Source organism: Mytilus californianus, unplaced genomic scaffold (assembly GCF_021869535.1).
Source record: "Mytilus californianus isolate M0D057914Y unplaced genomic scaffold, xbMytCali1.0.p SCAF_3, whole genome shotgun sequence".
Lineage (NCBI taxonomy): Eukaryota > Metazoa > Mollusca > Bivalvia > Mytilida > Mytilidae > Mytilus > Mytilus californianus.
Window position 1 is genome coordinate 10,584,409 of NW_026262679.1, and position 60,162 is coordinate 10,644,570.

At 32.6% G+C, this 60,162-nt stretch overlaps 1 protein-coding gene and 1 long non-coding RNA gene across 2 annotated transcripts; both read right to left on the reverse strand.

Moving 5' to 3' along the window:
• Positions 1-2,787: 2,787 nt before the first annotated feature.
• Positions 2,788-48,760, reverse strand: LOC127733954 (WD repeat-containing protein 75-like). The gene is made up of 19 exons (XM_052243440.1): positions 48,633-48,760; positions 43,915-44,044; positions 41,696-41,761; positions 40,936-41,029; positions 35,323-35,435; positions 31,980-32,044; positions 25,120-25,224; positions 24,315-24,403; positions 23,120-23,275; positions 17,502-17,698; positions 15,407-15,594; positions 13,287-13,450; positions 12,807-12,993; positions 10,386-10,477; positions 7,975-8,061; positions 5,975-6,207; positions 3,982-4,101; positions 3,406-3,497; positions 2,788-3,033 (listed from the first exon to the last, which is right to left on the reverse strand). Exons 1-19 carry the CDS (start codon positions 48,713-48,715, stop codon positions 2,811-2,813), a joined length of 2,484 nt encoding a protein of 827 aa, XP_052099400.1. The 5' UTR covers positions 48,716-48,760; the 3' UTR covers positions 2,788-2,810.
• Positions 28,592-30,341, reverse strand: LOC127733963 (uncharacterized). The gene is made up of 2 exons (XR_007997309.1): positions 30,091-30,341; positions 28,592-29,767 (listed from the first exon to the last, which is right to left on the reverse strand). It is a non-coding gene; the product is annotated as an uncharacterized LOC127733963 (long non-coding RNA).
• Positions 48,761-60,162: the final 11,402 nt, after the last annotated feature.

Genomic DNA, 60,162 nt, shown 5'->3' on the forward strand with positions numbered 1-60,162 from the left:
ATGATGTTACATTGGTACCAAGTAAAAATGTTAGTTACTTACTGCAGTCCTTGTAAATTAAATTCTACTATAAATAAATGGGGAATGTGTCCATGGGACGCAGATGATGCCCCTGCTTGCATATTACGTTATAAAGGGACATAACTCAAGAATAATAAAAGTGACGCCACCCAAATTCATACTTGATTTGAGTTTCGTGGTAACAAGCATTGTGTATAAGTTTTATAACATTTGGCTGAGGCAAACTTTAGTTAGAGAATGGAAAGGAAAAATTCAGCAATTTGTCCATTTGTAAAGCGGCATAACTCTAGAAAGGTAAAAGCGATGCCACCAAAATTCGAAACTGATCTGTGTTTTGTGGTAATAAGCATTGTGTATAAGATTCATAACATTTGGTTGAGGCAAACTTAAGTCAGAGAATGGAAATGAAAGATTCAGCATTTTTTGCATTTGTAAAGGGACATAACTCTAGAACGGTAAAAGTGACAACACCAAAATGCAAACTTGATCTGTGTTTTGTGGTAATAAGCATTGTGTATAAGATTCATAAGATTCATAAAATTTGGTTCAGGCAAACTTAAGTTAGAGAACGGAAATGAAAAATTAAGTAATTTTTTCCATTTGTAAAGGGGCATAACTCTTGAAAGGTAAAAGTGATGCCACCCAAATTCAAACTTGATCTGTGTTTTGTGGTAATAAGCATTGTGTATAGGTTTCATAACATTTGATTGAAGCAAACTAAAGTTAGAGAACGCAAACCAATTTCTGGACATACAGATGGACAAGGGTAAAACTTAATGCCCCCTCCACTACGGCGAGGGCATAAAAATTAAATTAAGTTATCTGTAGTAAGTTATAACTTCTTTTCATGAAGTTAATAGAGAAATTTATACTGCCACTTACACCATTAGATACTTTTTTTCTATGTTCTGTTTTTATCAACATCAGCCTTGTTTCTTGATGAATCAGAACCTCAGATATTATTTATAAACTATATACCCAAGAAACATTTATATAAAGTTTGGTTAAAAATCTGTTTAGCCATTTCAGAGGTGAATATTTTTGAAAAAGTTAATGTCAGTGACTGACAAAGCAGGGAAAACAAATCCCAAATAGGTTGTCTAATATTTCTGATATCTTTAAAGAAGATAGATCTTGTTTTGCTGAACATTCTTACAATAAATTAATATCATCTAGTTACTTTATTTTGAGATTATTGTCAGTATCTGCAAAATTTGCAAAAAATTACATTTCAGGTCTATAACTTAAAACTAGAGGCTCTAAAGAGCCTGTGTCGCTCACCTTGGTATATGTGCATATTAAACAAACGACACAGATGGATTCATGACAAAATTGTGTTTTGGTGATGGTGATGTGTTTGTAGATCTTACTTTACTGAACATTCTTGCTGCTTACAATTATCTCTATCTATAATGAACTTGGACCAGTAGTTGCAGTGGAAAATATTTTGTAAAAATTTACAAAAATTTACAAAATTTATGAAAATTGTAAAAAATTGACTATAAAGGGCAATTACTCCTTAAGGGGTCAATTGACAATTTTGGTCATGTTGACTTATTTGTAGATCTTACTTTGCTGTACATTATTGCTGTTTACAGTTTATCTCTATCTATAATAATATTCAAGATAATAACCAAAAGCTGCAAAATTTTCTTAAAATTACCAATTCAGGGGCAGCAACCCAACAACGTGGTGCCTGATTGGTCTGAAAATTTCAGGGCAGATAGATCTTGACCTGATAAACAATTTTACCCAATGTCATATTTGCTCTAAATGCTTTGGTTTCAGAGATATGAGCCAAAAACTGCATTTTACCCTATGTACTATTTTTTAGCCATGTCGGCCATCTTGGTTTGCGGGCGGGGTCATCGAACACATTTTTTGAACAAGATACCCTAATGATGATTGTGGACAAGTTTGGTTAAATTTGTCTTAGTAGTTTCAGAGGAGAAGATTTTTGTAAAAGATTACAAAAATTTACGAAAAATGGTTAAAAATTGACTATAAAGGGCAATAACTCCTTAAGGGGTCAACTGACTATTTTGGTCAAGTTGACTAAATTGTAGATCTTACTTTGCTGAACATTATTGCTGTTTACAGTTTATCTCTATCTATAATAATATTCAAGATAATAACCAAAAACGGCAAAATTTCCTTAAAATTACCAATTCAGGGGCAGCAACCCAACAACGGGTTGTCAGATTCATCTGAAAATTTCAGGGCAGATAGATCTTGACCTGATAAACAATTTTACCCATGTCAGATTTGCTCTAAATGCTTTGGTTTCAGAGATATAAGCCAAAATCTACATTTTACCCCTATGTTCTATATTTAGCCATGGCGGCCATCTTGGTTGGTTGACTGGGTCACAGGACACATTTTTTAAACTAGATACCCCAATGATGATTGTGGCCAAGTAGTTTCAGAGGAGAAGATTTTTGTAAAAGTTAACGACGATGGACGATAGACGACGACGGACGCCAAGTGATGAGAAAAGCTCACTTGGCCCTTTGGGCCAGGTGAGCTAAAAAGGTTGACCAATTTTTTCTGAAATTTTCATAGTAAATGATTTTTGTAACTAATCTAAGGTATTGGTGAATGGAAACCTTTTATCCAAATTTGAAGAGGATACAACAAAAAAAAAGGTGCTATCCTGGCTACAAATACATTGATGATGGATGAAGGAAATGTACAGGAAAATGCACATACATGAAAGTTCTCTATGGAACCCACTATATCATGATTTAGTGAAAACAAACTTTAACATAAATGCATAAAATAATTTTATTTTATCTTTTAATGTACCAGTCCATATCACTAACACAATTGTCTGTTGCTCTAATGTCTGTATATATAACAGTCTGTTTACTACTAGCTTTTGGTTTGGTGTTTTTATTTTTCACTTTGTGAGATTTTTCCTGAGTTATAACATCTTCATCAGAATCCACATCCTCATCCACTTCCATAACACATTCCTCATCTGACAGCTCTTCATCATCCTCTATGTTGCCACTGAAAATACAAATACTTTTTTTATTGTTTATTCTCATTATGTAATATCTTGATAAATTGTTCACCAAAAGGATATTTTTTTCCAAGTAAGGTTAAGGTAGTGTAATGTAGATCTAAAATGGAGGTGTTATTGCCAGGTAAACATGACGGTTATTATTTTAAGTTTTTACTTGTATTAAAGGTCTTTTACAAGAATATTAGTGATAAAATACCTTAAGTAGAACATATATTACAAAATTCATCCAGGAACTTATTTTAAAGTTAAGATTTCAAATGCTTAACTAATCCTTTTAATCAACATTTTTTAAATGTATGGTCTACATGTATGTAACTAGTTCAAGTTAAGTTTCTTACACAATGTACTTATATTACCTATTTTCTCCTGTCTTCACAAGCATAGACTGGACAAACTGTTTACAAAGGGAGGTAACTGCAGGTTGAACTTGTGGTGGCGTATCCAAAAACTAAATTAAAGGCAAAAAACGATTAACCATACCTCTAATAAAATAATAATAAAATCTGAATCCAAAACTAAACATTTTATATTTACTAATATTAAAATGAAATAACACCCATAAACACAAAGCATAAAAAAAATATAAATAGCTGATTGATTTAACTCATCCTAATTATGCTTGTATCAAAATTAGATTATATAGAACATTTTGAATTCAACTAGAAATCTGAATTTTTTTTCATATTATTTTTTAGGTCTTTTTTTGGTCATATGGCGCCTGAAGTATTTAGGTATACATCCAAAGCTTTCAATTTGTGTGTCTGAGCAATCGTAATGAAAGTTAATCTATTAAAGCGCTTTGGAGATTCAAACTCATTATAAAAAGTCTTTAGTGTGTATCAAATGGTTGTTTTTTTAATTTTAAGTTTTTCAAACAATAAATCAATAAGATAGTTTTGCCATATTTCCACACCTATTTGTCATATACTTACTCCTTTCCATGACTCTATGTCCTTTGAAGTTGACCTGGAATCTACAGCTGGCTGTTTTGTATTTTCTTTAGATAAGATTAAACTAAGTGTTGTTTGTGGTAGATTCTTTTCGATTGTGAACTGCAAAGAAAAAATGTTCAATATAAAATTCAAGATTTTTTTCCGAACACACATCTTTTTCTATAACTCTACAAAGTTAAATAAAATGATTGATTAAAATTGTTTATATCTTTCCTTTAAAGGAGCATTAGCTGTCAAATTCGTGTTCACTGATTTGACTCAAATTCTCATGTTTGATTTATAACATACTAAAACATATATCCAAATAACAAAAAGTCTAAAATAAACAATTAACAATGCATGGACTTGAAAATATGTACAGCATTTCGTGCATATTTTTGTCTAGACATCATCTAATTAACTAGCAAGATGACCTCCTAAAACTTCCAACAGTCATATAACCAGAAACATAAATATAAATATAAATATATAGTGACCACATGCAATTGGATTTTTCTAGGTCTGTTTGATTTCATATTGTAGGTTAAAAGGTATGTTATCATCTTTTTAACCTGTATAAGAATGATTTTTTTTTGTGGATCGAATCAGTCAACCAAATGGTTCATCCTTGTTTTACTTTCAATGTTGACATTCTTTTCCTTTTAATAGCTGAATACATGTGTAACCCATCTCCAGCTAAGGGGTTAAATTGAAGGTCACATGAATACGGATTCAATGAAGTTGAATTATTCACTTGCAAGTGAATAAATCATCAGCGGTGTTTCTTAGCTTATTTTGACAAAATTGAACCAAAGTGGCTGCTAAAAGCGAATTATTATTTCACTATTTCACTTTCATTAATGATTACCGTAATCGGGCTTGTATAGTTCGCACTGGTACATAGTCCGCACCCCCTTCTCCCCACGAAATTTCAGGTAAAAATACTTTTTGTAACTGTTAGAAAAAGTCTAATGAAACTCTGGTAATTTCAAATTGTGTGTGGTCGTTTGTGGTATTTTCTTGGAAAAACCTGTTTTCCATTATCAAACAGAAGCTGAAACTGCTTGTAAATGATTCCAGAACACTTCACGATTGTTAAAATAAGTCTAAATCACACAAAAAACAATTTAGAAACTTGTGTGTGTAAACCGGAAGTTTTAAAAGCACGTGTAAAAGAAGAAGAAAAACCTGTGAGAGTCGAAATCCGTACATAATAGATATCACTATAATACAACTTTGAAAGTAAAACAGTTCCATCCTTATGTAAAACAGTGTTTAATATATCTATTACATTAATGTTTGAAGGGTCTTAAGCTAATACAAAACATATTTGTCCGTATGAAACACCAAAACTGAACGAATAATACCCGATTACGCTTTGTAATTTACACATCGTAACCTGGTTTATGGTTGTCTTTTTTACTTTTTTTGTACCGTTTCATTCAAGCAGATACCAGTTTATTTTAAGCAATGCATTAAAAGAAACGAGAAATTTGTAATGAAGCGTTTAATTTTTAAATTTATCAGTTTTAATATGATATTGAATAAAAATAACTTATTAATATGGATTAGGTCAAAATTATTAGTTTGAAAAATGATAAGAGCGCCCTCTACAATATAAATAACAAACATGGCGGAACGTAAACAAACCACTTCGCGAAATTGATTTTTTTCTCTTATTTCTTGCTTATTGTACTCTATAGTCCGCACCACTGTCTGGCAGGTTCAATTTTGGAGAATAAAACCACGGACTATACAAGCCTTTTAACGGTAAACAAAAAAAAATCATGTTTTAATTTTTTTTTATATCTTGTAGCTAACAACCCTTTACAGAAAGAACTTTAACACTGGAAGAAAAAAAATCCATACCTAAACTCAAGTGTTACCAGCATATATAAAAAGCTGTCACTGTACCATATTCATTAAGTCCTCTTAAGCATGGGAACAGTATCGTAAGATTAAATACAGGATTTTTTATTCCAAAGTTTCTTACATTTGTTTTAGGTGCAGTAGCAGCTGTGTCAACTTCTGACAGACAAAGTAGCTGATGATCAGAGTTGATGAAATATAACTTTGATTTGGTAGGCAGTTGTCTCCTTTTTTCGTGTGTAGTTTGAGATTGTCTTCCCTGATGCTGTGGTATGAAAATAGCACTTGCCACTCCACTAGAACTTATTGTATTTTGATGGTATAAAATATCTGGACTTGATGGTCTAAAGTAATATACTGAAACAGAAAAAAATGTATGTGCATAGTTCAAGATGTTTTTTTAAACATATTTTGTATTGATTCTCAATAAAAAAAAAGATTTATCATAAAGTGGATATTTTTTATACTATTTTTTTTCTTTTAACTGTATAAATCTCTCTGTTATAATTCCTGTTAAGGCTAGACTTTTTTTGTTAGGATTGACTTTCAATCCATGTTTACAGCACCCGCTTAACTCTCTATTTTTGTAAATACAAAACCCTCACTTATTTTTTATCTTGAAAAATCTCAACAAAATATAGAGATCAGCACTTTTAAAATGAATATAATCAGTATTGCAAATGTATAGAAAACAGTAACTAGTAAAACAATAGTGTACACGCTGAAATTTCTTGCCAGCTTTATTGGGCATGATTAAATTCATGTTGAAAGTCTTTAAGATAACAGTTTAATACAAATATCATATAAACTTAACATTATCAATGTTCCATGTAAATGATGTCAAGTTCAGATGAACCTTGCCAGATGGACAAGTACACCTTATAATCATTCTATTCACTAAATATATATAACCTATTGCCTATGGTATCTAACCAACAGACCTATTTAAGTAAACTTAACATAAACCAAGGAACAACCAACCAGATGAACCTTGAAAAACTGACATGTACACAATACAATCACCATACACAAAATATAGTGGACCTTTTGCCTATTGTATCTGAGAAATAGACCTACCCTTAAAAACTTAACACTGACCAATGAACCATTGAAATTACCTGGAGGTCAGATAAACCCTGCCAGATAGACATGTACACCTCAGGAACAGACCAAACCCTTGAAAACTTAACATTAACCAATTAACTGTCAAAATGAGGTCAATGTCAAATGAACCCTGCCATACCAACTTGTACTACTTACAATATTTCTACACACCAAATATAATTGGCATTCATGTGTCTTACATTCTCCAACTTTCTTTAAAGGGGAGACAATAAAACTATATCAAAGAAGGCCTCGCAGTCAGCGAAAAAACCTAGCTCAAAGTATCTCTTGTCTTCATTAAAAAATATCATATTCTGTTCTGATGTAGATTTCATAAAGCAAATAAACTTACTGTAAAATCTAAAAGAACAAGATGTCTTTTACATTAGAATCCAATGTTGTATCATGTCATACAAATCAATGGTCAAGGAATAAAACAGATGGGATTCACTAAATGTTCTTAAGATTGGAGGATAGCCATGCAATTTAAATATAAACAAATATAAAAGTTAAAAAATTGTAAATTATCATAAATCTGTATAAAAATCAAGATTCAAAATTACACAAATACTGGTCTAAAAATGATTTATCTATTGAATAATGTGAGGTGCGCACCTAAAATATTTATGTAAACTTTTTTTTTAATTATGAAAAAACAACTGTATTAGGAGATTTTTTTCTCTTTCTGGATTAAAAATTTGAAATTAATACTCAAAATAAGTAACCTTTCCTCTGATTTACATATCTGTAAAAAAAACAATAAAACTCCCAAGTCCAAAACATTTGGAAGAAAGTCCAAACAGCTTCCATAATTTAAGTTTCACAGCACCAGTATGTGCCAAGTACTAATAAAAGAAATTTTTTTTAAGGGCATCAATGATCTATATTGAAAAACAGAGTTTTAAAATTGTGCAAGAATTGATCCATGATCAGGTGAACCGACAGTGTTTATCATACAGAAATGACATTTATACAGACCCTTTGAATTGAGTATTTTACGACAAAGTACATCCTACTAACCATCGCTGTCTTGTGATATAACAGCCATTACGTCTGTTTCAGGGTCTGCAATTAAACTAACTGGGGAGAACTCTATATTCCAAAGAACTGAAAAAAGACAACAATAAAAACATATGTTATATACAAAATTTAGACAGATTTTAGTTCAAAACATAAAATTATAAGCAACAGTGGCAGCCATCTTACACACAGATAGACTAAAGAGAATGTTAAAAAAAAGCACCAAAAAACTGGTCAAGTCATTTGAGAACAATAACTCCGATAACTGAAGTTTTCCATCACCAGATTGTCTTGTAGATCTTGCTGATCTAGCAGATCATCTTTGCTAGTTATAGTTTCCCTCTATCTATTATAGATTTCAAGATAATTGCCAAAAAAAAACCCAAAAATTAGTCATTTAAGGACAATAGCTATAAATAGTTGATCCAAAACTTCAGTTATGTTCACTTATTTATAGATCTTAACTTGATTATAATTTTTGCTGTTTACAGTTTCTCTCAATCTATAATAGTTCTCAAGGTAATCACCTTGTCATTTAAGGGTTAAACTGCCAGTAATTGCACAACCCCTATTATTTATTAGACTAAAGGGTCCTTCTTATTACTTTTCTATGTCTGGTGGAATATCAGGCTAATGATAGCTTATCACCTATACAGGTAGACACACCTGACAGGATTTGTACAGGTACACACCTGACAGATTTGTACAGGTAGACACACCTGACAGATTTGTACAGGTAGATCCACCTGACAGGATTTGTACAAGTAGACACACGACAGGATTTGTACAGGTAGACACACCTGACAGGATTTGTACAGGTAGACACACCTGACAGATTTGTACAGGTAGACACACCTGACAGATTTGCACAGGTAGACACACTTGATAGGATTTGTACAAGTAGACACACGACAGGATTTGTACAGGTAGACACACCTGACAGGATTTGTACAGGTAGACACACCTGACAGATTTGTACAGGTAGACACACCTGACAGATTTGCACAGGTAGACACACTTGATAGGATTTGTACAGGTAGACATTTGTCATTTAAGGGTTAAACTGCCAGTAATTGCACAACCCCTATTATTTATTAGACTAAAGGGTCCTTCTTATTACTTTTCTATGTCTGGTGGAATATCAGGCTAATGATAGCTTATCACTTATACAGGTAGACACACCTGACAGGATTTGTACAGGTACACACCTGACAGATTTGTACAGGTAGACACACCTGACAGATTTGTACAGGTAGACCCACCTGACAGGATTTGTACAAGTAGACACACGACAGGATTTGTACAGGTAGACACACCTGACAGGATTTGTACAGGTAGACACACCTGACAGATTTGTACAGGTAGACACACCTGACAGATTTGCACAGGTAGACACACTTGATAGGATTTGTACAGGTAGACACACCTGATAGGTTTGTACAGGTATACACACCTGACAGATTTGTACAGGTAGACACACCTGACAGGATTTGTACAGGTAGACACACCTGACAGGATTTGTACAGGTAGACACACCTGACAGAATTTGTACAGGTAGACACACCTGACAGGATTTGTACAGGTAGACACACCTGACAGATTTGTACAGGTAGACACACTGACAGATTTGTAAAGGTAGACACACCTGACAAGATTTGTACAGGTAGACACACCTGACAGATTTGTACAGGTAGACACACCTGACAGGATTTGTTCAGGTAGACACACCTGACAGCATTTGTACAGGTAGACACACCTGACATCATTTGTACAGGTAGACACACCTGACATCATTTGTACAGGTAGACACATCTGACAGATTTGTAAAGGTAGACACACCTGACAAGATTTGTACAGGTAGACACACCTGACAGATTTGTACAGGTAGACACACCTGACAGGATTTGTTCAGGTAGACACACCTGACAGCATATGTACAGGTAGACACACCTGACATCATTTGTACAGGTAGACACACATGACAGGATAATAAGTTGATCAAATTCAAATGATTAACTGCATCATTCAAGTACTTTACACCAAAAACTATTGACAATTGGCAATGATTTTGGTTAAAAAAACAACTCTTAATTCAATTATAAAAAAAAAGGTTAAACAAGTCAAAAACATGCATAAACATTTTTGAACAAGTACAAGATAAGATACTTAGTCTTAATATTTTAACAAATCAATTTGTAAAACCTGATCATTTGTACTTATTATACCTTATACTTTTATCATTATAAAACTTTTTATAAGGTAAATTAATTTTTTTTTACTCCTGCATTTAAAGCTCTCTTATTTACATTTTGAAAGCCAAGGGACAAAGAAAATGTGACATACTGGTCTGGAGATTGTCTTTTTATAAATCAATTACATGTACGATATAAAAAAAATTTGTGACTACTAACCTGTGCACGATGATAGATTCCAGGTTACCAAACTTTTTTTGCTGCAAACAGTCAACAAATGAGAACAGCTGTACTTCCCAAATTCTATAAATCTATAAAATAGAACATAAAGAGTGATTCCATTAACTAAGTCAGATGATCTTATAAACAGGTAACAAATGAGACTAGCTGTTCTTCCCAAATTCTTTAAATCTATAAAATATTTCATAATCAGTTATTCCAAAAACTTAATGACTATCTTATAAACAATCAACCAATGGGAATAAATACATAACCTCTAACTCATTTTCAATCAAATATTACTTGAAAAGAGATTTTTCACGGTTAAACAAAAATATGTCTCCTACATTCCCCCTAAGTTACAACAGGAACATATATAATGATGGGACTTGATACTACCTGATTTTATCGTCTGGTCATAGTTAATAAATGACATGATACGGAAACGGACATGTGTAAAATACGTACTCGCTATTATCTTAATAATTTCTGATAATATCAATAAAATGTCATTCAAACTAAGTAATAAGTGATGCCAGTGTATCGAACTTGTAATCTGTCACTTCAAATTTGTCATAGTCGCATTCATTTCATCACAGAAGGGTTCAGAATGCAAACAGGGTAATAAAAAAATGGCGCCGATGATATTCCCAGTAACCTAAAATTTCACAAACCATTATAAACATTTCACATCAAATAAATCACACTTATATTGGTCATTTTATATGACAAAATATATGTATGTTACGATAAAACTTATCAATTCATTGTATTTGTTGAATGTTTGGAATTATGTGGTTAATTTATTGAGCAGTTCAATCAGACGCTTCCAAAATCCGTAAAGTTCGAGATTTTATCAATTTTATACTGGAAAGCCTATCAGATTCATTTCCCGTTAGATATACTGTACCCAGGTTACAAAGACCATTATCTTTATATAAATATCTGTTGTGCACAAAACTTCACATGTGAAGTAGAAAATCTGTTAACTTTCAATCCATTCAAATCAATTTATTGCAAACTGTAGAAAATATTGTGTTGAAGTACGTGTATTTCAACATATATATATATATATACATATAAGCAGTCAATATTTACTCATGGAAACCCTTAAATTCAATCTGATCAAAAACAAACTGAAATGGACTTGCACAACCACACTCACTTTCAATTGCTCTTTAATCTGTAAACGAAGGAAATTTCAGACAAAATTAAGTTTTCCCATATGTAAAACTTATCAAGCCTCTTTTTGCTATGAGATACACTAAAAATAAATCTGATCATTGAATAAATATAGAGGTGCAAACCTGCACATGTGACAATTTGTGAAAGTCAAACCAAACAAATTGTCTCCCCACATAATGGAGAGCATAATTTTGTTAATGTAGAATAAACAAATATTGGCAAAAACCTTAAGGCTTCATACCACAATTTATTCCATTTGTTGGTGGTCTAGGAATATAGTACCCAAGTTTTATATGGGGTATTTCTTCCAGAGTTTTCTTTGAAAAGTTTACTATCAAAGTGGTCCTATAAGTTGCATATATATTGAAATATTAAAGTAAAACATGTGAAGAAATTGTTTGTTGGAAGTGAAAGTAGTGATTTGGCCAAAGTGGAAGTAGGGTAGAAATTAGCCTTCTGCATTCATTCAAGAGTCAATGCCTACTATTGACATGTTTTCAGGGCTCTCAAAAGAAAAAGAAGAGTTGGATTGTGCTGGGACAAGCATATTTTATTAGAATAATAATGGTCTATAAGGGATAAAATTTATTTCATGTTTAAACCAGTTTAAATTTACTTTTACAAAGAAATACATTGTAATCAATGGTAAAAATAATTGTGATCTGAGGCCTTTAGTATTGATTAATTCAGAAGTATTTTTATCATAAAATATGTCTATGTTTCCTCCATGCATACCTCTGCCATATGTGCATTTAGTCATATCATTGTTTGCAACTGAAGTATGAATAACATGCATAAAAAGAATGACAAACCTGCTTACTTATTCTATTGTGCCTGTCTAAAGCCACAAATCAGATGTTCAACTATTATTTTAGTTCTTTTATACTTCTATTAATTTAGTTTTTATATAATTCTGTTGGACACAAATTCAGTCTTGTTTATATATGGTCTTAATAGGACCTTTATTAAGCTCTCTTTATGCTGCAAGTTTATCTCCATCACTTAGTTATATATGGTCTTAATAGGACCTTTATTAAGCTCTCTTTATGTGGCAAGTTTATCTTCATCACTTCACATCATGCATTAAGCTTCTGTCCTTGACCTAAATATATATGAAATATTTGTGATTGGATGTCTGGCAGACACTATTAACACAGCTTCAGTTGTTTATTTCTTATTCTCTGTAAATTGTTAAATTGTCTAATGGACATCTTACCATTTCATTCTAATACTTACTGAACATCAGATTTATCTTTCTGTCCTGCTAATGTCTGTAGTAATACGTTCGTATCGGGATCCCAGATCGTCAGTACAGAACCAAATCCTACACATAACAATGACCCGTCATCTGAGTAGGCAGCTGTACTGGCAGGGCAATAACGGTAATATCCAGAGAATTTACACATCCACTTCTTATTTTTTCCTGAAGTCAAATTATTGAAGTAGCATTTAACACATCAATAGAAATAAATGACAAAATTTCTTAAAAGTTTGCTAAAAATCATAAACTGGTGGCAATTTGCAATGTAAAGTACTGTACAAGAAAACATTAATTCTTAAAATTCAAACTGTCCTGGATTGAGCCAAGTCTTCGGCTAATTGGAAATTGTAGATAAGGTATGATTTTACAAAGTTTCCCACTTTACTTTTTGAAAGTACTTCTAATTAAATTATATTTGTATTAACTTTAAATTATCTTAATATTAACACACATACTGTATATATTGGTGTCGTCTACAAGTGTCCAAGTTTTAAAGTAACAATCCAGACTTGTTGTAACAGCCATTGGTTGGTCATCATCTTCACCGGTTTCTGGTCGTATTTTCACACAAGTCACTGGAAAATTATGTGGCAATTCTACTGTTGTGTTCAATGTATATCTGCAGAAAAACATAATGGAAATATATTGTAAAACATTTCTTAAAAATAAACCTGAAACCTATATTTCAATACATTTTGTAAAATGTAATATGAATTAAAAACCAATTGCTGGGGTCTTTCCCCCTCAAATTCAAATTTGTTGATAAGGAAAATGAGGGAGTAAATGGTATAATTACCTGTTTAAAAAATTCTATCTAGTGTCGGAAGATAGCTTATCTTGCACTGATTTCAAAAATACATAAGATTGAGTACTTTTTATGAGGTAGAGATATAACTAGTGACTTCCCGTTTATTCAAAATCACTTCTGGTATCAAATAATTGCATACTTTTGGTTTTTAGGTACTTTAACATGAAATTAGTGCAATACTGGCTAGTTCTGATTTACACAAGGTCACTTCTGGTAGACACTTTCCATTGCATCTCATCAATGTACAAAATCAAAGTACTTGTGAGCACTGAGGGTAAAGATTGCTTTCATTTTGCAATTTTGTGAATTTTTAAATAAAACATTGAATTGTATTTTGCTATAAAATTTTAAAATTTGAGTTGAGTTATCTTCCTTTGTTCATGATTGTACATTTGTAGTTGAACCTATTTTTATCCATGCTTTACTTATGTAATATTCATTAAAAAAATGTTTTCTTGACAAGTATGGTTATTCAAATACACACCATATTGTAACTTTAGTATCAAAGTATAACATATCATCAATAAATTACATGACATTGACTTGATAGGATCAAAGGTAGTGATAAACCTTGGAAGATATAGGTATCAAGTCAGTACCATAAGGTTTTGATTGTATTTCATGCAATCTTTACCCAAAAAAGCATGGCATTATCATGTACCAGTTTGTTGTCATTATCAAATAATCTTTAAATTTAATCATCTCCGGGCAATAACTCCTATAAGAAGTCATAGGATAACTTCAGATCATATGTACCATATCTTCACATCTCAATAACCCAAACATTTTGCACAAGTTCTAGTATATCCATCTTTCAGAGTTTCAAAGAAGCTACAATAATTAGCAAACTTCAAATTTAGAATATGACATTTGAGATTTATTTTCAAGTTCTGGGCCAAGGATCTAAAAAAAAAAAATAAGAAGATGTGTTATGAGTGCCAATGAGACAACTCTCCATCCAAGTCACAATTTGTAAAAGTAAACCATTATAGGTCAAAGTATGCCTTCAACACGGAGCCTTGGCTCACACCGAACAGCAAGCTATAAAGGGCCCCAAAAATGACTAGTGTAAAACCATTCAAACAGGAAAACCAACGGTCTAATCTATATAAAAAACGAGAAACGAGAAACACTTATGACCACATCAACAAACGACAACCACTGAACATCAGGTTCCTGAATTATGTCTTTTTGGCTTACGATTTATAAATTGCACAAACATATCGGATAAAAAAAAGGTGTTAATGGAAGATGAATCTTACAAGATGTCTTTTGATAAAAAAATTGAAAGAAGCATCCTGAGGACATAGAGAACAATTTTTAAAAATCAGTTAGTTGATATTTTTTTTGTTACTTGGGAGTTGTGATTTAAAGAAAAACAGTGTTTGGGGAGATAACTTTTACAAAGAAAGTGTTCAGTTAAACAGGTTGAATTTCAGAAGCCCATTATCTGCTGGATATCACAATCCAAATTTTTTTTTGACATGCTGTGAAACAAATCATGGAAGAAGAAAACCAATAATTTTCAGAAAAAAATCAAAAGATCTTTGCAGGGAAAAATGGAAAGACCTAATTTTGTGTTGAGGACCATTTTGTTTTTGAAATAATATATATAGTGGCAATGCATTACTCAAATCTTCAAATTATCAATCCTTTATATTAAAAATCAATTTTACTTTAATTTTAGGCTAATATGTTGAATTCTACCAAAACTTTTTCAGGTTATTTTTAATCACAATCGCAAAAACAAAATTACAGGGTATTTACTTTTGAGTTTCTTCCCTGAATTGCCAGAATTTTAGCCTTAATTCAGGTGACATCACATGGTCATCCCATAATTCCACAGTTGCTAGCCAGTCTCCTTGACAACTAAAGTCTGCAGCCATGACTTCTGTAACTGTTAGTGGTTTCTCCATATTCTCAGGTGATATGTAGTTCTGACCAACAATATCAAGCTAAAAATATTAATAAACAAATTCAGTGTATGAACAGTATTGAAACTGTGTTAGTCATGATTGCCATGTTGGATGAGAGATCAGAACATAAGGTCTTTATGTGCCTGTCCCAAGCCAGGAGTGTGTAGTCCTGTTGCTTGCCTTCTTTGCCATCTGTAATTACTGTATGTTTTTATGGTATCAGTTTAAAGAAGACATTTATTTTTCTTTGTTGCTCTACACCTTCATACCTTATTTGGTCTTTTTAACTTTTTTAATTCGAGCTTCACTGATGAGTTTTTTGTAGACAAAACATGCGTCTGGTGTAGAAAATTGTAATCCTGGTATCTTTGATGAGTTTATTTGGTATTGTTTCATATTTCTCATCTGGGACCTTTTACAGCTAACTTTACTATGTAAGTTTTCTCCTTGTTAAAGGTATATGATAACCTGTACACCATGTGAGTTTGCCCTTTGTTGAAGGTATATAACCTGTACACCATGTGAGTTTGCCCTTTGTTGAAGGTATATAACCTGTACACCATGTGAGTTTGCTCCTTGTTGAAGGTATATGATAACCAGTACACCATGTGAGTTTGCTCCTTGTTGAATGTATATGATAACCAGTACACCATGTGAGTTTGCTCCTTGTTGAAGGTATATGATAACCAGTACACCAAGTGAGTTTGCTCTTGCTGAAGGTATATGATAACCTGTACACTATGTGAGTTTGCTCATTGTTGAAGGTATATGATAACCTGTACACTATGTAAGTTTGCTCCTTGTTGAAGGTATATGATAACCTGTACACTATGTAAACTTGCTCATTGTTGAAGGTATATATGATAACCTGTACACCATGTGAGTTTGCTCCTTGTTGAAGGTATATGATAACCTGTTCACCATGTGAGTTTGCTCCTTGTTGAAGGTATAAGATAACCTGTTCACCATGTGAGTTTGCTCATTGTTGAAGGTATATGATAACCTGTACACCATGTAAGTTTGCTCCTTGTTGAAGGTATATATGATAACCTATACACCATGTGAGATTGCTCCTTGTTGAAGGTATATGATAACCTGTTCACCATGTGAGTTTGCTCATTGTTGAAGGTATAAGATAACCTGTTCACCATGTGAGTTTGCTCATTGTTGAAGGTATATGATAACCTGTTCACCATGTGAGTTTGCTCATTGTTGAAGGTATATGATAACTTGTTCACCATGTGAGTTTGCTCATTGTTGAAGGTATATGATAACCTGTACACCATGTGAGTTTGCTCATTGTTGAAGGTATATGATAACCTGTTCACCATGTGAGTTTGCTCATTGTTGAAGGTATATGATAACCTGTTCACCATGTGAGTTTGCTCATTGTTGAAGGTATAAGATAACCTGTACACCATGTGAGTTTGCTCATTGTTGAAGGTATATGATAACCTGTAGTTGTTTACATTCTTGTCCTTTGGTCTTTGGTGGATAGCTGTCTCATACTACACCTCTTACATTTATAGAGACATACTGCACATATTCATCTACTTTTCTAGTCTGATTTTCTTTATCCATTATGATTTTCAAAATTACTGCCTTTCACCATTATGCTCTATTTCAAGCAATGATGGCCATGTTGGTTGATTGACCTAATCAAATTTTCTAACCTAAAATCAAGCCATGCTAAGAATCAATCAAGTAGATTTTGGTTTAAGTTGGTAAAGTAGATTCAGAGAAGATCTGTGAGAAAGTTTACAAAGGAGAACGATGACCTACAAGTTATAACAAGACAATCAACAAAATGTTTATAGTATATTCCTTGCAAAGCTGATAATATTCTTCTTGGTCTAAATTGTACTGGAAAAAGGAATGATTCGCTTAAATATTGTCCCTTTATTTATGTTATTTGTCCTACCTTCATATAAATATAAGCTACTTACATCATACAGGTGTTTGTCATTCGTCACAGAGTAAAACTGTAAATGTCCTATCTTTCCATTGGTTACTAAGGCCTTTGACCTGGGGTCATAATGCAGACCAGCTGGTACCGGATGTTTTTTCTGCACACTGAGATGAGCACATGTAAGTCCTTGGTATACTTGTTTCACATCAAATTTATTTGTTATTAACTTGATCACTGTCAAATAAAACAGATTATGTTATCAATACTAATACTTGTACCCGACCATACAAGGGTTTATAGCCAGTCAAGGTCGTTAAACACACCAATCATCATTTCAAATAAAATATATATGATTCAATCATCTATAAGACACTTAATTATATCTTTAATAGGATCTAAACTTTATATTCAAATAAAGTTCATGAATATATTCATCAAATAAATATCATATATTAATCATTTTAATATTATGACCTATACATCTTCAACCAATAAAAACAGTAAATCTACTTTTAGCACAAATGCATTAAGACACAAAATTTGCTGTTCCGCATTACACCCCTTTATTTATACGACCAGGTAAACTCAAATTACGAGAGTAAAACCCACGTTTTACATAGACCAAGCTTCAAATACAAAACAGTTATCTCTATTCTATTCGGTCCGTTTCAGGTATTATTTAATGAGATGAGAAAATCAGCCCTAATACCGATAAATCAACATGTGCAATACTAATGATGTTGCCCTGTTGATATAAATCAAGAGTAAATATTACTATTCGGAAAGGGCCAATACGGAAAAAAGCTGTATTTGCCCATGGGCTAATACGGGACGTTCACTTCCGATTTCAATTTGCTCATGCCTTACTTAACTTTGGACGTATCGTTATGCATAAAAAACATTTGTATTATATTTTTTCAACTTGAAATCATAAAATAAAAAGTTTAAATGATGTTCAGTGTTTAGTAACATCTTGAAGTCTTGAAACGGAGGTATTTCACAGGCTTTTCGAGTACAACTTTCGATTATTGACACTGTTTCATTTCCGTTGATCAATAATCAGAACGCAGATGATCCAAGAGTAAGAATAGTTAAACTGTCTGATTTATTCTTCCCAGCTACTTTATATTTGCTAGATAAAATGAATTGTAATAGCATAATATTAGGAACTTGGACGAGAAATCAGAATTTACATCTGACAATGTTGACAAAAGAAATCCATGGACGTGAATGCAAAAAGACAAGTTCAGATATGAATTCTGTATCTTCTTCACGTTAAGTTTCTTAGTTTATTCTAATTAAAAGAATGAAAATCATTTAATAAAAGTGTTATTAACTGGCTGTTTCTGTATTGGCCCTGTTATAGATTCGAGGTTAGCTGTATTCAACCCGAGACTCGAAGTGTAAAATTTCATATATAAAGAAAATTCCTAGAAATGATGGTATCGTTTTTGACAGAGGATTTGACACTTGTCGTCATCCAATCAGAACCATTGATACAAAATGATAGCATTAGAATGATTGCATTCCAACAGATATTCAACATTCCATTTAAATTTGATGGATATTATTGTTATAAATAAAAGTTCACGTATCATAAAGTGTGACACACTACTTCCACTGAGTAATTCAATGAATTCATTCCCACAAGTTGACAATCGTGTTCGTTGCGCGCCATCTTGAAAATGAATACACATTACTTTTGAATGAGGTCACATGCATTTATAATTGATTGATATTAAATGAGTATTCTTTCAAACATTGTTGTGTTGATGAAGCCTAAATAATTATTTGTTATCTATTTCAGATGAATGTTTCACATTCACTACTACATCCACAAAATAACAAAAAATCTGTTTTTAAATTTGGGGGTAAAACCGAACAGCCAAATTAGTATCCTGTGTATAGGGCTTTCATGATTGACAAAATTACCATATTTGTCCTATTAGAATCGAAATTATTCATGGCAACTGTAGATTTGATTTCATTTAACCATGGTTTGGAGCATTTATATTTGTAATTTACCCATCACTTACGCTCGGGATAAAATAATCGATTATAAATGCCCAACCCATGGTTAAATGAAAACAAATCTAAGGCTGCCATGAATTATTTCATAAACAATTACTCAACAGATATGTTTACTTGATAAAAGTATATAATTAAAATGTCAAAAAGAATTTATTAGAAGTACATTGTGGGTTGAATTGTGATTGTTCAAATGTTTTGTAATTTGACACTCTATATATGTTAGCATTACAAAACAAGAGGCTCTCAAGAGCCTGAATCGCTCACCTGTAATTTTTTGCTTAAATCTTTCATCAATGATTAATTTTGCTTTTCAATATATATTAATGAGTGGCTTAAAAATGCCATTTAAATGTTCTTTGTATCTGTCATATTTTCTTCAAAAGCAAAAAAATGCATTTTACCCCTATTTTCCATTTTAGCCATAGTGGCTATGTTTCTTGACGTACAAGATAATAAAATACAAAATTTATACTAGATACTCTGAAACTCATTCAGTACAAGTTTGGCTGAAATTTGATTCAGCAGTTTCAATGGAGAAGATTTTTTAAAGTTAGCAAACGAGATGAAATAAAATGCTCCACAGGGCGCAGCTTGATACGACCGCAGAGGTCGAACCCTGAACAGTTGGGGCAAGTATGGACACAATATTCAAGCTTGATACAGCTCTGAATTTGGATTGTGATTAAATATTTGACACAGCATAGGTTTCTGACACAGAATGAATGTGGTCTAAGTACTTAAAAATTTTATAAATTGGACATTCACCTATTATGGTCCAATATCCAAAATCTAAATACATGGTTAGATTCAGCATATCAAAGAACCCCAAGAATTCAATTTTTGATGAAATCAAACAAAGTTTAATTTTGGACCCTTATGACCTCAATGTGGACAAAGTTGATAACGGGGGCCAAAAATCAAAAATCTAAATGCATGGTTAGATTCAGCATATCAAAGAACCCCATATATTCAATTTTTGTTGAAATCAAACAAAGTTTAATTTTGGACCCCGATTTGGACCAACTTGAAAACTGGGCCCATAATCAAAAATCTAAATACATGTTTAGATTCAGCATATCAAAGAACCCTAAAAATTAAATTTTTGTTAAAATCAAACTAAGTTTAATTTTGGACCCTTTGGACCTTAATGTAGACCAATTTGAAAACGGAACCAAAAATTAAGAATCTAAATACACGGTTAGATTCGGCATATCAAAGAACCCCAATAATTAAATTTTTGATGAAATCAAACAAAGTTAAATTTTGGACCCTTTGGACCTCAATGTGGACCAATTTAAAAACGGGGCCCAAAATCCAAAAACTTAATACACGATTAGATTCAGCATATTAAAGAACCCCAAGAATTCAAGAATAAAACCCCATTGAAATTGATCAAGAAATAAGCAATTTATACGAAGTATCTTCTTTTGCACAATACTCTGCAATTGAATATTTCTAGCTATTGCGCAATACTGTACAATTGACAATTTCTTGCTATTGCGCAATATTGTGCTATTGGATATTTCTTGCTATTGCGCAATACTGTGCAATTGAAGATTTCTTGTTATTGCGCAATACTGTGCAATTGAAGATTTCTTGCTATTGTGCAATACTGTGCAATTGAAAATCCTGTTTGGTGTGTATCTCCTACCATATCATTATTATTTGCTTTTAAATATTAATCAGAAATAACCAACCTAAAATGGAAAATTTTAAAAGAAAAAAAAAAAGGAAAAAAAGAAAAAAAAAAAATCCCCCCCCCCAAATTTTTTGAACCCCCTTATGATTCATCACCCCCAAACTCAATCCCAGCCTTCCCTTTGTGGTATGGTACCTTGCAGTACAATTTCAGAGAGATCCATACACTTGAACACAAGTTATTGTCTGGAAACTAGAAAAATGCTTATTTTTGGCCCCTTTTTGGCCCCCAATTCCTAAACGTTTCGGGCAATTACTCCCAAACTCAATTCCAGCTTTCCCTTTGTGATATGGAACCTTGTAGTACAATTTCAGAAATATCCAAACACTTACACACAAGTTATTGTCATGAAACTAGAAAAATGCTTGTTTTTTGCCCCTTTTTTGGCCCCTAATTCCTAAAATTTTGAGGCAATTACCCCCAAAATCAATTACAGCCTTCCCTTTGTGATAAGGAACCTTGTGGTACAATGTCAGAGAGATCCATACACTTACACACAAGTTATTGTCTGGAAGTTACAAAAATGCTTATTTTTGGCCCCTTTTGGCCCCTAATTCCTTAACTGTTGGTACCATAACCCCCAAAATCAATCCCAACCTTCCTTTCGTGGTATTGAACCTTATGGTAAAATTTCATGGAGATCCATTCACTTAAACTAAAGTTAGAGTGCGAAAACCAATGTGTCTTCGGACGACGCCGGACGACGACGACGACGACGCCAACGTCATACCAATATACGACCAAAAATTTTTTAATTTTTGCGGTCGTATAAAAATTATGAAAAATTGTCTTTAAAGCAACTGCTTTAAAGGGCAATAACTCCTTAAGGGGTCAATTGACAATTTTGGTCATATTAGACTTATTTGTAGATCTTACTTTGCTGAACATTTTTGCTGTTTACAGTTTATCTTTATCTATAATAATATTCAAGATAATAACCGAAAACTGCAAAATTTCCTTAAAATCAATTCAGGGGCAATAACCCAAAAATCAGATACCCCATTTGGCTGATAAATTCAGGGCAGGTAGACCTTGACCTAATAAATACTTTAACATCTTGTCTGATTTGCTCTAAATGCTTTAGTTTGTGAGATGTCAAAAACTGCATTTTACCCTATGTTCTATTTTTAGCCATGGTGGCCATGTTTTCTGAGGAAACAGAAAATAAAACACAAAGTGTATTCTAGATAACCTAAGAATCATTCAGCTCAAGTTTAGTTTAATTTGGTTCAGTAGTTTCAAAGGAGAAAATTTTTTAAAGTTAGAAAACATGATAAACAAATTGTGTAAAATTGTCCTTAAAGGGCAATAACTCCTTAAGGGGTCAATTGACAATTTTGGTCATATAAACTTATTCGTAGATCTAACTTTGTTGAACATTTTGGCTGTTTTACAGTTTATTTTTATCTATAATAATATTCAAGATAATAACCAAAAACTTCAAAATTTCGTTAAAATTACCGATTTAGTTGCAGCAACACAAAATGGGTTGTTAGATTCATCTGAAAATTTCAGGGTTGATAGAACTTGACCTAATAAACATTTTTACCACATGTCAGATTTGCTCTAAATGCTTTAGTTTTTGAGATATAAGCCAAAAACTGCATTTTACCCCTATGTTCTATTTTTAGCCATGGCGGCCATGTTTTTTGATGAAACAAAAAATAAAACACAAACTTTATTCTAGATACCCTAAGAATCATTCAGCTTAAGTTTGGTTGGAATTGATTCAGTAGTTTCAGAGGAGAAGATGTTTGAAATAGTTTACACCAGACGGACGACGGCGACGGACACCAAGTGATACAAAAGCTCACATTTCCTTCGGAAAGGTGAGCTAAAAAATCATGTCTATATAGTTTTACTCCTTCAGTTTTGATCAATGATAAAATTTTCCATTAGAAGTCAAACAATATTTTTATAAATACCATTGTCAGTGTGGCATGTTGCATAGTACAGGTTGTCATGGGAACAAGTCACACGATTAATAGGTGCTCCAAGTCTTGGTAAGAAATCTTTGAGATGTGAATTGTACTGCCACTTAACTAATACACACTCATGTCCACCACTTAAAAGATAGGAACCTAGATACAAAGAAGAGAATAATTATACATGAATTGCTAATTAACTGATAATTAAATCTTTTCTAAAACAAAGGGCTCAGGACTATTACATCACGAAACAAAAGTAAACACGCTGAAATGTCTTGGCTGCAAAATTATTTATGACTCAGTTAAGTGTTGCAAGTCTGTGATGTCAAGTACAAACTATGTGCAAGTATGGTTTTCCTACATTCTATAGTAACTGAAAAGATCACCTGATAGATATCTGAAACATAGCAAGTATTTTCTTTTCTGCAAATCTATAATCGTCAGCTGTCAATTTTCAGCTGCATTCTTTCATTTTGAACAGGTTGTTACATGACTGCATTACTTCATTCTGTGTGCATAGAATTCTGAGAGAAAGTTTATGCATACTGCACTAGTGAATCTCATATATATACAAGTTTTGAATCATTATCCATGTTTTCAGTCTTATGTGAACTACATGCACATAAATAGAAAGTGCCAACCTTTTTAGCATATATGATTCCAAATTCTGTTAGAAAATATTGCAACATCGCAATATCTTAGAGAAAACAAAAATGCTACAGAAGGGTTGTCAGAGAATAAAACATAAATATATTCTTGGAGAAAAATGAAAAGAAACAAATGATGCATGATGGTTTATCTGCTTGATAACAGATCTAGTATTATTTGGAGACAGAAAATTGCTCCCTCAAGTCTGGGTATTCAATTTCCAATTTTTCTACATGGACCACACTCTTGACATCCCATGGCCCCATCCAGTCTTCAAATCAGGCAGTTGAATATCAGAGCAACCATGGACTAACCAGTGTATGCTATGATCCCAATTTTCTTGGACAGACAAAAACAAATGTACAAATCTTAATCCAGTAACAATTCCTGTACACTGCCTGAAATAATAAGTTTTGTGTCATCCGATTCACTTTAGTTTGTCATTTTTGTACTGATTTAGAAATTGTTTTGTTTTAATATTGCATTGAATGTTTATATGTGTCAGTTTAAATGAATGGTGGTAGATAAATATAGTAAAGTATACCTTCAACAGTAAAACACAGGTCTAACACAGGTAAGGCATGCCAATGGTAATATGTCTTTACAACTTTATCTTTCCTAAATATATTGTACCTAGAATAAAAGACATTGCAAACAAATTAAATAAATATAAACTTAAAACAGATAGAAATATAATTATTCAAACAAAATGCATATTAAAGGATGGCATGTTGATGGTATGCATTATTCAATAATATATTTGATCTAATAGAAAAATTATATAGAGCAGATTTTAAATAAAAAAGTATATTCACTGCACGGAAATATGTTAGTAGTTTATTTTTTAATTGGAAATTCCCCTATTAACATAGTCAGATCAAAATCATCTGAATAGTCACAACAACAAATATGGCTTGAAATGAAGCCAATGATGCATCTGTGAAGTCACTATGTCTTGCAAGCTAAGTATAGATGGTGAAAAAAACTGGAACAAATTTACAAGAAAAAGGGTGGTTCAATACATATCAAGCCAGATCCATTCATGTTCTGAAAAAATAACCCATCCCCAGAATTTCAAAAATTAACAAATGCATAGCAGATCCACCCCTTAAAAAAAATTAAAAAAAAAAATTTCTGTGTTGATTGCCCTTGTTCAAGAAAACACCAATTGTCTACTTTTGACTATTTAAAAACATAGTTTACTTTTTTGGCTATTTTTCTTGGATTTACATTATCTTTTTAAAATTTGGGAAATTTAAACTTTCTATTCAAAAATTCTAAAATCTTACTCTTACATACTCTTTAAACCCATACAACATCATTAATTACTTATTGACATATTTACTTACCAATAATAAATACGACCATTTTGACATCCTGTCACGACACAAACATCGGTAGGATGACATGCTACACAAGTGAATTCTGTTTGCTGGGTTAAATCTAAGGTATGTCTACAATATAATGAAAATACATTTAAATCCTGTCAGCTGTGATTGATCCTGTCAGCTGTGATTAGAGTGTAGCTACAGTATAATGAATATCAGATCAATAGTGTCAGATGGGTTTTACTCATTATCAGCTTGACAAAACATAAATTCTGTATATTGTCTAAATGAATTCTGTGTATGGTACCTATCTAATAGTCCATCTTCCTTTAATTCTTTACAGAGCAACTTTATTTGTTCAAAGCTTGAGATTTGCATTTGTTAAAGGCAAGGCATATAAAAAATAACCATTGTGTATAAGTTTCATAACATTTGGTTGAGGCAAACTCAAGTTAGAGAACGGAAACCAATTTCGGGACGTATGGACGGACGTACGTACAGACGGACAAGGGTAAAACTTAATGCCCCCTCCGGTACGGTGGGGGCATAATAAATGGGGAATGTGTCCATAGGGACACAGATGATGCCCCCGCTAGCATATAACATTATAAAGGGACATAACTCAAGAACTGTAAAAGTGACGCTTCCATAATATGAACTTAAACCGAGATAAGTAGTAATAAGCATTATATATACATTTCATTAAATTTAGTTGAGACAAACTTAAGTTAGAGAACGGAAACAAAATATCATATAAGGTTATAAAGGGACAAAACTGAAGAACATTAATCAAAGTGCTTGCAATTCCTTTGTCCATAATTGTAGTTGATTAAACTACACTTATGGGCAAAGGAAAATAACTCCAATTTTAAAAAATAATTTAAACAATTACATCATTGACATTTTTAGAACAGATATTAGATTCCTATTTTTCCATTTGTAAAAGAGCATAACTCCAGAACAGTTGAAGTGACACCACCAAAATTCTAACTTGATCTGTATTTTGTGATAATAAGCATTTTGTATAAGTTTAATAACATTTGGCTGAGGCAAACTAAAGTTAGAGAACGGAAACAAATAAATGTGGATAGTGTCCACAGGTGGACACAGATGATGCTCCCGCTTGCATATCATATAGTTATAAAGGGACATAACTGAAGAACGGTAAAAGTGATGCTACCCAAATTTGAACTTGATCTGAGTTTTGTGGTAATAAGCATTGTGTGTAAGTCTCATAACATTTGGTTGAGGCTAACTTAAGTAGAGAACAGAAACTGAAAATTCAGCAATTTTTCTATTTGTAAACATGCATAACTCTAGAACGGTTGTGTATAAGTTTTATAACATTTTGTTGAGACAAACTAAACTAGAGGCTCTAAAGAGCCTGTGTCGCTCACCTTGGTCTATGTGCATATTAAACAAAGGACACAGATGGATTCATGACAAAATTGTGTTTTGGTGATGGTGATGTGTTTGTAGATCTTACTTTACTTAACATTCTTGATGCTTAGAATTATCTCTATCTATAATGAACTTGGCCCAGTAGTTTCAGTGAAAATTATTTTGTAAAAATTTACAAAATTTATGAAAATTGTTAAAAATTGATTATAAAGGGCAATAACTCCTTAAGGGGTCAATTGACCATTTTGGTCATGTTGACTTATTTGTAGGTCTTACTTTGCTGTACATTATTGCTGTTTACAGTTTATCTCTATCTATAATAATATTCAAGATAATAACCAAAAGCTGAAAAAATTTCTGAAAATTACCAATTCAGGGGCAGCAACCCAACAACGGGTTGCCTGAATGGTCTGAAAATTTAAGGGCAAATAGATCTGGACCTAATGAACAATTTTGTTTTGAAAGATTTGCTCGAAATGCTTTGGGTTTAGATATATGAGCCAAAAACAGCATTTTACCCTATGTACTATTATTAGCCATGTCGGCCATCTTGGTTCGCGGGCAGGGTCATCAGACACAATTTTAAAACTACATACCCTAATGATTATTGTTTACAACTTTGGTTAAATTCATCTTAGTAGTTTCAGAGAAGATTTTTGTAAAAGATAACAAAAATTTACGAAAAATTGTTAAAAATTGACTATAAAAGGGCAATTACTCCTTAAGGGGTCAACTGACCATTTTGGTCATGTTGACTTATTTGTAGAACTTACTTTGCTGAACATTATTGCTGTTTACAGTTTATCTCTATCTATAATAATATTCAAGATAATAACCAATTACGGCAAAATTTCCTTAAAATTACTACATTTGTAATTCAGGGGCAGCAACCTAACAACAGGTTGTCCGATTCATCTGAAAATTTCAGGGCAGATAGATCTTGACCTGATAAACATTTTTACCACATGTCAGATTTGCTCTCAATGCTTTGGTTTCAGAGATATAAGCCAAAATCTACATTTTACCCCTATGTTCTATTTTTAGCAATGGCAGCCATCTTGGTTGGTTGGCAGGGTCACCGGACACATTTTTTAAACTAGATACCCTAATGATAATTGTGGCCAAGTTTGGTTAAATTTGGCCCAGTAGTTTCAGAGGAGAAGATTTTTGTAAAAGTTTACGGACGACGGACGCGGGACGACGGACGCCAAGTGATGAGAAAAGCTCACTTGGCCCTTTGGGCCAGGTGAGCTAAAAATTCAGTAATTTTTATGTTTATAAAGGGACATAACTCAAGAATGGTAAAAGTGTCGCCACCAAATTTCGTACTTAATCTGTATTATGTAGTAATAAGTATTGTGTATAAGTTTCATAACATTTGGTTGAAGCAAACTAAAGAAAACGGAAACAAAAAATTTGTACTTGATCTTAGTTTTGTGGTAATGAATATTGTGTATAGGTTTCATAATGTTTGGTTGGGGCAAACTTAAGTTACAGAATGGTAACTAAAAATTTTGCAATCTTTCGATTTATAAAGGGGCATAACTCAATAATGGTTAAAGTGACACCACCCAAATTCAACTTGATCTGTGTTTTATCAGTGGAAGTCAAAATTAAACATTGCATTGTATAAAGCATTGATTGTAGTTGATTCAACTATAATCATGGACAAATGAAGATAACTCCAATTTTAAAAAATAAAATGCTCCGCAGGGCGCAGCTTGATACGACCGCAGAGGTCGAACCCTGAACAGTTGGGGCAAGTATGGACACATCATTCAAGCTTGATACAGCTCTGAATTTGGATTGTGATTAAATATTTGACACAGCATAGGTTTCTGACACAGAATGAATGTGGTCTAAGAACTTAAAAATTTTAAATTGGACATTCACCTATTATGGTCCAATATCCAAAATCTAAATACATGGTTAGATTCAGCATATCAAAGAACCCCAAGAATTCAATTTTTGATGAAATCAAACAAAGTTTAATTTTGGACCCTTTTGACCTCAATGTGGACAACGGGGCCCAAAAATCAAAAATCTAAATACATGGTTAGATTCAGCATATCAAAGAACCCCATATATTCAATTTTTGTTGAAATCAAACAAAGTTTAATTTTGGACCCCGATTTGAACCAACTTGAAAACAGGGCCCATAATCAAAAATCTAAATACATGTTTAGATTCAGCATATCAAAGAACCCTAAGAATTCAATTTTTGTTAAAATCAAACTTAGTTTAATTTTGGACCCTTTGGACCTTAATGTAGACCAATTTGAAAACGGAACCAAAAATTAAGAATCTAAATACACGGTTAGATTCGGCATATCAAAGAACCCCAATAATTCAATTTTTGATGAAATCAAACAAAGTTTAATTTTGGACCCTTTGGACCTCAATGTGGACCAATTTAAAAACGGGGCCCAAAATCCAAAAACTTAATACACGGTTAGATTCAGCATATTAAAGAACCCCAAGAATTCAAGAATAAAACCCCATTGAAATTGGTCAAGAAATAAGCAATTTATACGAAGTATCTTCTTTTGCAAAATACTGTGTAATTGAATATTTCTTGCTATTGCGCAATACTGTACAATTGACAATTTCTTGCTATTGCGCAATATTGTGCTATTGGATATTTCTTGCTATTGCGCAATACTGTGCAATTGAAGATTTCTTGCTATTGTGCAATAGAAAATTTCTTGCTATTGCACAATACTTATTATATAATAATTTACACATCCTGTTTAGTGTGTATCTCCTACCATATCATTATTATTTGCTTTTAAATATAAATCAGAAATAACCAATTTAAAATAGAAAATTTTAAAAGAAAAAAAAAAGGAAAAAAAAAAAAAAAATCCCCCCCCCCAAATTTTTTGAACCCCCTTATGATTCATCATCCCCAAACTCAATCCCAGCCTTCCCTTTGTGGTATGGTACCTTGCAGTACAATTTCAGAGAGATCCATACACTTGAACACAAGTTATTGTCTGGAAACTAGAAAAATGTCTTTTTTGGCCCCTTTTTGGTCCCCAATTCCTAAACGTTTCGGGCAATTACCCCCAAACTCAATTCCAGCTTTCCCTTTGTGATATGGAACCTTGTAGTACAATTTCAGAAATATCCAAACACTTACACACAAGTTATTGTCATGAAACTAGAAAAATGCTTGTTTTTTGCCCCTTTTTTGGCCCCTAATTCCTAAAATTTTGAGGCAATTACCCCCAAAATCAATCCCAGCATTCCCTGTGTGATATGGAACCTTGTGGTACAATTTCAGAGAGATCCATACACTTGAACACAAGTTATTGTCTGGAAACTAGAAAAATGCTTATTTTTGGCCCCTTTTTGGCCCCTTATTCCTAAACGTTTCAGGCAATTACCCCCAAACTCAATTCCAGCTTTCCCTTTGTGATATAAAACCTTGTAGTACAATTTCAGAAAGATCCATACACTTTCACATAAGTTATTGTCATGAAACTAGAAAAATGCTTGTTTCTTGCCCCTTTTTTGGCCCCTAATTCCTAATATTTTGAAACAATTACCCCCAAAATCAATCCCAGCATTCCCTTTGTGATATGGAACCTTGTGGTACAATGTCAGAGAGATCCATACACTAACACACAAGTTATGTCTGGAAGTTACAAAAATGCTTATTTTTGGCCCCTTTTTGGCCCCTAATTCCTTAACTGTTGGTACCATAACCCCCAAAATCAATCCCAACCTTCCTTTTGTGATATTGAACCTTATGGTAAAATTTCATAGAGATCCATTCACTTAAACTAAAGTAAGAGAGCGAAAACCAATGTGTCTTCGGACGACGCCGGACGACGACGCCAACGTCTTACCAATATAGGACCGCAAAAATTTTTGCGGTCGTATAATTACTTGGTATTTAGAAGAAAATAAAAATTTTGCAATTTTTCCATTTATAAAGGGGCATAACTCTAGAACGGTTAAAGAGACGCCACCAAAATTCAAACTTGATCTGTGTTTTGTGGTAATAAGCATTGTGTATAAGTTTCATAACATTTTGTTGAGGCAAACTTAAGTTAGAGAACGGAAACTAAAAATTTTGCAATTTTTGCATTTATAAAGGGGCATAACTCTAGAACGGTATAAGTGACGCCACCAAAATTCAAACTTCATCTGTGTTTTGTGGTAATAAGCATTGTGTATAAGTTTCATAACATTTGGTTGAGGCAAACTCAAGTTAGAGAACGGAAACCAATTTTGGGACGTACGGATGGACGTACGTTCGTACGTACAGACGGACAAGGGTAAAACTTAATGCCCCCACCGCTACAGCGGGGGCATAAAAATTCAGCATTTTTTCAATTTGTAAAGGGGCATAACTCAACAACGGTAAATGTGATGCCACCAAAATTCAAACTTGATCTGTGTTTTGTGGTAATAAGCATTTTGTATAAGTTTCATAACATTTGGTTGAAGCAAACTAAAGTTAGAGAACGGAAACCAACTTTGGGACGTACGGACGGATGTACAGACGAACGGACTGACGTAAGTACAGACAGACAAGGGTAAAACTTAATGCCCCCTCCGCTACGGCGTGGGCATAATACATGTAATAAAAACTTTGTATAATCATGCTTCAATAGGTCTAATTTTCTCCTGTTACTGCAGTCATTTTGAATTCCAAATATAAAGGGTTTAACAGTTGCAAATGGGACAATCAAAAGATGATTTCAACAATAGCCTAAATAAGCTTTGCACTTGCAGAGCCAAAGGTCACAGTTAGTTGTTTTACAGCTATGTTATATCTAAAATGAGTTAGCAGAAAAGATAATGTAACAAAATTATGTTGGAAGAAATTCCCACAATGCATTAAACAAGAAACTGTTTAATGATAAAGAGAAAGATCATTTTGAATGTATTTTCACATAGGTTTTTGCAGTTTTAACCCTTATTTATAATGGGCATTTTGGTTAATTGAGTCTGTCAGCAGACAAAACACTTCAAGAATACCCTGTGATAAAATATTACTAGTACAATGGACTAGTTGTGCTACTACAATAGATCAAGCTAGAACAGCAATGACAATTATTTTTATTATTTATTTTTACATACTGAAGAGTGTTTTATTTTTGGAGGGTATAAATTTCACAATTTCAAATGAAAAACCATTTTGCGAAGTTTTATTTTCATGTTTTCGTTTCCTTAATTAGGACCTTTCATGAAGATCAAATTTATGTAAGGGCAATTTTTTTCATTTTTATGTTAATTGCAAAAATAAATCACTCACCAAAGTTTTCTACTATCACAATACATTTTTCATACTGTCATTTTAAAATATTTTAAACACTCTATACAAAAGAACTATTCAATCATTGAAACAAACAAAAACAAAGTAGCATATTATATTTGATCAGTATACTGTTGATTGATGCCTATAGATTTTCAGGATTATCTATAAGTACTGGTTCACAAGAAGAATGTATTGTATTAATACTTACCTCACTTTTTTCTTGTGGTTCTGTACATATAGGACTGTATTGTTTATTGTGGCAATAACTTTATTCTAAAGAAAAACACAAAGGCATTAAAAAAATCAATCTTACAAATAACTATATACATATTTGTACAATACATTCATACCATACAGATATTTTGTAACTTATTACATACAGATCTATACTACTGATTCTAAGTATTGTAATGGTATGTAAAATAAAACAACAATGTTTGCTTTCAACAATTAGAACATGAAAAAATATTTAATAATTGTTCAAAATTTAATATTCAATGTAAGAATCACTTCAAAAGATATCTTTTTAAGATACCAACCCTTTCAAATTTATTTCAAACAAGGATACAGAGACAGCAACATCCATATTTTCTTTTCATGATTAACAACAAAAATTCAAAGCATTATACGATTTCAAAAAGCTTTGTTTCATAGTTCAGTATTAAACAATTTCATATTTACCAGTATCTAATCAGAACAATTTTTGTCATGTCAAAAACAAAGACATTTTGGAGCACACATCATGAGTGATTTCAAAGGGACATGACCGATACTTTTCGATCAATTTGTATCTTCTCTGCTACATTTTGTACATGCACTAATATTATAATACCTGAGAATTTAAATAAACAACTAAAATTTGGAAAACCCTTTTTTTTCAACAAAATAAAATCTGTTATCATATAGACGGGTTTATCTGTAATTGACCTAGAAAACATGGGCGCATCCATTAACATCTCACGTGACCGATCCGCCATTACAACCGTGAAAAATAAAGCACGTGTATTGATCAAAACATTATCGATTTTCTGTTTTCATTTGTATTTCTTTCATTTTCTGATTTATTTTACTATGGATGCTGCCGAAAGTTATAAAAAACATGGAAGCATTTCTTGTGCAGTTAATAGTTGTACAAATAATCGTAAAAAACTTCAGGTGTGGAAAAAATCAATATGCGAATTACACAACGAGTTGCACAATGACTGCCCTCGTTTGATTCCAGGGGGAACCTCTTCAGCCGTTTAAGAAATATTATGAATGACAGTGACGCCTTATTGTATATTTATGTAACTAAGTTTTCTTTACTTTAGTGGAATTAATACACAATTTAATTTTCAACTATGATATTGCAGATCAGCTGTTGCTCGATCCTACTGATGAGGATAATACTTAGTTTGATATTTGGTTATTTGGGACGGCGCTTTAATATTTCGAAAAGTAAGGCTTGTAAAATATTTTATTCCTGGCTTTATTTTCTTTATAAGACGTATACAGTTACTTCTGTTGATTTGAACTTTCCTCAGTAGATTATTCTGTGCATGAATTCTAAAATTTTATACATTAGAAAAGATTTTTCAAAGGTCTAACTCTTGGTAATCAAATAGTTTACTAGAACCTACGAAACTGTAGCTATACCGGTAATCCGACAACCTTAAATTCCGACACTTCAGTAGTCCGACGGTCCGATATAAATCCCTAATGTTATATTGTAATACTGTATTTCACTGTATTATATACATCGGGGACTTATATAAGAGTTTAATACGAATTAGGGATGAAAATCTACGAGACCACTGTTTTGGAGTGGTTGGGAGGGGAGTTGGCAAAACACCAAATGACGCTTCTAAAACATAACTCATCATCGCTTTGAATTTACATGTTGGAGTCTTTGGTGGTTTAATGGCATTCATTTATATTAAGCACGAGCTGGATCATGATGTTATATACTATACATACTATAGTAGGTGTATGTCGAGTAATTTTCTGTAACATAATAACTATAGGACATGGGCCGTGAAAGTTCAAAACTTCTTAAGCCCATATTCTAATCGCAAAGACATATCTACATATGGCCCGACGCATCGATAGCATATAGCGCAATTCAAAGTACACCAAAGTAATACGAAAATGTAACTCAGTTTTGAGCATTATACGTGAGTCAAGCAAAAAACACAAAACTCTCGTCTCTGTAGGACCGTATGATTAGTGGGTTGTTAATTTTTAGGACTGTCTCATTATAGGTCTGACCACAGAAATTTCTATGATTTGATAAAATTGCACCCTGGTTTTTCTGATATATCACATATTCGACCGGTCAAGACTATTTATTTTTTATTTATGCATGCGTTATAATTATTAATATTATGATTACCAAATGATTGTAATCGACATGTAACCTGGGATTAGTATTCGTATAAAATTTATTATGTCCCGCGTGTAACATATCAAATACAGCTATATTTTAAGGACACAACACCTGGCCTGCAATACACTTAGAATCCTTATCTAATTACTTTATTATTTATAGCACATATAATTTTGCCGAGGTCAAGTACGACTTCACATTCTTGTGTTTACATTTAATTATATGCGGTCAGGGCATATAGATCTATATCTTATATTTTTTCACGGTTGTAATGGCGATCGTACTACGACGACGCCTATGAGTCGCGTCACAAACTAAGGCAGATAATCGGAAAAACCTGTCTATACCTAGAGAAAATAACATATATTTCTTACAGTATGATAACAGCATTAAATCAACGTGAATTCCATATTTTTCCGAAATGGTGTTTAGTGGGCTGATATGAAAAATTTATCACATGCTTCGATTATTATCACATGCCTTTCCGTAACGGTATCACATGGCATTCCGGCCATACTCGGCCAATTCCGGAAAATACACCTCAATTGTACGTTTTCAGTGAAAAACAATACAAAGTAAGGTACAAAACAATTATTTGGATACTGGAAAGTTTATTGTGTAAAATGAAAAAAAAACCAAAAAAACAAATGATAAAATAATTGCATTTTTAAAAGTTTCAAATATAATTTAAAAAGTTACTTTAAAATTGTTGACTTTTCCAAACATTGTTCGTTATGTATATTGTTGAATTATTTTTTTATCGTAAAATATCATACTGCTGTTTTCCTTTTCTTTTTAGGCATATGCTAGAAAGATTTCATATCGAATTTACTACATTTGGGGTCCGACGTCCGTGAACTTTTCACTCTCTGAACTTCTATTTGAGAACCACGTAAAAGGATCAATAAATTAAACTTTTATTTTTCTCCATTGTTGAAGCATATGATAAAAAGATCATTACATGTCATTTTTCATATCGCATATATTATCAGCCCTCGGTCAATATCAGTAACTTAAATTTTGGAAAATACACCTCAATTGTACGTTTTCAGTGAATTCAGTCACTGGACTATGATCTAGTGGGCAGGGCCTGAAATTATAATCTGACTGATATCAATGTATAAATATTCAAAAGTTAATGCAAATATTTCATCACAGATGGATCTTTGTTTTATTACAGACTTACATGACAACCAACAGCCAATGAACATTGTTCTTTATTCACACTTCCAAGCAAGACTTTAATCTTTGGTGGAGAATCTTTTTGTGATGGCAGAACACACTCAATGATGTCATACTCTGTAACAGAAATTAACATAACACACTCAATGATGTCATACTCTGTAACAGACATTAACATAACACACTCAATGATGTCATACTCTGTAACAGACATTAACATAACACACTCAATGATGTCATACTCTGTAACAGAAATTAACATAACACACTCAATGATGTCATACTCTGTAACAGACATTAACATATTACACTCAATGATGTCATACTCTGTAACAGTAATTAACATAACACACTCAATGATGTCATACTCTGTAACAGACATTAACATAACACACTCAATGATGTCATACTCTGTAACAGTAATTAACATAACACACTCAATGATGTTATACTCTGTAACAGTAATTAACATAACACACTCAATGATGTCATACTCTGTAACAGTAATTAACATAACACACTCAATGATGTCATACTCTGTAACAGACATTAACATAACACACTCAATGATGTTATACTCTGTAACAGACATTAACATAACACACTCAATGATGTCATACTCTGTAACAGTAATTAACAGAACACATAATGAGAACCTGATGTTCTATGAGCTAAAACATTAACATCTCTTAAAGTAATGTTTGATGTGCATAGATTAAATATTAACATCTCAACAGTAACTTTTGAAATGATGAGTATTTGTATTCCTTCTTTAGAGAAATCTTTATTGTATTTGAGAAACGTGAGGGTACCCAAATTGCACCTATTTTGACAGTTTTTTCACCTACATTCATTTATGATGCAGACAAAAGTTTCCATGCTGTGTTTATTTTGTAGATGTATCCTTATTTACTATATAGTTCCACCAATTTAATTTTGAATCCATATTGTATCATAGGAAAGTGGGTTTGAACTGACCTCGAAACGATCCATGATTCTGTAATGATGAGTACTCAAATTGCATCCACGCTTAAATTCACATCCGATAATATCGAATAACTGATGTTTTGTTTTATTTCTCCAAATATTTAGAATAATTTGACAATAGTCTATGCTTACTATTCATTTTTTCAAGAAATGGATGGCATCATGCCCTTAACATATTCTAATTGCTCAACTTTAAAATTTTTTTACTTTTTTACTGAAGTCGCATGGCGAGGTTTCCTTACTTTTTCCAGTGAATATTTCATTTGTTGATATATACTGTGAACGTTTTGTGTATTTTTAAATATATTTAGCTATGTTGAAAGACATGCATAATGTCGAATCAAAAAATACAAAATGTTTGGTCTCTAAGAAAACTTGTAAGATTTCCACTGCTAATTTTGCTAAATAGGTGCAATTTGAGTATGTACTGTGATGTTACATGAAAAATTAAATCATGAATTTTAAAGTAAAATAAACTGTTGACATAGAGATATGTCTTGCCTATCAGCATAAAATTCAGAAAAGACAATCTGATGGACAGCAACATTGCTTATTAATTCAGTCACTGGACTATGATCTAGTGGGTAGGGCCTGAAAATGATCGACAAACTGAGATGTACAGACAGTAATGTAACCATCGAAAAATATTGTTGTTTATTGTAAGTAGTTCCTATCAATATAACTTAAACAGAAAAACTTAACAATGAAAATTGGAAATTAATTCAGTCTCTGGACCATGTCCTAGGGGGCAGGGCCTCAAAATAGTTGTCAAACTGAGATGTACTGATAGTACCGGGTAATGCAATTTTATACAAATATCATTGATCTATCACAAGTAGTTCTTTCAAGCTGACTTAAGCAGAAAAACTTAACGTCGTCAATGCAATCCTTATGTCTCGCTTCCAAAACTTTGGTGGCAGGCGAGACAAAAATATTGTTTTATGTGCAATCAGAAACTTGTATATGATAAGTTAATCTTTATAAATTTCCTATAAATGTAGTCAAATACATTTTAGTTGTTTATTTCTGATACAATGGTGGACATAATGTATTAACATCAACTTGTAAATAAAAGAAGAATGTTCCAATGTTCCCTGCTACTGTAGACTGTAAACTTCACCTTTTGTTTTGCAGATTTTGCAATTTCTGAATCCAAACCTAGGCTTGTTTGCACTGTTTTATTTTCATTTTTTTCTGATCTCATATTCTTAGCTTCCTTAAAGATCAAATATACATAAGGGGATATATTTTCATGATTTTATCTTCAATTTCAATTTTGCTCAAACAACTCCCTATTAAAAAAATATAATAAAAGGATTTGTGGTGGATACACCATTTTACATGTTAACCTGAAAGCTTTATCTTTAAAGGTTGACAAATGGCAAATGGGGAGTAAAGGCCATTGTCCAAAACTCTCAGATGTGCAAAGTACAAAACTTTGAAGCAACTACACTTTTACATCCCAATCATTACATCTCTAATAAGATTGTAAAATAGATCAGTCCATCAAAGTTGGTCAAAATCCATTGAGAATTAGAAATGTAAGCACTTACAAGACAATTTTCCATGTACATTATTTTATTAACGTAACGAATGAAGGATTTTACACTGATAGATCATGGAGATTTAATCTTTTCCACCAACTAGCATCAGGTGATGATAATGGAAGGTCATAAATTTCATGGTGGAATAAACAGATATTTTCAATGTAATCAATATACACTACCATGGAATATAAGATTGAAACTACTTCCAAATACAACAGCAAAACCTCAACCTACTGGGCTATGGCTGCAATTCTGAAGGTTATAACTTCATAAAAATATTTTGGTTGGAACCTTCTTGGGTCGCAACAAAGATATTTCCAAAATGATATAAAATAAAATGCTTTGTGGGCGCAGCTTGTTGTGACTGCAGAGGTCGAACCCTGAACAGTTGGGGCAAGTATGGACACAACATTCAAGCTTGATACAGCACTGAATTTGGATTGTGATTAAATATTTGACACAGTATAGGTTTCTGACACAAAATAAATGTGGTCTAAGAACTTAAAAATTTTAAATTTACCTATTCAAACCATATCATTATTATTTGCTTTTATATATAAATCAGAAATAACCAATTTAAAATAGAAAATTTTAAAGAAAAAAAAAGGAAACCCCCCCCCCCCCCCCCAATTTTTTGAACCCCCTTATGATTCATCAGGCCATAATCTTGCCGGCGAAATGACGATTTAAGTCGCCAAAGAATTTTGAAAATCGCTAAATCTCGCCGGCCGACTGACTTTATAGCGAAGTCAAATCGCTATCAAAATCGGTAAAAGGGAGACAACTTGTGATTGACAAGTGTCACAGGTAAAAAAAATGGCGGCTGACAAGGAAAAATCGAGATTTTCGAAACGACCCAGGACTAATACTGTAAACGATCAAATTAAATAAATACAACGGCGACTTTGAACATCCTCGGATATAACTTTCAAAACTGTTCAAACCGAAAACTGACCGTCTGTTTAAGTTATCGTTTTACGATGATTTTCATCTGAGGATGTTACGTAATCACTCAGCTGATTTGTTTTATTTTTAATACCTACACGAGTCGATCAATTTTATTATTCGGTAGGTAAAGGGTGGGAATTAACGGTAGGTATTTTATATTCATTGAATAAAAATTGAAATATAAAAGGTAGAAAGACAGCTGATGGATAATGTGATTGCAAACGTACGACACTCGACCAGATAATTTGTGATCAGCAGTGGATTTTTTCTAATGACCACTTCGTTGATATGGATGATATTTTTAAAAAATGATAGAAATTTTAGCTCTTTATCGGATAATTAACTGGAGATTGAAAGATATTTTCATTTATAGACTTAAAATCTTTAACGATAATCTCAATTTACTACAACTAACATAAATGTCCTGGACATTCAATAATGTTTTACAAAACAATGACAAGTGGTGATATAAATTAAATTCCCAGTCATGTGAAATTCATCATATTTTTATGGAGTTTTAAAAATAAATTGAGGCAGATGCACATGAATTTAATTCATCATAATCTTGATAATATTACTAGGCTACTCCCTCATGTCCCAATCAACAAATTTTATTTAGAACACATTATGGTATCAATAAATAAATAACAACTATATATTGTCTAAACCTTTTTATTAAGAACTTTCTATATATACATTGTGTACAATAACATGAAAAAACTGCAAGTACATCTTTTATTGAATATAAAACAATTTCCTTAGGCTTAGTGATAAGCTTGAAAACACGATGCAACCGAAACGATAATGGAATCTCGCTTCTCCAAGAAGTTGACCACTTCTCCCTTCTCTCTCATGGAAGGAGAAGTCACTTCTCCCTCTTCAAAATCCTAGATTAGGCCCTGGATTCATCACCCCCAAACTCAATCCCAGCCTTCCCTTTGTGGTATGGTACCTTGCAGTACAATTTCAGAGGGATCCATACACTTGAACACAAGTTATTGTCTGGAAACTAGAAAAATGCTTGTTTTTTGGCCCCTTTTTGGCCCCATATTCCTAAACGTTGCGGGCAATTACCCCCAAACTCAAACCCAGCTTTCCCTTTGTGATATGGAACCTTGGAGTACAATTTCATAAAGATCCATACACTAACACACAAGTTATTGTCCTGAAACTAGAAAAATGATTGTTTTTAGCCCCTTTTTGGCCCCTAATTCCTAAAATTTGAGGCAATTACCCCCAAAATCAATCCCAGCCTTCCCTTTGTGGTATGGTACTTTGCAGTACAATTTCAGAGCGATCCATACACTTCAAACACAAGTTATTGTCTGGAAACTAGAAAAATGCTTATTTTTGGCCCCTTTTTGGACCCTTATTCCTAAACGTTTTGGGCAATTAACCCCAAACTCAATTCCAGCTTTCCCTTTGTGATATGGAACCTTGTAGTACAATTTTAGAAAGATCCATACATTTAAAACACAAGTTATTGTCATGAAACTAGAAAAATGCTTGTTTTTTTGCCCCTTTTTTGGTCCCTAATTCCTAACATTTTGAGGCAATTACCCCCAAAATCAATCCCAGCATTCCCTTTGTGATATGGAACCTTGTGGTACAATGTCAGAGAGATCCATACACAAGTTATGTCTGGAAGTTACAAAAATGCTTATTTTTGGCCCCTAATTCCTTAACTGTTGGTCCCATAACCCCCAAAAAACAATCCCAACCTTCCTTTTGTGGTATTGAACATTATGGTAAAATTGCATAGAGATCCATTCACTTAAACTAAAGTTAGAGTGCGAAAACCAATGTATCTTCGGACGACGCCAACGTCATACCAATATACGACCGCAAATTTTTTTTGCGGTCGTATAAAAAATGACATATGGTATAATCGCCAATGAGACAACTTTCCATAAAAGACCAACGAACAGGTATGTGATAATGTTTCCAGTAATTATCCTCACATTATATGTCTCATGACATTGTTACCCATTCTGCTGATAGAATTTAAACTCCTGGAATCTCTAGTATTTCTGTCTATCAATGTTTGTTTTTTAATCAATGGAAGCTATTATATGTGATATTTGTTTTTAATAACAGGTTTGAAAATTTATGTTATGTAACATAACAGCACCTACCTTGTCTAGAAGTCTGCCTTTTCAATATAAGGACTGGAGTTTCTTGAAGAGATGATACACAAATATCATGAAGAGGGTAATGAAGCTGATATACCTGCAACATATGGTTCAAATTTAAAAAAAAACATTTCCCATACTCTCTCCTTTTGAAGCTCCAGATAAAAGTGTATTACAAAATGATATAAAATATCATCAATGATCATCAAAGCATATTTTGTTTGGCAGAGGAAATGGACTAAAATGTTATAACATATTTTTGTTACTGTATGTATACATTAAGATTCTAGGTTTGAATCTGGTTGATAAACAGAATTGACATATAAAATCTTAATATTTTATTATGTTTGTCATGTATTATTTTGTTTCAAATCTTGTTTAATATCTGCACAAATGTGTATCTCTTCTTATTTAAAATATTTGTTTCATTTGTAAAATTTGTGTCTTGATTGCAAGTTCGGTGAATCACCCAACTGTTCTTTGTCTCCACAACTCTTCCTTGATCAGTGAGTTGATTTCCATGAAACTGTCAGAGAACACTTATAGCATTATGCATCAGCTTCCATTTTTTTAAAAAAAAATTCAATCCAGCTGATTTTACCAGTACAATGCACAATGCAGATAAAATCTGGAAAATTGATAATTATCAAGCCAGTCACATAAGGGTTTTGATTGCATGAATGCAATCTTTACCCCAAAAATGTACAACTTAAACATGTTAAATAACAGGTAACAACATATACACATAATAACTTCTTCATACCTTCAGTAAAACACCATCAGAATAGTCCCACTGTATTACTGACTGGTCAAATGAACAGGACAAAATCTGAAATCATAGTGTCAAAGTATGTATAAATTCTAAGATGTTTTAATCTGTCACCAGGTAACGCCTATATCTGCAGACTGTTTCCATTTTGGAAAGAAACAGAGCATCTTACTCAGTCTTCACAATCAGCAACAGGCCCACCAGTCCAGGCTGATAAAATTACTTTCGGGACTATAAGAGTTTTTACTACAGGCCAATAGAATCTACCGGTATACAAAATGGTAAAAAAAATGACTGTTGCCCCTGTGGTTTAAAAAGTTAACTGTGATCACTTTCATTACTCATGAGTGATGACAAAATAGCCAGAATAATTTTTTATAACTATAACCATTAAATTAAGATAAACTCTAGGATAACCCCTATTTGTAAATAGTAATAAACATTAAAATCCACTGTTGTTGAGTACAATGGTCTTAGGGTCAATCTGGGCAACAGGTTTCAGGACACATTTTCCCCCCAAAAGCTTGGAATGCCCAAGCTCTAGTTTCCATCTTAATTGTTGGTCTGTTCTTTGTGTGTTCATATCTTTGACTATTTTAGTTGACACATATATTGACCTCTGATTTCTAAGTTCTGTTTAACATGTCTGCATCAGTAGGCCATCAAACATGTCAAAGATGACATCAGGTTGGCAAATTGAATGTAAATATGAAAAAAAGAACATGAGGGAGTAAACTTGGTAATGTATTTTACTATTTGAATTCAAAGAAAATAAGCACATTGTATGTACCATTGTAACTTTTAAAAACATTGCTTAATAAAATCTCATTTTCTGTCAAAATATGTTTGCATTTGGTTATGGAAATAAGCACACATCTTCAAGTGTTATGCCATATTAATAAGTGTCACTAACTATCAAAGCTTTATGATGTACTGTTTTAGCTTATCTAGCAATTTATATATAAAAGTATGGAAAACTGTAACTTTTGATATACATGTGCAATATGTTGTGATTACAATATTGTCACAAAAGCTTGCTTTACAACAAAAACATGAATAATTTTTAGTGTACTAAGAATGTTTCAGATTTAAGCACACAGCAAGAGTAATTGTCACAAAAAGTGTGATGTTGCCATTTGCTAAACAACAGTTGATTGTGAAGACAAATTTTTGGCTAGTAGCAACAATTGCTTAACATGCTTAAACAAGATTCAGTTATAAAGCAAACATATATAGGATAGTTTTATTTGATTCATACAATAACTTCTGACAATTTAAGATTTAAAGTGTTTTTTCCTTATTTTTCAAAATCATGAAAGCAAGATATTTGTTGGTCAATGGAACAATAAACTTCACTTAAAATTGTTCAGAATAACTCATATTTTAAAATTGGCAAAGTGGTTTCAAAGGAATAGATTTTTCCACAAGTTGGTGAAAAACAAACCAAAAATGTTACTAGATATAATCAACTTATTTTCCTGATGCAGTCTGTCCCTTATTGACCCACATCACATCTAGTAAGACAGACAGCTTAAACTGGTACTAGGGACAATATTGAACTTGAGTAAGCCAGGGATCAGCAAAGAATTTATTTTTACACATTTTTGCAATATATATGTGTAAAAAAATGTATGAGATGTGGTATGATTGCCACTGAGACAACTATCCAACAGAGACCAAATAATGTAGATGTTAACAACTATGAGTCAGCTTATGGTCTACAATAATAAGCAAAACCAATACCAATATATGACAAAAGCTATTATTAAAAAAATTCAAACAAGTTATGAAAACCAACAGCCTGCTTTATGTACAAAGCAACAAATAAAACAATATCATGAATATGTACATGTATCTGAATTTTATGATAAAAAAAAAATAAAACTTAATTATCCAGTTGTTCAAAATAATACTATAAATGTAGAAATTAGAATTATTCAAAAATTATCTCATGTAATTTTTAATTTTCAGGTTAATGCTTAGAAAATCAAGAGTGGTAAATTCAAAGATGAAGAGCATGGTACACCACTTTTAAATAGTCTGTGGCGGGGTTCGAATTTAAGGCATCACTGTATATGTCATTTGAGTTGAAAACAATGACAAAAATTGTAACACAGGTCACCTTTGACACTTGAGATACACACTATTATTTATTTGGATTGACAATAATGCCAGTAATTGAATCTTTAAGAGAACTGATGTTAAGAGTTTACCTGTAATTTATTATTTGGATTGACAACTACGCCAGTAACTGTGTTTGTATGACCATGTAGATTTCTGATACATTCTCCACTCTCTGTACTGAATACTTTGATCAAGGATTCTGAGCAGCAAAATATACACCTGAAACATAATAAGAACTCTCAAAATCAAAAAAATTTAATAAGTGTAGATAATTTTTACAATCTTTAAACTGCAATGCATCTCTAGATCTCTTTTCACAATGTTATAGATTACAAAATTGAAACACAAATCAGTTATATCGATATGTATATATATATGTTCAATACTTGTCTTATTTGGGTTTTTTTTTTGTATTGTTTGATTGAAACTTGACTCCTTTTCAGTGGGATATCCTGTGAACAAAACAAAAGAAAATTCACTCTTCTTATGATAGAGTCGAGAAATTCAATAATAAAACAATGCCGGTGACGATACTGATCAAAAGTTATTTCCAAATAATAATTGTTCATTTTAAATAAATTAATTGTTATTAAACTGTGTTATTAGAAAAATACATGCAAATACACGATGTTTTATGTTCAGTATTTATCGAGATAATTGAATTAGAAGCTTGTGAAACTGAGATTTAAAAACTGCCAATCTTTGCTGCATATTGATAAATAATTTAATTTTGGATGTAACGAGTATTCTGATTGGCTGACGGTGTTTTGTTTATCAGCTCATAGACATAATTTTCTCATGTGACCGTGACGTCGTCAACGTTTTTTCATGATTTGCTCCGGTTTAAAATGGAATTTAGAATTAAATTATAAGGAATGACTGTAATATTTTTTCCTATCTATTCGAAATAACATAAAAAATGTGGTGCACACTTTAAAATAACTCGCTACACGATGTTATCTCTTCATAGACAGAAAAAATATTACAGTCATTCCTTAAAAAAAATTGGAAAAAATCATGAACATACATAATCTAAAGATCTTTCAGGTCACCAATTTTCGGAGTGTTCCAAAAAGTCCTTAGCATGTTACAAGTTCACAAAGTATACTTATTTTTTCACACCTAAGTTATCAAGCACATCGGTCTGCTCTTGTCACATGTACATTCAGTAGAGAAATATTATCTTTTTGTGAATATAAAAATTTAAAAGTCTGTCTGTGCAGGTTAAGAAATTAAAGATAACTATTTTTATAAAGTAGGTATCTTTCTACTATTTTTTATACAATTTTAAGAAGAGGTCGTCTCGATTTTTGTATATGTATTTGCGGTCTTCTCGATCTTTTCACATTCAATGTTTATCTAGGTAAGGTCCGTTTGAATTTGCTTAGTAACTTAATTTCAAGTGCCAATGGAATTTTTTCACTGACTTTCTCTGATCTAGCTGTATATATATTCAGATAATTAGCATGTTCCAGAAAGGTATACAGCAGTAGAAAAATAAATTGAATAGGTACTCCAGGAATTTATTCGCATAGCAACATTTTAAACCAATTTTACATCAAGCTTCTATAGCCTGCTGTACTCGTCGTTTGCTACTTAAGGAGGGAAATGATAACATTGAATGGAAGTTTTGTTTTTATTTCAACTTATTTCTGTGTTTACTATTTACCAGAACGTTTTCCCGTGAATCCATAATTGATAGCGTCCTTGCTAAAATGGGACAAACATTGAAAAGATCTAGTTTTCAATATTTACAGGGGAGGTAATATTTCGTCACTAGATTCCCCTGTTTTCTTGTAACTATATTCTGTGAAGCAGGGCTTACACTACTATCTTGCCATTTGTATCCTACTTATTTAGTTCTCCTTTATACTTTACGAATAAAATTTTAGTTCATGCTTGAGAATACCATTACATGAACAGTTGTCTCAGTTCATGTCTTAAATTGTCATGTATAGTTACAAAACTATCTTTTTCACTAGTCAGACATTGAAATTTTTCTTTATCTACTTCCAGCCCTGCATTGAAACTTTTTTAGGGGATCAGGTTTGACTGGACTCAAAAGACTTAAATTTTTGGTATAAGCCATATTTGTCAATTTCTTATGAACCTTAATCAGTTGGTAGCAAGTCATTCCATACCCAAAATTACCATTCAGTACCCATGATTAAAACCATTTGATTTTCGTACCCCATAGGCCAACTTCGTCCCTCATAAATACATGTTAACTATTTCGTATCATATATTTGTAAATCGTTGTAATTTTGACCAAACATTGGTATTGGAGATTTTGTAAAACAAAAATGTATAATTCAAAAATGGAGAGATCCTTCATACTGCCCCATTATAAGTTTTTTAAATGTTTTATAATTAATGCATACTGGTCCATTCAACAAAATATATTAAAAATATTATTATTTTATTTTAGATTTATAAATAGGTAAAATATGTTATTTATAAAACATTTTGAGATGTAATTTTTTTTTTAAATATTATATAATTTTAAATCATCTACATAAATAAAATGCTTCCAGCAGTAAAAAATTTCTATTGACCTTTGTTTGTTTGAGCCGTTTATCCTTAACTAATTTTTCAACTAAAAATAAGAGGTTAATTAACTAACAAAGAAATAAGTATCTGCAACTGTTTTAGTAGTTATTAACCAGTGATCTCCATGACCTATTTTATGATGGCGCAATGCCATGGTTAAATTATCTTCTGCCATCGTCAAATGATCCCCGCCATGGTTAAATTATCTTCAGCCATTGTCAAAATTTGTTTTCGTTTCGCTAGCCGTCGCCATTTTTGTTGGTAATTATAATCATTTGCATGTAATTGCATCACCCTTGTTGTATTATAGTCCAAAGGGTCCTCCTGATCACAGTTTTAAAGCCCTGAGAGAAATCCGGTTAAAGGTCGCTAATCAATTGTACAGGTATAGCAACACACTTGACAGGAGAACGCTTGATCAAGAGATACAATTTATTGCATTATTTAATTACGTTTCAGCAAATGCTAATGAAAATTCAGATTAAAAAATAAATTTTAAATCCAGTTACGAAGTAAAAGTTTAACAAGTAGAACACATGCTTTTATATTGACTTACGCAATCAGCATCCCCACTTTATGAAATATACAAAATAAAATATAAAACAGTACATTATTTCATACCAAATAACACAAGTACAACAATTATGGATAATATTGAATCACTTTACAAGTTAAAAAGTAAATACATGAATATTAACTGCAAATTGATAATCTGAAGAAATTTCGTATCATAATTCCAAATTGTTCTAGTAGTTTACAATCAAATTAATACATCCGGTTGACATTCAGAATGGAAAGATGCATTTTGCATAGTCTATTACTATGAAATTTGCAATTTAAAGTCATTAAAATCATTAAAGTTGTAAAAGTTTACCCTCCAAATCTTTCTTCAACGTTTTACTAAACAGGTACAAACTTCTTGTCGTTGATGCTGCAAATTGTCGATACCGGTTCATGACTTCTGAATTTGGCAATGAAAAAAATACCCCCCCATATTTTTAAGTCCTAAACAATTACCAAAATAGCAAGAAACGGATTTGGGAACCTTAAGGACAGCTTGTGGACATTCATGACTAAGGGAAAGCCATGCAGGCTATATATTTTCTTATGTCTATTGACATTGGAATTGTTCATGTTGTTACAAATGACAATTAATGAAAATATTGGTTATTCTATAATGATATAAATATAATAAGCAATATATCAGTCTGTTCACCATTCCTTATATAGAAATGGTGGAATGAAATACTTTCGATTACGACACACGGTAGACACAGGTTTTTGTCATGGTGAAAGTTCCTCCATCGTTAAATTTTCATCCATGGAGATCTCAGATTAACAGTTGTTTTTTCCCTCAGGAAATACAGTGAAAAGGTACCCAAGCTGACATTCACTCAAGAAGAAAACCATGATTAAAAATAGTTGCACAAGAATGTGCACCTTATATGACATATCGAAGAATTACATGTAGCTATGGCTTTTTCAACTTCTGAAATATGGTATGAAATGGCATAGATATAAATCTTCTGTGAGGTCATGGAGGTACGAAATGGCACACATTTAAATCTTCTGTTAGGTACCAAATGGTATAGATATAAATCTTTCATAAGGTACAAAATTGCATACATATAAATCTTTTGTGAGGTATGAAATGGCACACATAAATGTGTGAGATACAAAATGACCTACATATAAATCTTCAGTGAGGTACGAAATGGCATACATAGAAATATTCCATGAGGTACAAAAATGGCATAATATGATATTCCATGTAGTACGAAATGGTCAGGGTATGAAATGTTTTTTGCAAGGGTACATTGTACGTAATGGTGGGTACAAAATGACTATAATTCAATTGGCTAATGTTCATATTCAATTTGGGCATATATGGTCATGTTTTCACCACAAAATTTACACTGAATACTGACATAAAATGCATTAAAATCTGATTTGTCTAGGTCCAGCCAGGACATAAACTTTTCCAGCTACACAAGTTTGTGTGTAATGAAAGCATCTTTTGTGATGTAAACATGGCCATATCCTCATATTATGGGTTTCGTGCTAATTAGAATGCATTGTGACGTCACAATTTCCATTGAAAAAACATGCATAGTACGAATTTATATTATGATGTACGATAAAATATGAGCTGACAGATAAATTATTTACTTTCAATTTCATAAAGCCTAAAGATGCACTGCACATATCTCTTATATTTTATATCAAACTTAAAAATTAAATTATTCGTAGTGTTTACTTAGAATCTGGTCCAAACACTGGTCTTGTTTTTACGAGGCTAGCGCCCGAAACAGCAGAAATCTCAATTTTACTTTCAGGCATGTTTTTAAATGGGCGCAGCCATTACCGGAAGTACGTGTAGTCTGCACATCGGCTTCCGCATACATACGTTTTTAATTCCGGAAATTGTTATTTCTTGTATTTCCTTTTTCTTTATCTGTGTGTGATATCTTTCATGATTTCCTTTATAATTATAATAGTTCTTTTTTTCTTTTGTATGTTTTTGTTTTGCTTTGTTGTTTCAAGAATTTTAAAGGTAGCCACTATAATTCACAGGCAGTTACACAAGTCTCTGTGAAAAAAAACTATTATCATGGCATCCTGAGTTTCAGATGCAGTAACATCGTTGAACTCCTTTGAAAAAATCCACATTCTATGCCATGGAAAAGAGTAGATTTCTGTAGTCGCCACTATGTGGCACAGCGCTCCATAACATTTCAAGACTGAAAGAAGCTGTTCACAATTCTAAAGCTTCAGACGGTAATGGAATAGATCTGAATGTCTGTGTGCAGATAAGATTCTCGTGGTATTTCTTTTTTTTTATCGCTACAGTTCTGCTTATCTTTCTTCATTGATGTTGCCATGCGCTTTTTTATATTCTGCTTTGCTTTGCATGTAATTTAATATGACTGTGCTGTCATTCGGTATTTTACGCATTTTTAAAAACATGTCACAGTCTTTTTAATCTTATTATCTGCATACGTTTTTTTTATATGCTATATGTATGAGGGAGGGTCTAGATGGGGTTAACAGGGTATAGAAAAATGTAAAAAAAAATAAAGAATAGAGAAAAAAATACTGCCTACCCTTCCGGAGCACCTGAGATTACCCGCGGTTTTTTTTATTATGTTTTGTGTTGCTCAGTCATTAGTTTTCTATGTTTTGTTTTGTAAACTTGTTTGTCTTTTTGGTTGTTTTTTGTCTTTTTGTCATAACATTGTCATATCCCTTTGGCGCGGATTTAACCAAAATTATTGAAATATTTCAGTACTTCCATAATTCCGCGATTTTAGGATCTCCATTATTCAATTTCAGGATACCATGAAATCTATTTTTAAAGGATATCCTTAAATCGAATTGTGGAGGTCCTGAAATCTTTCATGATATTGAATAATTCTGAAATCGAATTAAGGAGGTTCTGAGATATTTCGGGAAGTCCTTAATAAATTATAGATATTCTGAACTTGACTTATGAGTTCCTGCAATATCCTGATCTAGGTCAGGTGATCGATTTTTTTCAGAATAAATATACAAATTGCTACCGCGTACTTGTGTATAGTTCTCTTTATTCAGTGATTTAAATTGATAAAATGTAGGTTTCTTATTTTGTGATCTCTTACTACCATATTTTCAGATTTCTCTAATGTCGGCTATACACTGTCACTGTTATAAAACTGACTTAGGTATGATGTTCAGCTTTTCACTACCAGTATCTCATATCACAAACCAAATATGATCAAATGCATCTAATGTAATTTTATCTGCTACTTATTATTCTTGATATCCAAATGATCATAAAGAAATTAAAATAACATAATGTTTTTCCGCGTTTGGGTTTTAATCAGATAATAATCAAAACGGGTAAATGGTGTCCTTTGAATAACGCAATGGCGGATTTACGGGGTGCTTTGGGGTAGGATCGCCATAAACAAACTTTGAAACTCATAAGTGTACGCCCTCACCCCTTTGATTGGAAAATATATCATTTTTTGGCATAAAATTGTCCAAAAACATATTCGCATCGCTCCGCTCGGCAGTATCTATACTGTTTCGGGAATTACGTCCCCCTTTATAACATTATGAATTCGGAAGTTAAAGACACAATTAGTTGAGTACACACAAGCAATCATCACTTTTCAATAATAACAATCTACTGGAGGTTGAAACAGACAAGAAGAAGACTTACCATGTAAAAATTATGATATAACAGGAAATTTGTATATGAAGGCCCGACAACGAGCATTTTGTTTTTAATGAATTGTGCAAAATGGCATAAAAAAATCAAAGAATACAGAAATTAAGACAAACATATATTTGGTATATTTTGAAGGCATACTGAATATTTACGGAATGAACCAATCTACATTCATGATAATATGTTAAACAAAAGAACAAAGACAAAAACAAACAAAAAAAAACAACATTAAACAAGACACTATTGACAGCAACTATTAATCAAAACGAACACCACCTAAACCGCTTTGAAATTAAATCCTGGACGGGTAAGTTATTCATAGGCAATTTGTGGCATCCGTCTATTTGCTCATGATAAGATAAAAAAAAAATATAATTTGCGTTTAGTGATGTCATAATCGAGGAAAGGACGGGATTTTGAATACGACAAACGTATCCTATCTGTAGCCTATATGTTGTCATCTAGGACACAATTATTCCATAACGGTCAACCAAATGATGATAATGTCCGTAAATAATCGTAGTGATAAACTGTATTTTACAATAAAGAATCCTTGCTTCAGTAGATTCCTTATGAGCAGTAACCCACTACCAAGGAACTCATGATTGGATATACAAGCTCTAAATTATAGTATGTACTGGCAGATATATACTCAATATGCAGGTGTTACTTAAATGTTGCTACAGAAAAACGATATTGTTTAGGGCAGTCAGGCGGTTTGTTGGGAAAACAAAATATTTGTTATCAAGGTGAGATAGATGTCTAACAACATTTGAATCTTATAGATAGACATAGCATGAATGTTCATAGAATCGTTGGGAATTTTTTATTTTAATTTGCACAAACGATCTTACTGCCGTAACCCATTTGAAAAGAATATTGATGTCTTTTTTTAGCGTTTTCACATTGTATAGCAAGTGTGAGAAGTTTCACCAGGAACATTCAATTAATGAATTGGAACAAGTTATACCACACGGCCCCTGGATGAATATATCAAATCTTATATCAAATATCTTTGTTGACACAATCCTTAATAATAAGTAAGGGACAACTGAGTCGGATAAAAATCAGCTGAATTGAACTGAAATGAAATATAGTGAGTGTAAAAAGTTTTAGAAAAAACAGTCAGTAAAAAAAATATTTTCCCTCCTCTTTTCACAAAACCCTTTTTAAAAATATGACAAGGGTTTTTTATAGTCAATTCGCCGTTTTTTACTTGCTATTGTTCGTTGATCTTTTACTATATTTGTTGTTAAAATTAAAATTAGTTGAAATAGATTTGGAAGCAATGTTTTCCATAGATTGCCGTATCAATGTCAAAATTAAATCTGATATAAATTGTAAATGGTTCTGATGAATTTTGTGATTTCAGGCGATAAAAAGTAGTAAAACATTTAAATGATAGAATCAATACTCCAAACCGTATGGGGAAAAACAGTTGAGCGACGACGCAAGACCGAGAGCCTCTAGTTGTCTATTTTTTTGTTAAAGAAGGACTTTCTGCAATTTAAATTATCAACATATCATTTATAATGGGAAGGTTTGTATTTTAAATGAGCGTGTCAAACGTCCTGATGGTGTAAACATGGACATTTATCATAAGGTTTTCAGATAATAACGACACTAAATAAAGTCTGATGTAATATAAACATGGAAAAGATATATAACCAAATCATGAGTTGTAAATGTTCCAGTGTTAGAACAAAAATTAAAAATGTATTATATATACAACACATTTCCGTATTCTCTCAGCTTTGACGAAACTTTGTAATGTCTGTATTAGTTAAAGAAATTTTATTAAAATAAAAAAAAAAATCGGCAGTGGTATGTTAAGCAAGCCAAATACATTCAATGTTCGTGAGCATTTTCCTGAGATAGTGTATATATGTATAGCAACCTAAATTTAAGCTCAACTATACAATTCTTTTGTCTACAATCAAAAGGCACCATCTAAATCAAGCCAGTAACGAAGCACTGACTACTGAAAGTTACCAACCATGGGTACTGACAGTAAACTTCAGCGATACCGACTCATTGGTAGTTATTATTTATAAATTGAAGATTTTAATGTTTATAATCAAAAAGCTGTTGGTAAATAAGCTTCACAAAACAATAGACTGAAGGCGATTGATATTTTTTTTCTATTCAAATCTGATTTCTTACCATGTTAGGTGCTATGTTGTTTACCGTGTTTACCCTGATTTCTTACCATGCTAGGTGCTATTTTGTTTTCCGTGTTTATCCTGATTTCTTACCATGATGTGTGCTATGTTATTTACAGTGTTAACCATGATTTCTTACCATGCTGTGTGCTATGTTATTTACCGTGTTTACCCTGATTTCTTACCATGCTAGGTGCTATGTTATTTACCGTGTTTTCCCTGATTTCTTACCATGCTAGGTGCTATGTTATTTACCGTGTTTACCCTGATTTCTTACCATGATGTGTGCTATGTTATTTACCGTGTTTACCTTGATTTCTTACCATGCTAGGTTCTATGTTATTTACCGTGTTTACCCTGATTTCTTACCATGCTAGGTGCTATGTTATTTACCGTGTTTACCCTGATTTCTTACCTTGCTAGGTGCTATGTTATTTACCGTGTTTACCTTGATTTCTTACCATGCTAGGTACTATGTTATTTACCGTGTTTACCCTGATTTCTTACCATGCTGTGTGCTATGTTATTTACCGTGTTAACCCTGATTTCTTACCATTATAGGTGCTATGTTATTTGCGGTGTTGACATTGATTTCTTACCATACTGGGTGCTATGTTGTTTACCGTGTTTCTCGTGATTTCTTACCATGCTGGGTGCTATGTTGTTTACCGTTTTTACCCTGATTTCTTACCTTGCTGGATGTTATGTTATGCCCCCGCTTAAAAAAAACGGGGGTATACAGTTTTACCTCTGTCTGTCCGTCCGTCCATCCGTCCATCCATCCGTCAGTCCGTCCGTCCCATGAATATTTTTCGTCGCATCTTTCTCAGGAACTATATTACAAGGATTTCTGAAATTTGGTTTCAGGGGTTACATGAGTCAGTTATACCGTGTGATGCGTTTTCAGATTCATCTCTTAACAACTTCCTGTCTACCGAACACTTATATCATTTTACACATGACATCCAGGTTGAAAATTTTCGTCACATTTTTCTCAGGAACTACATTACAAGGATTTCTGAAATTTGGTTTCAGTGTTAATATAAGTCAGCTATACCGTGTGATGCGTTTTCAGATTCATCACTCAACAACTTCCTGTTTACCGTCAAGTATTTGGGCTGGGGGTATCATCAGTGAGCAGTAGCTCGCAGTTTCACTTGTTTACCGTGTTTACTTCAATTTCTAATCATGCATGCAGGGTGCTATGCTATTTACCGTGTTTACACTGATTTCCGTTACAATTCAATTTACGATATTATTAACACCATTTACACTTAAAAGAAACAAGTCAAATTCATTTTACACATTTTTTTGTAACCTTTAGATCAGTTGATTTTTTCTGTCAAATGAGAAGTTGTTCGTTCATTGATGATTCAATGATGTTATCATCTTGTGTGTATTTGTATTAAGTCTTTTCCATAAAATTAATGTGATGGCTCCAGTTCCTAAAATTGCCTCTTGAATTTATTCTCTCTTATCTCAAGTGGAAATTTACAAAATACTTTACCCTCAAGACGAAATGTTTGTCTTTTAATTTATAAAATAAATTTATCATCGCGTATTGACATAATTTTGCACAAACATCTCCACTTGTCGTTCGCAAATATAAAACTAATGTACACTGCTGACATTTAATAAAATTTTAACTCGTTCACAATTTTATCCACCTTTACATAACAATGAGACGGTAACCTGAAGAAAATATGCAGCTTTGCATCCATGTGTATAGACAGGAAGCCCCGTTCGCCCACTGGCCACTTGCGAAGACATGTTCAAGAAGACATCTTCTTAATACATCATTTCATTTATGTTGTTGAATATATCTTTATTTATATGTTTAAGAAATTATCCTCCTGAGAGTTCAAACTGTTTCGCTGCATAATACCAGTTATTTACCAGGCTAAAATTGATATTTACATATAACAATAAAGAGCTGCGCCATGAGCGCATGATACGCCTGTCGCTTTTTCAAAGAATAAAGTTCCATAACTCTTCAATCTCAATGTCATATCAGAAATTTATAAAAAAAACTAAAGGGAGATTATTTTAATAGATATAAACCAGTCACCAAAGTTTCATGAAAACTGCTTGAAGCATTTTTGAGTTATTGTCCTAAAACTGGAAAATCACCCCTTTTTTATGGATAAAATCCCATAACTCAGAAACGTAAAATCTAAAATTCATAAAAATCAAAAGGCAGCTTATGTCAATAGATATAAACAATTCATCAGAGTTTCATGATAACTGTTCAAAGCATTTTTGAGTTATTGTCCGAAAACTGGAAAATCCACTTTTTTGATGAATAAAACCCTATATCTCGGAAACGTAAAATCTAAAATTTATAAAAATCGAAAGGGAGCTCACGTCAATAGATATAAACAATTCACCATAGTTTCATGGAAATTGGTTCAAGCGTTTTTTAGTTATTGTCCGACATGTTGACTAACGGACGGACGGACGGACAACGGTATACCATAATACGTCCCGTAAACGGACGTATATAAAATGTAAATCGCTTAAAATAGTCTCAATAAAATTATTTTTCTCTCATTGAAACGATTGTAATTGCAGTTTCGTTGGAACCAACTAAAAATCAACAACAAAACATGTCTTCAACAATAGAAAATAGTATATAATAAACATCAAGCACTAAATCAGTCTGATTTTAATATCCATAGTAAATTGACTTGAATCTAATAAGCCTTACCATTGCCAGGTCTCTGATACGGCGGTATCAAGTTCATCTTGTACATAATCTAGACAGTTAGTCTATCGATATCATAACCAGATTATCACGGTACAAGATCATGATGAACACTTATACCTTTATCAGGCGGCCTAACTTATGGCCCAACTATACAAATTAATGTATCAAGCAGCCTAACGTATGGCAAAATTATACAATAATGTATCAGGCGGCCCAACTTATGACACAACTATACAATTAATGTAGTATCAGGCGGTCCAACTTATGAAATAACTAGACAATAAATGTTTCAGGCGGCCCAACTTATAACACTCATATACAATTAATGTATCAAGTAGCCCAACTTTCGACACAACTATATACAATAAATGTATCAGGCGGCCCAACTTATGACACTCAGGTACAATTAATGTACCAGCCGGCCCAACTTATGGCACAACTATACAATTAATAACTTTTATTAATATAGATACCATGCTTTTTCACAGTACATGAACACATGTATTACATCTAATGTACCAAGTTGTGATCTATTTAAAAGACAAACACTTACACATGTACCGGGTGAGTTTCAAAGCTCCTCTTATATTTCGGTAAGAGTAATAATACAGGGGAACAGGCACAAAGAAAACCAAAGTAGAAAAAGCACTTAACCCAGTAATATCGGAATAACAGCCGACAAAAAAAGACGAACATGAAAAACAATATTCATAGATGCCGTATTAAAGAATGATCGCATTTATTGAAGAACTTTGTAGAGAGAAAAAAAATGTTAAATTGTTAATAAGAGATTACTGTGAAATTGTCCGAAGTTCATATGTCTTTGTGTTTGGTGTTCGGTTGCTGTCTCATGGACGAATACCTTTTATTTAGATATGATTGTTATCTCATTGATATTTATTTTTTATGAAATGTAGTTTGAAAATACAGAATTTACTACTATCGATACGCTTTTCTTTTGAATATCAATTGGGAATACTAAGGCTAAAAAGTTGGGAGACCAAAAGAAGACGGGAAAATATTTATTGAAGTTTAAATTAATTTTTTTTTTTCTCATTCATGGGTGCATTTTCCAGAAATCATTGCAAGTACTATAATTGAAATAGATGATCTGACACAGTACACTACGCGTTAAAATGATGATATGACGCTGTACAATGCGCGTTACAATGATGATCTGACATAGTACACTACACATAATCTGAATATCTGACATTATACACCACGTATTACCATGATATTCTTACTTTATGCACTACCAATTACAGTGATGATATGACACAGTACACTTTGCAATATAATGATGGTCTGACACAGTACACTACGAATTACAATGATGATCTTACACAGAACACTAGCATTGTATCGATGATCTGACACAAAACACTACGCATTATAATGACGATCTGACACAGCACACTACGAATTACAATGATGATCTTACACAGAACACTAGCATTGTATCGATGAACTGACACAAAAAACTACGCATTATAATGACGATCTGACACAGCACACTACGAATTACAATGATGATCTTACACAGAACATTAGCATTGTATCGATGATCTGACACAAAACACTACGCATTATAATGACGATCTGACACAGCACACTACGAATTACAATGATGATCTTACACAGAACATTAGCATTGTATCGATGATCCGACACAAAACACTATACGCATTATAATGACGATTGTCCGAAACAGTACACTATGCATTACAATGAAGATCTGACATAATACACCACGTATTAACAAAATATATTCTTACTTTATACACTACCAATTACAGTGATGAACTGACATCGCACACTATGCAAATAATGGTGATCTGACACAGTACACTCCGCATTACAATGTACTTTCAAAGTACATTCACCGATTTTAGTGTAAAAGAATGCAAGATTTTATGTATTTACCACAGAGCAAAGTGTTTTCCTGTACTGATTTAAATGAGTGTTCTTGTATGCACCATTTGTCATTTCAATGATCGAGATCAAAATGGGAATGGCTGAGCTTGCGAGAAACAAGTTTTACCCTGCCAAATGTGCATGTGTCTGTCCCAAGAAAGGAACTTATTTAGTGGATGTCTTTTGTTATATCTGCTGAATAATTTTTTCTTTTGGGGAATTTTGTGTTGATGGCAGAGTTTTGAAAGTCTCTGTTAAATTTATTCACAAAGTTTGTATACACTACACGAATTGGAGCTTGCAATATTGTGTAGGCACCTGCCTTGGTTGAAGTCAGTGTGACGACTTTGGTTTAACTGTGTCGGATTAATCATTGACATTTAACTCATTATCATCATTTTATCTATATTTCAGATGTCTGAAAACTTTTCTTTAGTGTCATTTTCTAGTGATTTTTTTAACAAAACAGAAAAGAATGTAGAATGTAACCGTCTTTTTGTAATTCCAAAGGATGGATTGAACATTAGAAAATTTAACCTTAACCTTTTGTACTTCCGTCAGAGATGTCTCTCTGTAAACCGAGATTATCTTGCACATTACTTTATATTAAAATTAATGAAAAAATCAAATAAAGGATCTGCAAACATCACGTCAAAGCTATTCAGCAACGTATGATATTCATTTTATTGAATTTTATTAAATATAATACCCTATAGCTAATTATTCATACCGTAAAATACGGTAATAATATGTTTAAGGCCAACTTCTCGCTAATGGCGCTATAAAAAGGTCATTTATGAACAACTAATAATCCCAACAAACAAAATACTTTCACATTAAATTGTTTGTGGTTTCTAAATGTGATGTGCACTACTATAATACAATATATTTTTTTAATTCAGAAGGTTGTTCATAAATCGGAACAATAAGTGGTAACATTCTTTTCTATGGAACTTCAACTAATATAAATCTATAAATAACTGAATAACTGAAAATATTTATTTGAAACTGGGCAATACTATATGCCATGCAGTGTGTTTTTTCTCGCATGTTGTGCAATGTTTTGTCCAGTTTATAATTTTTGACTGTAAACAGGTCTAAATGGGCAGTTAAAAAGTATACATGTTAAAAAGGAGACAAATAGCTGACAATAACAAAAAGAGCCTACATTCCCTGTTTTCTGTTTAAAGGTTTGTATGTCAGTAGTACCTAATCTCTATTAGCATGGCTGTTGGGGTCGGGAAATGTGCCGCAGTCTATTTTCCATGTTAAACAAACTTTTTTTTGTCGTCGGTGTTTTTTTCACTCCATTTTTCCTCTTTATTTTTTGTGGTTTGATGGAATTTAAGAGTTTTTTTTTCTTTTGAATTAAAATACATTCTCTTTATGTAGCAATTCGATGACGGCAAACCATTTATTCATAATTTATATCTTAACAAGATTTTTTTTTTAATTTCAATGTATGATGTCTTAAGGTAAACCAGATTTTAGCCAGATCTTTCCTATCTTGTGGACATCTGCTTTATAAGCTGCTTTCAATACATTTTCATCGTTTTTCTGGTGTAGATATAATTTCTTAAAACGATACAAACAAAGCCGCTAATCTTATCTTTAAATTTAACTTGGTACAAAATCGGGTACTTAACTTCATATTTTAGGTAAATATTTAATAATCTGTTTGCTTGTTAAAAGCCCGTTAAAATTCCATTAAATTTTCTGAGTAAGAGAGGTTAAATAGGTTTTAGAAATTGTATTTTAAAAAATTATAAAAAAAATTTTTTTTCTAAATAATAATAAACGGAACCGTCCACTGTATCAATTGATTAGTGACTGTCATCATGAGTCTAGTTTATTCTCTCTCTCTTAAAATTAACAAAGATGGAAGACATTGCATAAGTATCTTTGACAAACGTGTCGATTTCCGTTTTTCCCATTGTTGAGATCCGATTACTCCATTGTAACATACCCTCTGCCAAAGCGTAGGGCGTTTTTATATATATATATATATATATATATATATGTCAGTTGATACGTTTACGCGCATACATGTTCACAGTGTACGAACATCATTAACGGGGATAACTCATGACATAAAAACTCCTCTAACAAGGTCAGCGCTCGAGATACATGTTTGCGCTGTCATATAGCTTTAGACACCAATATTGTTCTGATGATTTATCCTGTAGTGACTGAGTCTTGATTCTCATGGTGGGGCGAGCATGTATAGCCGGAGATGATGGCACTATCATCCACTCGACTCGCATGGTGGGGCGAGCATGTATACCCGGAGATGAGGACACTATCATCCACTGGACTCGCATGGTGGGGCGAGCAGGTTATAACCGGAGACAATGACACTATCATCCACTCGACTCGCATGGTTGGGGAGAGCATGTATATCCGGAGATGAGGACACTATCATCCACTCGACTCGCATGGTGGGGCGAGCATGTTATAACCGGAGACAATGACACTATTATCCACTCGACTCGCATGGTTGGGGCGAGCATGTATACCCGGAGATGAGGACACTATCGTCCACTGGACTCGCATGGTGGGGCGAGCATGTTATAACCGGAGACAATGACACTATTATCCACTCGACTCGCATGGTTGGGGAGAGCATGTATACCCGGAGATGAGGACACTATCATCCACTCGACTCGCTTCATGCGATTCCTACAGGTTTTTCTTTTGTTGATATCTTTCAATTGGATTTTTAGAACGTCGCAGAACTACTGTCACCTCTGTCTTAAATTCATTTTTCGGTAATACTCGACAAATTATC

What these genes read in the sequence shown, in the direction of transcription:
- LOC127733954 (XM_052243440.1), bottom strand. Translation starts at nt 48,715, where the DNA reads ATGCCTGAAAGTAAAATTGAGATTTCTGCTGTTTCGGGCGCTAGCCTC. An exon ending in ATCCAAATAATAAATTACAG is followed by an intron (nt 41,762 to 43,914) that starts GTAAACTCTTAA and finishes CTATGATTTCAG; the next exon opens with ATTTTGTCCTGTTCATTTGA. An exon ending in TTCAGGGAAGAAACTCAAAA is followed by an intron (nt 13,451 to 15,406) that starts GTAAATACCCTG and finishes GTTTTTCTGCAG; the next exon opens with ATATACATTGAACACAACAG.